Source organism: Lepus europaeus, chromosome 19 (assembly GCF_033115175.1).
Source record: "Lepus europaeus isolate LE1 chromosome 19, mLepTim1.pri, whole genome shotgun sequence".
NCBI lineage: Eukaryota > Metazoa > Chordata > Mammalia > Lagomorpha > Leporidae > Lepus > Lepus europaeus.
The window spans coordinates 6,947,470-7,013,447 of NC_084845.1; the positions used below are offsets into that span (position 1 = coordinate 6,947,470).

The 65,978-nt window shown below is 61.6% G+C and overlaps 6 protein-coding genes across 11 annotated transcripts; 4 read left to right on the forward strand and 2 right to left on the reverse strand.

Moving 5' to 3' along the window:
• Positions 1 to 21,338: 21,338 nt before the first annotated feature.
• Positions 21,339 to 24,203, reverse strand: FGF21 (fibroblast growth factor 21). The gene is made up of 3 exons (XM_062177011.1): positions 23,194 to 24,203; positions 22,763 to 22,866; positions 21,339 to 21,740 (listed from the first exon to the last, which is right to left on the reverse strand). The coding sequence occupies exons 1-3, from the start codon at positions 23,426 to 23,428 to the stop codon at positions 21,450 to 21,452; spliced, it is 630 nt and encodes a 209-aa protein (XP_062032995.1). The 5' UTR covers positions 23,429 to 24,203; the 3' UTR covers positions 21,339 to 21,449.
• A 1,760-nt stretch (positions 24,204 to 25,963) lies between these two features.
• FUT1 (fucosyltransferase 1 (H blood group)) lies at positions 25,964 to 29,091 on the forward strand. 2 transcript variants are annotated; one of them, XR_009864446.1, is made up of 3 exons: positions 25,964 to 26,240; positions 26,509 to 27,684; positions 27,804 to 29,091. XR_009864446.1 is itself a non-coding variant. In XM_062177010.1 (2 exons), the coding sequence occupies exon 2, from the start codon at positions 26,511 to 26,513 to the stop codon at positions 27,618 to 27,620; it is 1,110 nt and encodes a 369-aa protein (XP_062032994.1). In that variant the 5' UTR covers positions 25,964 to 26,240; positions 26,509 to 26,510; the 3' UTR covers positions 27,621 to 29,091. The 2 variants fall into 2 exon arrangements, 1 of the variants encoding a protein (XP_062032994.1); XM_062177010.1 differs by having other exon boundaries at positions 26,509 to 29,091.
• Positions 29,092 to 29,544: 453 nt separating this feature from the next.
• On the forward strand, positions 29,545 to 35,314 carry IZUMO1 (izumo sperm-oocyte fusion 1). 5 transcript variants are annotated; one of them, XM_062176788.1, is made up of 10 exons: positions 29,545 to 29,614; positions 30,570 to 30,875; positions 31,152 to 31,226; positions 31,538 to 31,624; positions 31,817 to 31,837; positions 32,069 to 32,149; positions 33,742 to 33,842; positions 34,050 to 34,203; positions 34,388 to 34,589; positions 35,194 to 35,314. In XM_062176788.1, exons 2-10 carry the CDS (start codon positions 30,641 to 30,643, stop codon positions 35,312 to 35,314), a joined length of 1,077 nt encoding a protein of 358 aa, XP_062032772.1. In that variant the 5' UTR covers positions 29,545 to 29,614; positions 30,570 to 30,640. The 5 variants fall into 5 exon arrangements, with proteins under 5 accessions (XP_062032772.1, XP_062032771.1, XP_062032776.1 ...); XM_062176787.1 differs by lacking the exon at positions 29,545 to 29,614 and adding an exon at positions 29,768 to 30,038; XM_062176792.1 differs by lacking the exon at positions 29,545 to 29,614 and adding an exon at positions 29,768 to 30,038 and having other exon boundaries at positions 34,388 to 34,610; positions 35,194 to 35,272.
• A 44-nt stretch (positions 35,315 to 35,358) lies between these two features.
• On the forward strand, positions 35,359 to 45,665 carry RASIP1 (Ras interacting protein 1). Its single transcript, XM_062176786.1, has 12 exons — positions 35,359 to 35,666; positions 35,834 to 35,974; positions 36,318 to 37,006; positions 38,345 to 38,700; positions 40,556 to 41,209; positions 41,515 to 41,552; positions 41,780 to 41,931; positions 42,008 to 42,111; positions 43,374 to 43,617; positions 43,790 to 43,962; positions 44,729 to 44,876; positions 45,263 to 45,665. The coding sequence occupies exons 1-12, from the start codon at positions 35,359 to 35,361 to the stop codon at positions 45,460 to 45,462; spliced, it is 3,207 nt and encodes a 1,068-aa protein (XP_062032770.1). The 3' UTR covers positions 45,463 to 45,665.
• A 2,088-nt stretch (positions 45,666 to 47,753) lies between these two features.
• On the forward strand, positions 47,754 to 51,629 carry MAMSTR (MEF2 activating motif and SAP domain containing transcriptional regulator). Its single transcript, XM_062176578.1, is given in 9 exon segments — positions 47,754 to 47,836; positions 48,226 to 48,326; positions 48,470 to 48,654; positions 48,889 to 48,991; positions 49,098 to 49,187; positions 49,189 to 49,293; positions 49,607 to 49,744; positions 49,838 to 49,892; positions 49,971 to 51,629. Coding segments are annotated over 7 exon segments (891 nt in total). The 5' UTR covers positions 47,754 to 47,836; positions 48,226 to 48,326; positions 48,470 to 48,538; the 3' UTR covers positions 50,255 to 51,629.
• A 10,311-nt stretch (positions 51,630 to 61,940) lies between these two features.
• FUT2 (fucosyltransferase 2) lies at positions 61,941 to 62,984 on the reverse strand. Its single transcript, XM_062177569.1, has one exon. It carries the CDS (start codon positions 62,982 to 62,984, stop codon positions 61,941 to 61,943), a length of 1,044 nt encoding a protein of 347 aa, XP_062033553.1.
• Between the last annotated feature and the right edge of the window lie 2,994 nt (positions 62,985 to 65,978).

Below are 65,978 nucleotides of genomic sequence, written 5' to 3' on the forward strand. Positions count from 1 at the left end.
CTCTGTGTAACTCTTTCAAATAAATCTTTAAAAAAAATAAAGTATACAGCCGGATGTGCATGGGTTCTGGGCAAACACCGCGCCACTTTATGGAAGGGGCTTGGGTGGCCACGGACTTGGGTGTCTGGTAATTCCCCATCAAGACGGAAGCTGAGCTGGGAGTGAGACCCTTGTGCACCAGCTCCCAGTAGGAGGTGGCGATGGATGCGGGTGAGGCGTGACCTGAGTGAGGGTTTGGCAGAAGAGAATTGAGGCAGCGAGAACAGCCAGTGCAAAGGCCCTGGGGCCAGAGGGCGCTGGTGCTTCCCCGAGGCTGGGAAGATGTGGGCGGAGGGAAGGAGCCTGGTGCGGCCCCCGGGGGAGCCAGCAGAGGGCGCTCTCTGCCGGCAGCGGGAACGCGCGCCCTCTGGCGGCCGGGTGCGGACCAGCGCGGCGCGGGCACCTGCAGGGAGCGTCCTTGGAGCCGGGGACCCAGCGGTGCGGGTTCGTGGTGCTGAGGGCGGCCGGGCCAGGGCAGCGGCGACCTTGCGGGCGGCAAGCCGTCCTGCTCGGATTCTGGGTGCACCCCGTGTTGGAGGGCAGGCCGAGAAGCAGAGCGTGCGGTGTGGCGAGGTTTCTGCAAGTGTAGCCTGTTCACGGCAAGGTGCCCCTGACATACCACACCCCCAGGCCTCTCGGGGTTTCCCACTCTTAGGTCCCTGCTTCCTTGGGGGAGCGGCTTAAACTGCAGCCGAGCGCGCGGCCCCCTCCGCCCCTCCAGCCGGGACTCACCGGCCGGGTGTTCTAGGCGCACCTGCTGCCTCCCGCCCCGCCCACAGCGTGTTACGGGGCCTACAGTAGTCCACGTCACACCGCCAGCTAAATACGTGAGCGTTCCCGTTACTTTTTTTTTTGACAGGCAGAGTTAGACAGTGAGACAGAGAGACAGAGAGAAAGGTCTTCTTCCGTTGGTTCACCCCCCAAATGGCCGCTGTGGCCGGCGTGCTATGCCGATCCGAAGCCAGGAGCCAGGTGTTCTCCTGGTCTCCCATGGGGTGCAGGGCCCAAGCACTTGGGCCATCCTCCACTGCCTTCCCGGGCCATAGCAGAGAGCTGGGCTGGAAGAGGGGCAACCGGGACTAGAACCCGGTGTGCCGGCACCACAGGCAGAGGATTAGCCTAGTGAGCTGTGGCGCCGGCCCATTACATTTTTTTTAAGATTTATATTTATTTGAAAGGCAGAGTGACACAGAGAGAGAGGTCTTCCATCCGCTGATTCACTCCCTAAATGGCTGCAACTGCTGGGGCTGGGGCTGGGGCTGGGCCTGGGGCTGGGGCTGGGGCTGGGGCTGGGCCTGGGGCTGGGGCTGGGCTGGGGCTGGGGCTGGGCTGGCCAAAGCCAGCAGCCAGGAGCTCCATCCGCGTCTCCCCCACGGGAGGCAGGGGCCCAACTACTTAGACTCATCTCCTGCTCCTGTCCAAGGTGCATTAGCAGGGAGCTGGGTCGGAAGCAGAGCAGCTGGGGCTTGAGCCGGCGCTCCTGGGGGACCTGGCGTCCGAGGCAGCGGCTTAACCTGCTGGGCCAAGACGCGGCCCTGAGTACTTTGGTTATTGGCCGACACTTGGTATTTTTGTGGAGGAAATACGGCCGCAACCAGAGACTAAGAGAGAAAGGCGAACCCCTCCTCCCAACACAGACCTGGAAAAGTGGCGGCCCGCGATTCACTAGTGAAGCAGCGCCCACATCTTCTTCTTTTCTAACCATTCTTCTTCTTCTTCTTCTTCTTCTTCTTCTTCTTCTTTTTTTTTTTTTAGATTTATTTTATTTGAAAGACAGAGTTACAGAGTGAGGTAGAGACAGACAAAGAGGTCTTCCATCCGTTGGTTCACTCCCCAGTTGGCTGCAATGGCCGGAGCTGCACTGATTGATCCTAAGCCAGGAGCCAGGAGCTTCTTCCAGGTCCCCAATGCGGGTGCAGGGGCCCAATCATCTGGGCCATCCTCTACTGCCTTCCCAGGCCACAGCAGAGAGCTGGACCGGAAGAGGAGCAGCCGGGACTCGAACCGGCACCCATATGGGATGCCAGCGCTGCAGGCCAGGGCTTTAACCCACTGTGCCACAGCGCCGGCCCCCCACTGTGACCTTGTCTGGGGAGGGAAGACGTCCTAAGTCCTGCTTCTGTCAACGCCAGTCATAAATCTGTCCTAATAAAGCTGCCCGGTATCTCTTTAACAAACATGCAGGGCCCACGGCCCACTGGAAGCGTGGTCCTAGGTCACTTAGGCTGCAACTTGAACCCACCAATGCTGTAACAGCTAAGGCGTGACGCTGATGAGCCTAGAAATATGTAGGACACGTGGGACTGTTGCTCAGGTCTCGGAAAATGATTCCTGAGCCCACAGCGTAATGAACTGCTTGAACCCTCCACGTCTCTGGTGCCTGTGTAATGGAGGGAGTTTTCCCACCCAGATTTCTGTAACATTTTCAATTTTTATGTTAATTTAGTTCATTTTAAAGATTGATTTTTATGTGTTTGAAAGACAGAGTTACACAGAGAGAGACTTGGGCCATCTTCTACTACTTCCCCAGGCACATTAGCAGGGAGCTGGATCGGAAGTGGAGCAGCCGGGACTCGAACCAGCACCCTTATGGGATGCTGGCACCGCAGGTGGCAACTTTTTCCGCCATGCCACAGAGCCGGTCCCCACCCAGCTCCTCTTAATGCAAACATCTTGGGTCCAGCATTGTGGCCTAGGAAGAGGCTCCTGGCTCCTGGCTTGGGATTGGCCCAGCTCCAGCCATTGTGGCCATTTGGGGAGTGAACCAGCGGGTGGAAGACTTCTCTCTGTCTGTCTGTCTCTGTAACTCCATCTCTCAAATAAATACATAAAATCTTAAAAACAAAAAGGAAATTAACACCAAGGGGCTGGCGTTGTGGCAGTGGGCGTAGCCGCTGCCCGTGATGAGAAGGGGTTGGAATCTCACCATGGGTCTTCGGGTGCCTAAAACACACTTGGAGTAGGAGCATCTTTTTTGTTGTGTGTAGCTGTTACGGGACGTTGAAAGAGATCTGTTCTTGTGTCACACTGAAGAATTTCCACACAGACAGGGAGCCAGAACAAAGATTTATTGACACGAGAAACCTCCTGCCCAGCAGTCACGAGGGGGGCTCCAAGGGAGGGGTGGCCTGGGAAGCCTGCGGGTACGGGCTCCTTTATGCATAAAATAGCCACCTAGATTTAACCAATCAGGAGAAGCGCAGAACAGCAGCGACTCAGAAGGCAGAGACAGCAACCAATCAGAGGGCTGGGATAACAATCAGAGGGCTGGGATAACAATCAGAGGGCTGGGATGACAGCCAATCAGAGGGCTGGGATAACAATCAGAGGGCTGGGATGACAGCCAATCAGAGGGCTGGGATAACAATCAGAGGGCTGGGATGACAGCCAATCAGAGGGCTGGGATAACAATCAGAGGGCTGGGATAACAGCCAGTCAGAGGGCTGGGATAACAATCAGGACTGGGATAACAGCCGATCAGAGGGCTGGGATAACAATCAGAGGGCTGGGATGACAGCCAATCAGAGGGCTGGGATAACAGCCAGTCAGAGGGCTGGGATAACAGCCAATCAGAGGGCTGGGTTAAACCCATCAGAGGGCTGGGATAACAGCCAATCAGAGGGCTGGGATAACAGCCAATCAGAGGGCTGGGATAACAGCCAATCAGAGGGCTGGGATGACAGCCAATCAGAGGGCTGGGAAAACAGCCAATCAGAGGGCTGGGATAACAATCAGAGGACTGGGATAACAGCCAATCAGAGGGCTGGGTTAAACCCATCAGAGGGCTGGGATAACAGCCAATCAGAGGGCTGGGATAACAGCCAATCAGAGGGCTGGGATGACAGCCAATCAGAGGGCTGGGATAACAATCAGAGGGCTGGGATAACAGCCAATCAGAGGGCTGGGATAAACCCATCAGACAGGTGGAATTTGTAGGCTCCTCCAGACTGTTCTGAGAAGACTCAGGGTTGCTAAAGGCGGCCTCGGGGAAGAAGCCAGTGGGCTGTCCACTCTTACCCGGCATCAGGACTGGTGTCCGTGTGCAGGGCGTGGGCGGCTCCTCCAGCCCAGCGGGAGCCAAGCCCCCGCCCCCCACCGTGGAGCCGGGCAGTGAGGTCCGCACCTGGAGTCTCCGAGGCACCTCCCCCTGGGTCACCTGCAGAGGATACTTGCATTGCCTCCTTAGGACACAGGGCGGGCAGGGCGCGGGGACATCTGTGGCCAGCTTGGAGGAGAAAGTCCTTACACCCCATAAAAGTGATAAGAAAGGCAGTGCATACAGGATACCGGGAGACAGTGGTGTGGCCGACTGACTCAGGGGGCCTGGCTTGTCCAGACCCTGCCCACCCCCAGGGTGTTCTTTGCCCTTCTCCTGGGAGTCTCTACAGTAACCTTGCAATGTCTTGATAAGACTGTCTGGGTTTGCCAGGCGTTGTTGAGCTGAACCGGGTAATCTATGATAACAGTGTGATTATATCGTGAACTTGCTATCAGCCTGACCCTGGACTCAGGGTCACGCCCCCTCTAACGATGCTGGCCACTCTGCGCCCGGGGGAGATTCTCTGGCTGACGACCCGCCGTGCACGGGCACAGGTCACCCTTGGCTGAACTGGGCACCGTCCTGGGGGTGGTGTTTGTGCCTAGCCTCTGCTAAGTGTGGCGGGGGAGCCCAAAGGGTCCAGGTTCTTGCCTCTGTCGGACAAAAGAACGTGTGGATGAGTCGTGGCTGGAGGTACAAGGTATGAGGCAGAGGATGGATTAGCAAAGTGGAAGTACAGACTCAGGGGCGTGCAGGCTGAGCCGCCCCCCCGGGGCTCAGTGCTGTCCCTGTATGTAACAGGGGGCCACAGCGGTTGGTGTTCTGGGGGCTGGGATTTCCAGGAACCCGGTGACTGCCTGCTCCTGCCCCAGAGGTGTCATGGCACCTGGCACATGGTGGGAGTCAGCCGTGTGGGGATCCCGTAACAGTTTTACAACAGGCTGCAGGTCAAGGCCGGGCTGAGTGTCTGCAGCCAGCACTGGTTCCGTGCGGCGGCTTTACTACTGCGAGGGGTGTGGTGATCTGTTTTGTCCTCTCTTTTCTCCCATCCCTGACTCGGGCAGATTCTAACGTGTACAATAAACTGCCCGTTTACCTCCCTCCTCTGAGTTGTGTGGGTCCCAAGTATCCCTAGGCTCCGGGCACACAGGAGGGGCTGTAGAACAAAAATGGGAATTGGTGTGGCGTCCAGTGAGAGAAGCAGGCCTTGGAGGCATCATTTGCATAGCAAAAGCCTCACCCAGGTCCACAGCCTGGGGAGGAGGGTTGGAGCCCTCCCCCTGGGGCAGCTTAAAGGACCCGCCCCCTGTGTCTCAAGTTCCACACTCAGCAATATACCAGAGAGGGAGGAGGGCGGAAGAGGAGCAGGCCACACCCGGGTCTCCAGACCCTCCGGTGGGAATGCAGACCCCACCCTCACCTGCCACCCCCCCCAGCTGTCCCCTTGGTCTGCCCTGTGGATTCTTCCCATGCAATGGGGCTGGCACACTCACTGCCACCTTCAGCCTCACGTCTGGTGGCAGGAAGGTTTTGGGATATCTATGTTAGGGCCTGGAGAAACACTTAGATCCTGAGTTACATAACAAAAATAGCAAGTGAAGTCTTAGAGAAGCTAAGAAATATTAGGTGTGCATAAAATGTACACAAAGAACTTAAAATAACTTTTTAAACAATCTTCCAGAAACTTGTAGGTTTTTTTTTTTAAGATGCATTTATTTATTTGAAAGGCAGAATTACAGAGGGAGAAAGAGGTCTTCCATCCATTGGATCATCCCCTAAGTGACCACAACAGCCAGGAGCCTGGACTCCACCCAGGCCTCCCACGAGGGTGCAGGGCCCATGCACTTGGGCCATCTGCTGCTGCTTTCCTAGGCGCATTAGCAGGGAGCAGGAGTGGAAGTGGAGCAGCCGGGACTCGAACCAGTACCGCATACAGGATGCCAGCGCTGCAGGCGGCGGCTCAGCCCTCTGCGCCACAGTGCCAGCCTCCCCTAGTCCGTTTATTAAACCAGCTTGCTTCTCTGAGAGACGGAGCAGGCAGTCAATGGGAATTGGGGGGGATTGGGGTGCATTTCCCCAGGAATCTCCAATGTTACCCAGAGAATAGCAAGGGAGTGGTCACTCCAGCCTCGGGAGCTCAGTTTATTGTGAAAACAAGTACCCCCCCGCCCCCCCCCCCCCCCCCCCCCCCCGGCTTTTTTTGTTTTATCCTGAGCGAGCCAGACAGGAAAAAGGATTGCAGATCAGGTCTTTTCATGGGTTCTGACCCAGCCTTGTAACTAAATGTCAAGTGTTTCATGTTTTTTCTTTTTTTCCAAAATTGTGCTTAAAAGCCCTAGCAGCACTGGCCACTTTGGGGTTTTTCCCTCCCTTGGATCCCGGCTCCATGACTCTAAAAAATCTTGCTTTTAAATCTCTCTGCTTGTCCACTTTGGGAGTTCTTCTTCCACGTGAGACAAAGAACCGAGGGAATAATTTCTCCGCCAGTTCACCCGTAACACTTCCACCCCTTGGTTCACTCCCTAAATGTCCCCGGTGGCTGGGATGGGGCCGCATCACAGCCGGGAGCCAGAACACAGTCTGGGTCTCCCGTGTGGGTGGCAGGAAGCTGGCTACCTGCGCCACAACCGTCTCCACCTGAGCAGCCGAGTCAGGAGCCAGAGGCGTGTGCTAACCCAGGCTCACTGGGGGCTCACCTGCTGGAATACATTCCTGTCCCTGGTCTTCACAGTTTAAGGAGAAACCTGAACTTCTTTCTAGGAATGTAACAAAAATTGCCACGTTGGGGCCGGCACTGTGGCGTAGTGGGCTAAGCTTCCAGCATCCCATATGGGTGCAGGTTCGAGTCCCGGCTGCTCCACTTCTGATCCAGCTCTCTGCTATGGCCTGGGAAAGCAGTAGAAGATGGCCCAGGTCCTTGGGCCCCTGCACCCACGTGGGAGACCTGGAAGAAGCTCCTGGCTCCTGGCTTTGGATCAGTGCAGCTCTAGCTGTTGAAGACCTCTCTCTCTCTCTCTCTCTCTGCCTCTCTGTAACTCTGCCTTTCAAATAAACAAATTAAGATCTTTAAAAAATGATCAAGTTATGCTTGGCACAGGAACAGGCAGTTCTTGACGGTGTTTTCAATGCTCTCCTCAAACTCCTCACACTTACGATCAAGAAAAACTTTGTTTGCACACGGACTAAGACAAACACGTTTTGGAACCTTTCAGTCTTTTATTTTTTTATGACCTTTGAAATTATGCTTGCCAAATCCAACAGCTAACTTTATCGTATCAAAGGAGGCTACGAAGGGAAAACCAGCCAGGAAAGCAAAGACCGGATTATCACAAACTCATACTTTCCCCTTGGAGGTAGGGAGAGATTTCGATTAGAGGGGAGAGAGGCAATCAATGATCTATTGTTTGGCCTGCTCCTGTGTGTGGGCGGGAAGACACCTCCCTTCACGATGCCCAGGTCCTGATCCCCTAACCAGTAAATGTTACCCCATGTGCAAAAAGGGGGCCCCAAATGGGCTGGACTGAGGCCACTGTTGGGGCATAGTGGCCTAAGCCTCCGCCTGAGGCGCCAGCATCCCATAGGGCGCCAGTTCGAGTCCCAGTTGCTCCTCTTCCTATCCAGCTCTGCTATGGCCTGGGAAAGCAGTGGGAGATGGTCCAAGTCCTTGGGCCCCTGCACCCGCGTGGGAGACCCGGAGGAAGCTCCTGGCTCCTGGTTTCAGATCGGCGCAGTTCCGGCTATTATGGCCATCTGGGGAGTGAACCAGCGGATGGAAGACCTCTCTCTCTCTCTGTCTCTACCTCTCTTTGTAGCTCTTTCAAATAAATAAAAATAAACCTTTTTTAAAATAAAGAGCAAAGGTGCCACTCAAACACCAAGCTCTGTGTCAGGGACTGGGATCCAAGGGTGAATATTGAAGATGAAGGTCGCACCCCTATTGCCATGGAAATAAGAGTTTTAGGAGCTACGGGCTCTAACAAGCAGGTGGGGAGGAGCCCCGTCTCCCAGCATGCCTTGCAAAAGCCGGGGTCCAAGCTGAGGTGGGGGGGCAGGTAGGCTGGGAGCTCTGGTCTCTCTGGGCTGGGGCACAGACGTGGCCCACACACTCCCCCTGTCTCTACTGCACCTGCTGCCGGGATTTGGGCTCCCGGGCCCTGGTCACCTGTTGTGTGACAACGGCACCCCCTTCCTCACAGCTTAAAATAGCACACGTTGATTATGGCACATACTTAAAACCATTTTTTTAAAAATCCATTTTATGTGAAAGGCAGAGAGACGGAGCAATCTCTCCCCTGCTGGTCCACTTCCCAAAGGCCCACAGCAGCCATTGCTCGGCCAGGCGGAAGCTGCGGACCCAGAGCCCCATCCGGGTCTCCCACGTGGGTGGCAGGGACCCTGTGCTCCAGCCAGCAATGCTGCCTCCCAGGGTGTGCGTATGAGCAGGGAGCTGGGAGCCACAGCTGAGCCAGACTGGGGCTCGGCTGGGTCCGGGGCAGCTGCCCTGGGCGGCTCTGCCTCAGTTAGCTGTGGCTCCATAGCAGACTGAGGCATCCTGGGAGCAGGGAGAGGGAGAGAGGAGAGGGAAGGAGGGGGGCAGGGAGGAGAGAGGGCGGGGGTGCGGGGGGACCAGACACCACCTGTGAAGGCCGCATGGCCGCCGTCACCCGGGGCTGCTGCCCGAGTCTCTCTGCTAATCCGTCTTCACTCGCATGAGAAATCAAACGATCGTCTGAAGCCCCGATATTTCCGGGGGGACCCTTCCCAGCGGCCAGCACTGCCGTGGGACGGGGTGTGGACATTTGAATGGGACACGTCAGTGCTCTGTGACTTTGCCACGTGTGCATATAATGTTGATTAAAAAATAAATATGGAAAAAAAGAGACTAAAGAGAACCTCGGTGACCTAATGTAGGAGGGAAGAGAGGGCACACACTTTGCTGAGTGGACGCCAGATGGATCAATGAGTTCCCAGTAAAACACGGTGCTGAGCAAACAGTGGACGGCTCCTTAATGACTTGGGTGTGGCGAAGCCTTTGAACGATGACTCAGGACCCAGAGCCATAAAGAAACAGGGGGACGCGGAGCCACGGGGCCAGAGGACTGGGGTGTTCTCGCTCGGCCCTCGGGAGCGGACCTGCTCAGTGCCAGGGGCGGCGGTGGCCGTGGGCAGTGAGGCCCACACGGGAGCACTCTTCCACCGAGCCGTCCTGCAAAACACCAGTCAGAGTTCTCAGGAGAAGGGGATGCACACATGGAAAGGGAGAAAACAGGAGCTGCTCAGTTGGCATTGGATGCTTTCCTTGCGAGTCCACCATCTTCGATACGCCAAGAGAGGGGCCCGCGCTGTGGCGTAGCGGGTAAAGCCGCCACCTGCAGCGCTGGCATCCCATGTGGGCGCCAGTTCAAGTCCCAGCTGCTCCACTTCCCATCCAGCTCTCTGGGAAAGCAGCAGATGATGGCCTGAGTCCTTGGGCGCCTACACCTGCGTGGGAGACCTGGCTCCTGGCTCCCGGCTTCAGCCTGGCCAAACTCCAGCCATTGCGGCCATTTGGGGAGGAAACCAGTAGACGGAAGACCCTCTTTGTCTCTCTGTTGTAACCCTGCTTTTCAAATAAATAAACAGATCTTTTAAAAGAGCAAAGTTAAACATTATTATTAAAAAAAAAAAAAAACTTTCCACTATAAATGAAGTATCTTATAGAAACTCAAGAGATTGTGGCACAGACGGGAAATTCTTGCAGGCGAAAGTCCAAGGGCTGATATTCAGCTTACAGAGACGCGAGGGGGCGAGCTTGTGGCCCAGTGCTCGCGAGTCTGTCCTGGTCGCCCGGATCCCATGCTGGCGGGCCTGGGTTCAAGCCCTGGCTCTGCGCCCAGTCCCAGCTCCCTGCTAACACGCCCCCCGGGAGGCCACAGATGATGACTCAAGTACTTGGGTCTCGGCTGCTCCCGTGGGAGACCCGGCCTGAGTCCCAGCTCCTGGTTCCGGCCCGCCCACGCCCGGTGCTGCCCTGTGCAGGCGTTTCTTGAGTGAACCAGCGCGCCGGAGGTCTGTCTGTGTCTCTGTGTCTCACCAACTCTCAGATGAAGAAAGAAAGGGAGGGAGGTTCTGGGGGCCGACATTGGGGCACAGGAGGTTAGGCCATGGCTTGGGATGCCCACATGGCGTGTCAGAGCGCCTGGGATCTAGCCCTTCCCCCACGGCTGACCCCCTCCACCGATGTGCACCTGGGACACAGCAGCTGACGGCTCCCACCCATGAGGGAGACCCGGTCGGAGGTCCTGGCTCCTGCTTCAGGCACTTGGGCCTTTGGGGGATGAACCAGCAATTGGAAGATAGTTCTCTGCCTTCTCTTAAAAAAAAAAAAATTCTCTCTGTCTCTCTCTCTCACAGTCTAACTCTGCCTGTCAAAAAAAAAAAAAAAAAGTGTTTATTTGAAAGAGATACAGAGAGAGAAGGGACAGAAAGAGAGATGTTTTCCCCCCTCTGGTCCACTCCCCAAATGGCCGCAATGGCTGGAGCTGTGCTGATCTGAAGCCAGGAGCCAGGAGCTTCCTCCGGGTCTCCCACGTGGGTGCAGGGGCCCAAGGACTTGGGCCATCTTCTATTGCTTTCCCAGGCTATAGCAGAGAGCTGGATCAGAAGAGGAACAGCCGGGACTTGAACCGGCGCCCACACGGGATGCTGGCTGCAGGCAGAGACTTAACCTACTATTGCACAGTGCTGACCCTTAAATAAATAAACTTTTTTAAAAAAAAGTTAAATGGTAAATTTTTAAAAGGTTCATGCAATTCAAATTTAATTTTTTTTTTTTTGACAGAGTGGATAGTGAGAGAGAGAGAGACAGAGAGAAAGGTCTTCCTTTTTGCCGTTGGTTCACCCTCCAATGGCTGCTGCGGCCGGCGCATCGCACTGATCCGAAGCCAGGAGCCAGCTTCTCCTGGTCTCCCATGCGGGTGCAGGGCCCAAGCACTTGGGCCATCCTCCACTGCACTCCCTGGCCACAGCAGAGAGCTGGCCTGGAAGAGGGGCAACCGGGAGAGAATCCGGCACCCCAACCGGGACTAGAACCCGGTGTGCTGGCACCGCAAGGCAGAGGATTAGCCTGTTAAGCCATGGCGCCGGCCAATTTTTTTATTTTTTTAAACAGGCAGAGTTAGACAGTGAAAGAGAGAGACAGAGAGAAAGGTCTTCCTTCCATTGGTTCACCCCCCAAATAGCTGTTACGGCTGGCGCGCTGCACCGATCCGAAGCCAGGAGCCAGGTGCTTCCTCCTGGTCTCCCATGGGGTGCAGGGTCCAAGCACTAGGGCCATCCTCCACTGCACTCCTGGGCCACAGCAGAGAGCTGGACTGGAAGAGGGGCAGCCGGGACTAGAACCGGCGCCCATATGGGATGCCGGCGCCACAGGTGGAGGATTAACAAAGTGAGCCATGGCGCCGGCCCCCACCACTTTTTAAAAAAAAAGATTTATTTATTTGTTTGAAAGGCAGTGTTACAGAGAGAGAGAGAGAGAGAGAGAAAGAGAGATCTTCCATCTGCTGGTTCACTCCCCAGATGGCTGCAATGGCTGGAGCTGAGCTGATCCAAAGCCAGGAGCCAGGAGATTCTTCCAGGTCTCCCACACAGGTGCAGGGGCCCAAGGACTTGGGCTTTCTATTGCTTTCCCAGGCCACAGCAGAGAGCTGGATCGGAAGTGGAGCATCTGGGACTCGAACCGGCGCCCCTATGGAAGCTGGCACACCACAGTGCTGGCCCCAAGACACCAATTTTGTTTTCTGCTGAAGTAATCTATTGTGTTGTCTACTGTCCCACTAAGCTCTGACTGAGCTAAAAGAGTTATGGTTTGTTTGAATCCACAATCATTCCGGATCATCTGTGCGATGATCAGATCTGGTCTGTATTATGTCCTGATTGATGTCCTGGGATCCTGCTGCTACCGGATATTTTAAACCTCCTCGGCGTCCTGGACAGGCATAAAAAAAGTCCAAATTCCTTGGGGACTTTGATGTTCCAGTTGGGCCCTGGAAATGTCTGTCGTCTTGCAGAGACACCAGCTAATCAGGCTGTTTGGATTATATTACAGGCACTGTCGGGTGTGACTTGGTGCTAAACTTTACGTTATCATAACGTAAAAGACTAGTGATACAAATGTCCAAAAGTCAAAAATCTGATGACCTGTGTTACCAGACGCGATGGTTATCTTACTGAGAAAGGCCCAGAGGCCCAAGACGGGATACACGTTCTGTAAAATCCTACCGGTGCTTTTCAAAATACTGTGTGGAGTGAGCAAGTGCCTCCTGTGGGTTCACGGGTTTATAACTTCACCCACGGCTGTTTAAAGTCGTTTGTCATCCACGGTTAGTGTTCTCCTCCAGACGCTAAGAATCAGATTTGCTGCTCATAAAGCTGAGACGTTGTTGGTTCTGTGTTTACCTGTGTTGTCCTGTAGGTTCTCATGGACTCTTCCCAGCCACGGCCGTGGCAGTCAGTGTTTCGGGACGGCTCTGCAAGCAGGTGAAGCCGGTAATGGACTACAGGCCCCGCTGGAAGAGACAGTGAGCCAGGTGACTGAGGGCAGAAACGTTCGAATCAATCGGTAATTTATTGGTAACTGCCATTGTTCTCTCTTGTATGTTGTTACACGTGTGCACATATTGTATGTCTACGTGGAAAACATTTATGAAGAACTCTGTTTTAATTGACTTATAGATTAAAAATTGCTCATAAATTTAAACTGCTAAGTTTTTTTTAAAGATTTATTTATTTATTTGAAAGTCAGAGGTACAGAGAGAGGAGAGGCAGAGAGAGAGAGAGAGAGAGAGAGAGAGAGAGGGGTCTTCCATTCATTGGTTCACTCCCCAACTGACCACAATGGCCAGAGCTGCACCGATCCAAAGCCAGGAGCCAGGTGATCTTCCGGGTCTCCCACGTGGGTGCAGGGGCCCAAGGACTTGGGGCATCTTCTACTGCTTTCCCAGGCCACAGCAGAGAGCTGGATGGGAAGTGGAGCAGCCAGGACTCGAACTGGCGCCCATATGGGATGATGGCACTGCGGGCATCGGCTTTATCTGCTACGCCACAGCGCCGGCCCCCTAACCTGCTAAGTTAATCAAAGATACATGTTGGTTCGTGTGACCTGAATCTGTATCAGATGTTTTAAATGTGTTGGTAGAAAGAAACTAAAACCGCTGAAGTCACTGACGTGTTTGTGCTGAGTTTGCTGGTCAGACAAGTTACACCGTGTTAGATATTTAATTGGACCTTCCTGTACATGGTTTCCTGAGTTATTACTTAGTAGCTGCAATTGTTTGCTAAGTTTTCACTTGATACTGTTGTTGTCGTAGGCCCTCCCTTGTTCCTCTGATCTCTTCCCAGCGGGAAAATGACTGTACTGGACTCTCCACCATGTGCAGTTTGATTCTTAGACCTTATAAAAGGGATGGCTACCCTTTTCCTGTAATAATAGCGTAGCCAAAATGAGAGCTTAAATTATGGTTGCACGGCTAGAGTTACTTCGCCATGGGCACAGTAGACAGACAAAGCTCCCTTTCAGACCAAAGGGAGAGGAAGTTTTAAAGTGAGGACATGGCGTTCCTCTTGGGCATTGTCTACCCTGCAGAAAACGCACTACCGGAACCTGCCTGTGACGACAGACTCTAGTTGAGGCCACAAGGATCAGAGGCGGGACTGAGCCCCCTTGACTTGCTGTAACAAAAACCAGGAGGAAGAGAAAGCGGGGCAGCTGAAGCAATGCAGAGATAAGTGGCAGGCGCATTAAAGGCGGCTCCGCACAGCGCTCTGCCCTGGGGAGACCCAGCAGGCCTGGCCACTGCAGCGGCTTTCAACGTGGAAGGCCTGGGCTTCCATGAAGGCAGCTTGTGAAGAGCCCTGCGGCTCTGCCAGCCAAGAGTTGGGTCACCGGAAATGGACCTGCCCTGGAGTCGAAGGACGCCCAGGTCAGAGCCGCAGATCTTGCTGGCTCCACGCGGAGAAGCCCTGCACTCAGCCCGGCTTCCACAGTGACCACCGCAGCTGAGGGGACGGCCAAGTAGGCTCAGTGCCATTGCAGGCAGATCCGTGAATGTCCTGTTAGCGATGCCACCCGCCTTCCCCCGGCCAGCTCTCCTCCCAGGTCAGCTGGGCGATGGAAGTCAACAGGGTGCCTTCCCCAAGGAGGTTCACACCCCCTTAGGATGTACCCCATGGGGAGAGGCAGGTCTGGGCCTCATAACCGGCCAGGCCTCAGGGCACACCTGATCGCTATCTGGCCCTTTCTGTCAGCTTCTGTGGGCCTCTCAGTCGGAAAGCTTGGCCCTGGTTGAGACAGCGCTCTCCTGGGCCCTCCAATAACGACCTTGTCCTTGGTTCTGACCCTGTCTAGCCCACTTGGGCCTCATTCCTTTGTAGTCAGAGCCTCCGCTCCTACGTCAATGGCTCTGCTCCCGACCCGGTGTATGGGTGGCCCTCTCCCCGCACCCTTGACGTTTATGATTGTCTAGAATTGTTCTACAAACCCTCCACCCGCAGGAGACGAGCGGCCTCTCTCCCAGCCTTGACTGGCATCAGCTTCGCAGCCTCCCCCTCCTCAGCTGTGAGCTGGGGGGCAGCTTTGGGCCCCGAGGTTATCTCGACTCCAAAACAACTCCGACGGTTCCAAGAGGAGGTCCCACGTCCATCAGACCTCAGCTGACGCCATCCGAGGTCCCCAAAGCCATCACCTCGCGAACAGGCGTGGCGCTATGGGCCAGACCGGCCTTACCAGTCAGGCCAGCTGAACCACATCCACCAAGCAGCCTTTACGGGGCCCAGAGACCCCCCACTTCCTCTCCTCTGTGAAATCTCATTGCTTGGTTGATGCCACTCCTAGGACCATTGGCTGCTACTCTCACCTGGCCTTTCTACGATCTTGTATAAGTGTTTACGGGAGGTGATAATGGAACCAACCGAAGCCTTCACCAACCAGGCGGTCGACCAGATGCTGCTACAGGGATCTACGGGGCTCCTCCCCCAGGAGACAGCGGCCTGAGACATTGTCCCCTGTCACCGGAGAGCACCTCATCGCCCCATGGCAGCAGCAAGTAGCTCTGAAGACAGATCATCGCCCCTCCACCCGCCCTGGACTTTTGGGGCCGCTGTAATCCCATTCAACACCTGCTTTATAAGAAACAAAAGGGGGGAATGTTAGTAAAATGGCGTGGTCTTATTTGTGGCGCCAGCTATGCCCCGGCACCGTCTTAGGCTCTGGCCCCTGTTGCCGTCACTACAAGCCAGGTGACCAGATGGCCCAACCACAGGTGTCAGCTCCACCCCCACCCTAGTGGGATTGGCTGCTTCTATCGCCCTGCCCCCTGCCAAGGTACAATAGGACCTGCTCCCCCCACACACGTCCTCCTGGTTCCTCTTTCTCTCTCTCGCCCTCTCCCCCACCCAACAATAAACCTTTCTCTTAAAAGGAAAAACAGAACTGCAAATGAGGTCACATGGGAAGCTGGCAGGTCTGAGAGCAACTCAGTAGCAAAAAGGCTTACAGATGAGAGAGGAAGCTCACGCAACTCTTCCAAGGGAGCAGGCGACCTGGCCAGGGCTGGTGCGCTGGTGATACAGTCTTACCTTGGCCCAGCCGCCCTGTCTGGGGAGGTGGGGCTTCCAGTTTATTTCCACACACAGCAAACGAAATGTTTACAAAGTTACTCATTGTAGCACTCCTGGATCCTGCAAGATACTGAGCATAGCCCAAGAATCCCACCGCGGGAAGCAGGTAGGTTAATCACTCTTGGTGTGTTGAACTCATGGAATACTATGCAACTGTGTAAAAGAACGAGGCGGGTGGGCGTTGGTGCAGGGGTTAACATGCCGAATTCAGCCCACATTCCAGGCAGAGTGCCTGGGCACCCTGCTCCCAAGTCCATTTTCCTGCAATGCTGACCCTGGCAGACGGTGATGATGGGGCAAGTAACTGGGCCCTGCCATCCAGCTGGGAGGCGGGGATGGAGTTCCAGGCTCCTGGCTTCAGTGTGGCCCCGCCTGGGCTGTTGCAAAGATTTGCAAGTGAACTAACGTGTAAGTATTTCTTTCTCTCTCTGCCTTTCCAATTAAAAAAAAAAAAAATGAGGTGCTCTTTAGATACTCATGTGGGAAGTATTAGCGCAGAGAATGAAGGGCAATTTTCTGATTTCTTTTTTGATGTCTGGGCTGTTTTGTGAGAGCAAGGGGAACAAAAATGGCTGGTTTCCCACTCCTGTTTTTTTTCTTCTTCTTTTTAAAAATACTACTGTTACTATTTCTATTTTCTTTTTTTCATTTTTTTATCTGAAAGGCAGAGAGACAGAGAGAGAGGTCTTCTCTTGTCTGGTTCACTCTCCAGATGGCCACAACGGCTGGGCTGAGCCAATTGGAAGCCAGGAGCCAGGAACTTCTTCCAGGTCTCCCACGCGGGTACAGGGGCCCAAGCACTTGGGTGATCTTCCACTGCTTTCCCAGGCCACAGCAGGGAGCTCGATCAGAAGTGGAGCAGCCAGGACTTGAACTGGCGCCCATATGGGATGGGGGCACTGCAGGCGGTAGCTTTACCGGCTGCACCACAGCGCCGGCTCCGATAATTTTTAAAGGGATCGTTCCATCAAAATCCTGAGCAGAATAGAAACTTGGAGGAAGCCCAAGGAAGTCATAGAAAGTGTCTGTTACGAGAAAACCTCCCATGGATCTCCAACACGTGTTTCACGCAGGAGAGCGCACTGTTGCATTCCATTTTCCCATGAACTTTTGGACGTATCCTTGTGTTTATTTACCTTTCGTTGTCAATGGACCGAAAGGAAGCGGGGCGATGGGATGATCGATCGTTGTGCTCCAAGCTGCCTGCCCTGGACAGCGAAAGTATTTGCAAGATTCTGGACCCTTAGACTCAGAAAAAAAACATACTGGGAGTGTCTGACGGCGTTCTCTGTCCCAGGCGGTGCTGGGAATGAGATACCAGACTTGCAGAGAGTTCATTGACTGAATTCGCAAACAGCGTCCGTGTGTTTGGAGAAGCCTCGGATTGGGAAATGCATGACTTGCTATTTTTAGCTGTGGAAACAGCTCCCCGAATGTTTAGAAGAAAGTTAATTGTTTAAAAGTTCATAGATCATTAACAAAAAGCCAAACAGTTGTGAATTTCCCTGTCCATGCACAACAGCTGGCGAGAGGCTGCACCGGCTGGGACGACTGGCCAGGGGCGGGCGGGTGGGGGCGGCAGCTGGGGCTTAGCAGTTTCAGTTTTGCGAAAGGCAGCATGGCAGGAGGTTGGTCGCCAGAGCGTGGGAAATCCGTTTTCTCTACTGAGCAGCTGTCTGGATGGGGAGCTTCATGTGTGTGTTTAGTGTCTGGACATCACTTGAGAAAGACAGTGCCCGCCTCATTGTCTCTGTCAGCTCCACAGCGCTACCTTGTACCCCAGCCCCCCGCCAGGCCAGGCAGGGCTGGCTGGTGTGGGTGGGTCAGCCCTCCTGTGCCCACCCCTAACTTCTGCATATTTTAAAAGATGTATTTATTTATTTATTTATTTGAAAGTCAGAGGTACACAGAGAGAGGAGAGAGAGAGAGAGAGGTCTTCCATCCGCTGGTTCACTCCCCAGTTGGCTGCGATCTGAAGCCAGGAGCCAGGAGCTTCTTCCGGGTCTCCCACGCTGGTGCAGGGGCCCAAGGACCTGGGCCATCTTCTACTGCTTTCCCAGGCCACAGCAGGGAGCTGGATTGGAAGTGGAGCAGCTGGGACTCGAACTGGCGCCCATATGGATGCCGGCCCTGCAGGCGGTGGCTTTACCTGCTCCGCCACAGCGCCGGCCCCAACTTCTGCAGATCTTATGGCTCTGGATTAGAGGCTCATTCAGGATTTCTGTGAGGTCCCAGTGGACTGCCCTCTCCTCGGAGACCCTGGCCGCTCACTTTGGCCAGAAGCCCTCGGGGTGCCCCCGTTTTTCCCTCCCCCTTCCCTCTCCTTTTCCTTCCTTCCTTTCTCTTCCTTTCACTTTTTTGTATTTTAAATAAGTTTATCTTTTTTATTTTTTTTATTTTATTTTTATTTTTTTTTATTTTTGACAGGCAGAGTGGACAGTGAGAGAGAGACAGAGAGAAAGGTCTTCCTTTTGCCGTTGGTTCACCCTCCAATGGCCGCCGCGGTAGCGCGCTGCGGCCGGCACACCGCGCTGATCCGATGGCAGGAGCCAGGTGCTTCTCCTGGTCTCCCATGGGGTGCAGGGCCCAAGAACTTGGGCCATCCTCCACTGCACTCCCTGGCCACAGCAGAGAGCTGGCCTGGAAGAGGGGCAACCGGGACAGGATCGGTGCCCCGACCGGGACTAGAACCCGGTGTGCCGGCGCCGCAAGGCGGAGGATTAGCCTAGTGAGCCGCGGCGCCGGCCTAAGTTTATCTTTTAATTCCATTTTGCATAAACTTTTTTTTTTTAAGATTTTATTTTATGGCCGGCGCCGCAGCTCACTAGGCTAATCCTCCGCCTTGCGGCGCCGGCACACCGGGTTCTAGTCCCGGTCAGGGTGCCGGATTCTGTCCCGGTTGCCCCTCTTCCAGGCCAGCTCTCTGCTGTGGCCCGGGAAGGCAGTGGAGGATGGCCCAAGTGCTTGGGCCCTGCACCCCATGGGAGACCAGGATAAGCACCTGGCTCCTGGCTTCGGATCAGCGCCGTGCACCGGCTGCGGCGGCCATTGGAGGGTGAACCAACGGAAAAGGAAGACCTTTCTCTCTGTCTCTCTCTCTCCCACTGTCCACTCTGCCTGTCAAAAAAAAAAAAAAAGATTTTATTTTATTTATTTGAAAGACAGAGTTATAGAGAGAGGTAGAGACACAGAGAGAGGTTTTTCATCCACTGGCTCACTCCCCAGATGATTGCAATGGCCAGGGCTGTGTCAGGCCGAAGCCAGGAGCCAGGAGCTTCCTCCGGGTCTCCCACGCGGGTGCAGGGGCCCAAGGACCTGGGCCATCTCCCACTGCTTTCCCAGGCCACAGCAGAGAGCTGGACGGGAAGTGGAGCAGCCGGGACTCGGACTAGTGCTCTTACGGGCTGCTGCCATCCCAAGCTGGTGACTTCACTGGCTACGCCACTGCACTGGGCCCAGGAGTCAGGCTCACAGCTCTGGGGATGACGTATGTACGTATTTCTCAAGCTGCATCGTGATCTGGGGGGGGGGGGGTTCCCAGGGGGTATCATCAAGTGATGAGGAGGGTCTGGTACTCTGTGGAAAAATAGAGTGGGGTCATGAACACGCTGCCTGGGAAGACTAGCCCCATGTCACATGGAGTTCTCCATGGAGCCACACAGCTTTGCTTCCCAGGAGACAAGGGGCCAGCCGCAGGAGGCGTGGGCGGTGGGAGGGGCTGGGACAGGCGGGGCTCCCACCACCCACCAGCCTCCCCCACTGTGATCTCTAAGACTCTGTGTCTCTCCCTCGCGCCGTTGTAGTGGAAAACTGCACTTTCTACAAACTTCCATCTCTTCTGCGCGTTGGATCCCTCCTATGACCCCGTGGGCCCTGTGTCTGATTTATTTACTTTTTTATTTGGAAAACAGATCGATCTCCCTTCGACTAGTTCACTCCCTCAGTGCCTGCAGCAGCCAGGGCTGGGCAGGCCGAAGTCAGGAGCCAGGAGCTCCATCCAGGGCTCCACATGGGTGGGTGGCAGGGGCCCAAGCACTTGGGCCATCACCTGCTACCTCCCAGGGTGCCCGTTAGCAAGAAGGTGGAGTTAGGGTTCAAGCTGGAACCCAGGCACTCTGATATGGAGTGGGGCATTTTAATTTTTATTATATATTTTTATATTTTTGTTTATTTTTTTAAAAAGATTTATTTATTTATTTGAAAGACCGACAGCAATAGAGAGAGGGAGAGAGAGCGTGTAGGGTTTGAGAAACCGAAATTTGAGCCTGCTAATCGCCTTTCGCTTCCATATTTAGCTTGCTTGCTTGCCAACTGCACCGCCATGACAGGCTTCAAATTAGGGAGAAGCGAGACAGGCCCAGTTCTTGGAAACTGGAACTTGGTAAACAAATCCCGCAATTGTCCGCCCTCCCTTCCTGCTTACTGGCGCAGAACCGCGAGTTACGCCAATGCGCCAAGCAGAGATGTAGATTTTAGTAAATGCCAGGAAGGGAATAAGGAATGAGCCGTGTGCACGATGATGTACGCACATGAGTAAAACCCGGAGGGAAAGAGGGACGGGGTCCTGATCACCCGACGCCTGTGTGTGTCGGTGCAGACCCCAGTAGCTGGAAATAAAACCCTCTTGCTCTTACATCTGTTACCGCTCTCTGTGTGATGACTGGGAGGTGATTCGGACATAACAAGAGCGGTCTTCCACCCGCTGGCTCACGCCCTGAATGGCCACGACAGCCGGCTCGGGCCAGGCTAAAGCCAGCAGACCGGCCCTCCATCTTGGTCTCTCCACATCCTGGCCGGGGCCCCAGCACGTCAGCCATCACCCGCTGCTTTTTCGGGAGCATTAGCGAGAAGTTGGATCGGACGCAGGGCACCCCGCACTCAAACTGGTGCTCTGGTGGGGGATCCCGGCGTTGCAAGTGGCTACTTAACCTGTTGCACCACAGTGCCAGCCCCATTATTTATTTTCATTTTATTTGAAAGAGAGAGAGAGAGACAGACAGAAAAATCTCCCATCTGCTGGTTCACTCCTCAAATGCCTGAAACAGCCGGGGGCAAGATCACAGAACCCATCCGAGGTCTCCCATGTGGGCGACAGGGACCCAAGTACCGGAGCCATCAATGCATCCCTGGGTATACAGACAGGCAGGAAGCTGGATCGGAAGTGGAAGAGCCAGGACTCGGAGGCAGACACCCCAGTATGGGCCGCGAGAGTCCCAAGCAGCATCTCCAGCCCCACACCCCTTGTCGCTTTTGACTGAGAATCCTCCCACTTGAATCTTGACGTTGAGAGCTGGAGACTACAACTCCCATGAGGCTGTGGGGCAGTTGCAACGCTATAAAATGACCCTCTTACCGCGGTCCCTCTGAGAAACAGTTCCACAATGCTAACACAAGGTTGGGGCAGGAGTGACTAAGAAGTCCTTCCCTCTCCAAGAGCAAGAATAGTATCTGTGCCCCAGGGGCGCCTCGGAGCAGCAACTGAGGCCCAGAGGGAGGTCAGGGCCTTAGGAAAATGTGGGTGGTGGAGGTGGGAGTTGGTGTTGGGGATGGCAGGGTCAGCATCGAGGGGAGGCTGGGATGTAGATCCGTTCTGTCCCCCACACATTGACACACACTCGAGTCATAAGCTATTGGAGTCTTTATTGTCCCAAGTAAGAAAAAATAAAAAAATAAATAAGATAAATACCCCAATAAATAAAGAGGGGGCCCAGCGGCTTCAGGAAGTGTAGCTGGGGCTCTGGCCCAGCACAGGCCCCACCATGCTCAGGGGGTCCGGGGAGTCGACATCGGGGGGCGCGGCGGCCAGGAGGCCTGGCGGTTCTGGAAGGTCCGGCGGCAGGCCGGGCAGCGGCAGGAAGCGGGCTGGTCCCCGGGAGGCCGGTGCCCTGCGTGGGGAGCTGCCGGCGGCCAGGCGTAGGGGGAGGCCCAGTGCCTCGGAGAGGTAAACGTTGTACCCGTCCTCACGCAGCAGCTCCCGGAAACTGCAGGCCTCGCGGTCAAAGTGGAGCTGGGGGAGAAGGACAGGAGATCAGAGCCCAGGGAGTCCTCTGTGCCCCCTGTGGCTGGGTCCAGCCTCCTCCCTCAGACCCCAGCCTCCTCCCTCAGACCCCAGCCTCCTCCCTCAGACCCAGGGGTCCGGGTGTCCAGCCCCTCCTCCCTCAGACCTAGGAGCCCAGCCCCAGCCCCTCCTCCCTTAGATCCAGGGGTCCAGGCTCCCAGCCCTCCTCCCTCAGACCCAAGGGTCCAGCCCCAGCCAACTCGCTCAGACCCAGGGGTCCGGGCGCCCAGCCCCTCCTCCCTCAGACCCAGGGGTCCGGGCGCCCAGCCCCTCCTCCCTCAGACCCAGGGGTCCAGGCCCAGCCCCTCCTCCCTCAGACCCCAGCCTCCTCCCTGAGACCCAGGGGTCCAGCCCCAGCCCCTCCTCCCTCAGACCCCAGCCTCCTCCCTCAGACCCAGGGGTCCAGCTCCAGCCTCCTCCCTCAGACCCAGGGGTCCGGGCGCCCAGCCCCTCCTCCCTCAGACCCAAGGGTCCAGCCCCAGCCTCCTCCCTCAGACCCAGGGGTCCGGGCGCCCAGCCCCTCCTCCCTCAGACCCAAGGGTCCAGCCCCAGCCTCCTCCCTCAGACCCAGGGGTCCGGGCACCCAGCCCCTCCTCCCTCAGACCTCCTCCAGGGCTGTCCGGCAGAGCCCCCCCCGCCCAGTTCACGGAGAACATGCCGGCTCAGGGGCCAGCCAGGGTTCCCGGAGGTCAGGCAGTGGGGTCAGGCTGCACCAGGGTTGTGGCCACTTCCCGGGCCACAGGTTCCTGAGCGTCCCCACGTGCAGCGGGAGCCCATGTGGTCAGGAGCGGAGGCGGCAGTCACAGGACAGGGCCTCTCCGCCACTCTGCCCTGCACGTGTCTCCTGGCCTGTGGCCCCCAGGGGTGGCAGCTGGGTCAGGATGTGCTGGGAGCAGAGAGCCGGGCTGGGCTGGGCTGGGCTGACCACACAGGAGCACAGACGCACAGGAGGGAGGGGCAGGGAGACTCACCGAGCCATAGAGCGTGCCATCCGGCCTCTGGCACAGGAACCTGGACGTCTGGACCCCCAAGATCTGAATGATCCCCGGTTGTAAGGCTTTCATCTGTAAGAGACCTGCGGGAAGGAGGGGGTCAAGCCCTGGGGAGCACCGGAAGAGGGCCCAGGTCCTTGGGCCCCTGCACCTGCGTGGGAGACCCGGAAGAAGCTCCTGGCTTCGGATCAGCACAGCTCTGGCTATTACAGCCATTTGGGGAGTGAACCAGTGGATGGAAGTCTCTCTCTCTCTCTCTCTCTCTCTAGCTCTTTCAAATAAATAGGTAAATCTTTTTTTTTTCTTCTAAGAAGGGGTCAGGCCCTTGGGGCCCACTCAAGGAGTCTGAACCCCCAGCCCTCCTCCCTCAGACCCAGCCGCTCCCCCTCTAAGGCCCACCCCCCACTCACTTTCTGGGCTCCTCCGGGCAGCCCCCACCACCGTGCCATCCGCCCTGATCTCCAGGTGGGCTTCTGTTTCCTGAGCATCGTCCGTGTACAGGTGCTGCTGCCGCACTTGGTCCCCAAACTGGAGGAGGGGGCTGGAGTCAGGGATGGGGTGCGCCTGGCAGGCTCCCAGCAGCAGGGCAGCGAGCGCTGGGACCCACAGCCCCGGGGGCCGGCACTTGGCCCTGCCCCAGTCCATCAAGAGCTCAAGTCCTCGGTGGTCTGGGGGTGGGGGGTGGGGACGGTCGAGACGCGGTTCTAGACTGGCTGGTGTGCGAAGGCCCGCTCACGGAGGGCAGCTGGGGTTCTTCTGCTTGTGGGTCCCGGCCGACAGGACACCCCGTCTCCTCGGACAGGTGCAGAAGCTCCAGAATTTATAGCAGGCTGACCTGCCCAATCACTCTCTCCGGGCCTGATCCGTGCTATTTGACCCACTTGGCAGGAACTAGAACTCCACGGTGGCCAGGACAGCCCAAAGATGATGCAACCCGGGGGTCCCTGCAGCCGCGGGCCTGGGATCCTGACTCAGGGGGATGTCGGAGCTGAGGACCTGGTTAACTGGGACCCCAGCGAAAGGGGACCTGGGCTCCTGGGTCTGAGGGAGAAGGCTGGGGCTGGACCCCTGGGTCTGAGGGAGGAGGCTGGGGCTGGACCCCTGGGTCTGAAGGAAGAGGCGCTGGGGGCCTAGACTCCTGGGTCTGAGGGAGGAGGGGCTGGGGCTGGGCTCCTAGGTCTGAGGGAGGAGGGGCTGGGACCCCTGGGTCTGAGGGAGGAGGGGCTGGGGCTGGACCCCTGGGTCTGAGGGAGGAGGGACTGGGGACCTGGACTCCTGGGTCTGAGGGAGGAGGCACTGGGGGCCTGGACCCCTGGGTCTGAGGGAGAAGGCTGGGGCTGGACCCCTGGGTCTGAGGGAGGAGGCTGGGGCTGGACCCCTGGGTCTGAAGGAAGAGGCGCTGGGGGCCTAGACTCCTGGGTCTGAGGGAGGAGGGGCTGGGGCTGGGCTCCTAGGTCTGAGGGAGGAGGGGCTGGGACCCCTGGGTCTGAGGGAGGAGGGGCTGGGGCTGGACCCCTGGGTCTGAGGGAGGAGGGACTGGGGACCTGGACTCCTGGGTCTGAGGGAGGAGGCACTGGGGGCCTGGACCCCTGGGTCTGAGGGAGGAGGCTGGGGCTGGACGCCTGGGTCTGAGGGAGGAGGGGCTGGGCTGGACCCCTGGGTCTGAGGGAGGAGGCTGGGCCTGGACCCCTGGGTCTGAGGGAGGAGGCTGGGCATGGACCCCTGGGTCTGGGGGAGGAGGGGCTGGGGCTGGGCTCCTAGGTCTGAGGGAGGAGGGGTTGGGGGCCCTGGACTCCTGGGTCTGAGGGAGGAGGGCTGGGCCTGGACCCCTGGGTCTGGGGGAGGAGGGGCTGGGCTGGACCCCTGGGTCTGAGCGGGGAGGCACGGGGGCCTGGACCCCTGGGTCTGAGGGAGGAGGGGCTGGGGCCTGGACTCCAGGGTCTGAGCAGGGAGGCACTGGGGGCCTGGACCCTGGGACTGAGGGAGGAGGCACAGGGGGCCTGGACCCCTTGGTCTGAGCAGGGAGGCACTGGGGGCCTGGACCCCTGGATGCAAACTGCTCCCCATGGGTGTTCTGTGCCCCATCTGTCTTACAAGGACCCCAACAGTGAGGTCCCCTGCCCAGCAGGAAAGCAGGGGCTGCTGGGAAGGATCCCCAGCAGGTGACCTGCAGGGCACGCGGTGGGCGGGGGCTCTCTCTGGGCCTTGTGCCAGCCTCAGCCTCACCAGCCCCTGCGCCCACGCCTAGACACTGCATGGCCCTGCTGCCTCCTCCTCCCTGATGCAATCCTGGTGTTTCTTTCACCAGAAAAGCCACTCCGGGCCTGGACGGGTGCTCCCAAGATATCCCTGTGGGAGGGGGAGGGTACCCTGATGTCCCAGCCGGCTGCAGAGCCAGGCCTGGGCTGGAGGCAGTGAGGACGAGAAGAGTGGGTGGTGTCCTGGAGCTCGGGGGATTCAGGGCCTGGACCCTTGGGTCTGAGGAGGAGGGCTAGGGCTGGATTCTTGGGTCTGAGGGAGGAGGCGCTGGGCTGGTGCCCGGTCTGGAGGAAGCAAGGGCGACAGGCCTGGTGCCTTCCAGATTCCGGCGGTGTGGGCGCTCTGAGGCCTGTGTTCCCCGGCCCCGCGGGACAAGCCCGATGTGGCCGCCTCCCCGCCCTGCTCTGCTGGGAAGGAGCTAGGAGGCGCCAAGGACCCTGCAGTTCCCCAAAAGGATGGCTCGGGCTGCAGGCGCCGCCGGGACACGGGTTCCATCCCCGGTCGAGCGCAGCAGGGACCAGGTGTCGGGGCCCTGCCCCGCGGCCGGGCAAGGCCTGGCTGGGCGCCGGCGGGTGCCAGGCAGAAGGTAAGCGCCGGCACCGGACCGGGAGAGGGCGGCGGACTGGAGCGCCCGGGGCCAGCCTCGCACTGGAGGCGCGCAAGCATGAGGCTGCGGCCTGGGGCGGGCAGAGGCCCTGGGGGCTGCGGCGCCGCCCGGTGGCCCCCGCCCGGAGAGCAGGGGCGGGGGCTCCCGCCCTGGCCCCGGGAGCTGCGGCTGCGGGTGCCAGGTACGGGGCGGGGCTCCGCTCGCCTCCACCTGCCCGGCCCTGAGGGCGGGGGCTGGGAGCCCCGGGCCGCGCCCTCTCACCTTCCTCCCCTCCCTGAGCCCTTGCAGCCAGTCGGGGGCGGCCGTGGCGGCGTGGCAGGTAGGGCTGCGGCCCGGGCAGCCTGGCGGCCGGGGTTCTGGGGCTGCCGGCGCTCGCCGGGCGCGCGAGGCCGACTGTGGACCTGCCACCGGCGAGGGGCTCGGGTGAGAGGGGAGCGGATGCCGGAGACCCGAGCCGGGCCCTAGGCGGCATTGCCACAGTCAGCCTGATTCTCGCCGAGCCGGCTCAGCCTCTCCCAGGAAGGAGCTCCATCCCTGGGTCCTATCCCCCTGGGAGCCTTCTCCATGGTGGCCTTCGCCTCGCCTACGCAGGTACGCCCGAGCCGGTGGGCTTGGCACGTGGGGAGGCCGGGATTCCCAGCGGTGGGGCCCTGGACCCCTGCTCTCTGGGAAGCCATCATCTCCCCCGCCCTGCTCTGCCCCCTCCCGGTCTCCTCCCACACCCCTGGCAGCCCGAGCCTGTGGCTCCCTCATTCCCCCGGGGGCCGCCTGGGCCCAGACCTCCGCCTCTTTTCCCAGGCCTCCTCCGTGGCCCCGCAGGCGCCCAGCCTTGTAGCTAATTGGCTTCTCCTCCCTGCAGCCATGTGGCCGCCGAGCCGCCGGCAGCTCTGTCTGGCCTTCTTGCTGGTCTGCGCCCTGTCTGCCTTCTCTTTCCTCCTGAGTCTCCACCAAGACCTCTTCCGAAACGGCCTAGCCCTGTCTCTCCTGTGCCGGGAACGCCAGCTGGTGCCAGCCCCCGTGGCCATCGTGCACCTGCCCGCCTCCAACGCCTCCTCCTGCGCCGGGCGCCCTGCCTCCCCCTCGGGAACCTGGACCATCCACCCGGATGGCCGCTTTGGGAACCAGATGGGGCAGTACGCCACTCTGCTCGCCCTGGCCCAGCTCAACGGCCGCCCGGCCTTCATCCTGCCCGCCATGCACGCCGCGCTGGCCCCCGTGTTCCGCATCACGCTGCCCGTGCTGGCGCCCGAGGTGGACAGCCGCACGCCCTGGAGAGAGCTGCTTCTGCACGACTGGATGTCGGAGGAGTATTCCCGCCTGGAGGACCCCTTCCTGAAGCTCTACGGCTTCCCCTGCTCCTGGACCTTCTTCCACCACGTCCGCGAGCAGATCCGCAGGGAGTTCACGCTGCACGACCACCTCCGGGAAGAGGCCCAGAGATTGCTGGGCAAGCTGCAGCTGCGCCGCACGGGAGCGCGCCCGCGCACCTTCGTGGGCGTGCACGTCCGCCGCGGGGACTACCTGCAGGTGATGCCCCAGCGCTGGAAGGGCGTGGTGGGCGACCGCACCTACCTGCGGCAGGCCATGGACTGGTTCCGGGCCCGGCACGAAGCCCCTATCTTCGTGGTGACCAGCAACGGCATGGCCTGGTGCCGGGAGAACATCGACGCCTCCCAGGGAGACGTGGTGTTCGCGGGCAATGGCCTGGAGAGCTCGCCGGCCAAGGACTTCGCGCTGCTCACGCAGTGTAACCACACCATCATGACCATCGGCACCTTCGGCTTCTGGGCCGCCTACCTGGCCGGCGGGGACACCGTCTACCTGGCCAACTTCACCCTGCCCGACTCCGAGTTCCTGAACATCTTCAAGCCCGAAGCCGCCTTCCTGCCTGAGTGGGTGGGGATTAATGCTGACCTGTCCCCAGTCCGGACACTGTCTGGGTCTTGGAGGCTCTGGAAATTTCTGGGATAGCTCGATCTGTCGCGAGCGGACGGTCCCCGTCCCCAGAGAAGTTTGTGGCGTGGCTCCAGAGCAGGTGGGCACCCACGGCCAGAGTGATTCTACCTGGGCAGACTTGGGGAGGAGGGGCTTTCTTGCACTGCCCGAACATTCTAGAACCAACAGAAACTTTTTTTTTTCCCCCTCCCCTGCTAGCTGGCGGTGTATGAAGAAGCCCAGGGCCGTTCCAGAAGCCACAGTGGCCACCTGTTCTTCCTCGGACGTTTCCAGAGGGCTCTGAGGTGGCTGCCCCGGGAAGAGGGGACTCTCCCTCTACTGTTGATCTGCCTGGTCTTTTCTGGAAGAGGTGTTGCAACCTCCGGGACCTCAGAAGACAGAAGGGACTCGGGAGCTTTTCCACAGTCAGCATGTACCAAAAACCGAAAAGTTTGGGGTGGCAGGCTCTGGCCTATGAGGAACCCTGCAGGACCATCCAGAGGGGATGGGGGGGGGGGGTCCCAGATAAGGCTGGAGAATCTGATGCCAGTACAACAGGGAGGTCAACCCCTCAGCTTAGGAGACGGAAACAGACTCCCCGAGGCTGAGCAGCCTGTCTCTGGCGAAGCCGGAGCAGCAGTGAGCAGGGGGAGCTCGACCCGCCTTGCAGCCCTTGCCACAGCCTCTTCTGTGCTGTGGACAGACTGAAAGAGACAGAAGTGTTTGTTTGTTTGTTTGTTTGTTTTTTTTTAAGCTGAAAACTTACCAAAGACGAGCACAGCACGTGTTGGCTGTCACCATGAAGGAGGCCCCTCCTCTGCAGGTTGGGCTGCTGCAGAATCTGCCCATCAGCGGGCATCCAAACCCCTGCTGGGCATGGGGGAAGCCAGTCAGTACTGCGCCTGCCAAGCCTCGCGTGCCCCTGAGCTCACAGAACCAACCACTGGATCTGGCTTTGGCTGGGTCTGGAAAGAGAGGATCCAAAGATGTGTGTGGTTCCTGGAACCCAACCTTTAACCCAGGGGGCAGCACAGGGTCTGGCCGAGGGCGTCAAAGTTCTTGGCTCAGATTTCAGGAGTCCCTTGTGGCTTTCTGGAGGGCGAGGGGATACACCTGTACCACAGTCCTTTCTGATCACCTCCTCCACCCGCTGGTCCAAAACCCCAAGCCTCTACTCATTCTTCTCAGGGACTTTTAGGAGGCCGTTCCCATCTCAGCCGCCATGGGCATGGAGTCAAAGTCCACATCTCCAAGCCCTGCCGCTACAGCTTTGTGGAGCTGTGTGTGTGTGTGTGTGTATCCGGTTCCAGACCCAGCTGCTCCACTTCTGATCCAGCTCCCTGATAACACACCTGGGAAGGCATCAGAAGATGGCCCAACTGCTTGGGAACCCTGAAACCCACGCGGGAGTCCTGGGTGGAGTTCCAGGCTCCTGGTTTTGCACTATTTGGGGACTGAACCATGGATGAAAGATCTCTCTGTCTCTCTGTGTCTCCCTTTTGTAACTCTGCTTTTTAAATAAATAAATATTAAAAACAGTGGAGGGAAAGGTGGGGAAATTCCAGGGCCTTCCATCACTCACGATGTCTTGGGGTATGGTGGTGCGGGCTGAGATGCACAGCCCCCTGTCGCTGCTAGAATCACACAGAAAGGTAAGGAAAGAGAAGCGAGGCCCCAGCTTCTCTCGGGTCCTCAGTAGCAGCCCCCAGAGCGCCGATGTTGGCGTCCAGCCCCACAGATTGCTGAAGGTGGGGCAGGGAGGGAGCGCAGTGTCATTATTGAACTACATTTCCCATGAAGCTATGGGGTTAGCGGTACCGATATGCAAAGAAGAAAGGCCCCTAGGCCTTCTGGGAGTCGTAGTCCCAAGACTACAAGCGGCCACTTCCCGCGCCTAAGTAATTGATACCAGGGTTTCTCCAAAAGGGGAGAGGGCATCTAGCCGGAAGCCTGGTCCTGAGGCAAAAGAAGGGCGGACGCCGACGGTTCCCTGGCTCTGGAACTTTAACAGGCGGCATCCGCTTCCCTAGGTACTGGGAAAATTCTAGTATGAAAGGGAGCCACCTCTGTGACGTCATGGAGTGACAGGCGGGGCCGCCCTTTGTTGCGGTCCAATCAGAATCAGGGCTGCACTCCTGGGTGGGGCCAGGGAAAGCTCGGCGGCTTCCCCTGGGCAACTGGGGCTCCCACGCGGGAACTGCAAAGGGGAGGCTGCAGGAGCTCCTCGTGGAGAGGGGACCCGGCCCGCAGTCGCGAGCTCTCGATTTCCCGCGCCGTGGGAAAGCGCTGGAACAGGAGGACGTGGCTCGGCTCCCCCTGTCAGAAGCCCCCAGAACCTGGACCGGGCTCCCCAGCGGACCCCAGGGTCCGAGCGCAGGAGTCGGGGCGCTGCTGCTTAGGGTGCCTCGGGCTCCTCCGTCTCCTAAGGAGAGACGTGCGCCCTGCAAATCGGGGGTGCGTTAGTCTTGGGGGAGGGTCGCCAAGGCACCCCGGGGCTGCAAGAGAGCTTGGAGTCTGTAGGATCTCCAGGCTTAAGGGTTTGGGGTGTACTTTGTTTTTCATGGAGTTCAGAGTTTGGCAATAGGGTTGGTTCTATATCGGGTGCTTTTTCCGGTTTGCTTTGGGCACTGAGGTTTTAGCTTGAGGTGCAATGGTTTGGGGAGACTTAAGGTTTGGAGTTCAGGATCCCTTCAGTCTGGGGAGTCGGTAAGCCCGCCCGGGGCGGGGCTTCAAGGTCCTGCCTGAGTCGGGGCTGCACGGGGCGGGGCTTCAGGGTCCTGCAGAACCGCTCGCTCGCTAAGGTCTTAGCTAGGATGCCGGGCGGGTACCCTGGAGCGCAGATTCTCACAGCCTGGAGGCATTTGGTGGCCATGAGACACCTTTACTTGGAGATTTCCTGAAGAGCTTCATTTTGTGGTGTGGGGCCCAGTGGAAAGGGGAGCCAGTGAGGTCCCCTAAGTCGGGCTGTGGCTTTTCTCCACTTAGCGCTCAGCCGCTCTCGGGCGAGAGGACCCTGCCCGGTGCTTCTGCGTCTGCGTCTGCGTGCTCTGGCGGCCATGGGGCCCTGCTTTGTCCTCCGCCTGGCGGCCCTGGCCGGCTGCCTGTCTGCCGTCGGGGGCTGCGTCACGTGCGACCCGAGGGTAGTGACGGCGCTCGAGAATTTGGAGAAGGACTATCTGCCGGGCCACCTGGATGAGAAGCATCACAAACATTTGATGAAGAGGGTCCACGATGCCCTGAAGGCACTCCAGGAACTGCCGTTTAACGAGGACTCCTATATGGGTGTCCTGGGTGAGGGCAGGGTCTGGGGGGGACGGCCTGGGGGCAGGAGGGGGAAGGCCAGAGTGCATACTTCAGGGCCCCTAGAAAGTACTGTTTCTCTACTTGGCCAAAAGCTTTATGTACCAAAACTACAACTCCCAGAAGGCAACAGTACTGTATCCCTGAACCAGGCCTATCCTTGTACAGTGTGGCCTCATGGGTATTGTAGTTTGAGATGAGTTTCCCCCGCCCCCATGAGGCAGTCCTGATGGAATCTGGGGTTCTGTCTCCCCCCGACACACACAGATGAGAGCACCCTGGACCAGGTCTCTTGGAGTTTCCTGAAGGATCTGAAACGCATCACCGACAGTGACGTCAAAGGTAAAGGGACAGAGGGTGCAGGCGGCTGCTGTCTCTCGTCGCGGTGCCTCGCCCGGTGGTCAGACCCGGGGCCCCGCAGCCCGAGTGTCCAGGCCCAGATTCCCGCTCTGCCACGTCCTGGCTGTGTGGCCGGGGCCAGAGGCTGCGCAACTTCCTGGAGCCCCCAGCAGAGCCTTCCTCCCTCCGTGGTGAGGACGAGAGGAGCGAGGCGTGGGTTAAGCAGTTTCAGGGCCGGTTCCTGGGAAGGCCAGAGAGCGGCCGGCGGCTGCCTGCCCCTCGCCCCTGGCTGCCCCTCGCACCTTTCTTCCCAGGTGAGCTCTTCGTGAAGGAGCTTTTCTGGATGCTGAACCAGCAAAAGGAAGAGTTCATACGCATTGCAGCTCAGTTCCATAAAGAGGGTGAGGGGCATGGGGGCCTGGGACCCCAGCCCCCTCCCTCCACAACCCAGGAACCCCCACACCCCTCGGCTCCCTCACGCCCAGGCCCCTCTCCTGTGAGACCCAGGAGCCCCACCTTCAGCTCACCTCACCCCCACACTCTTTAATTTAGAAATCTGATTTTCTCTCTCTCTCTCTCCCCTTCGGAGGCAGCTTACTGTCCGAACAAATGTGGTGAGTTGGATAGTGGAGGCCGGTGCTCCATCCCTCACCCCTGCCCCCCAATATCATGTTCGCCCACATGGCTTTGTTGTGGGTGCCCCTGGTGTGTCTGGGTTCCCCAGCTTGGATTCCCTGGGTGGCGGGTCGGGTTCTACCGGCTCTCTTCACCGAGCCTCCCGGGGGTGGGGGCTTTGCCAGGTCCTGTGGCCCCACCTCTCAGGGGGCGTCCACCTTGCCCGTCAGGTACCATGTTGCAGGTTCTGCTGTGGTGCAACACCTGCAAAAAGGAGATTCACCCCTGCCGGAAGTCCCAGGACTGTGGGGGTGAGTGGGCAGCGCTGGGTGCAGGAGAGCCCAGGCGGTGGGGGTGAGCGGGCGGGGCTGGGTGCAGGCAGAGCCCTCACGGTGGGGGGCCGGGTGCAGGCCGAGCCCAGGCGGTGGGGGTGAGCGGGCGGGGCTGGGTGCAGGCAGAGCCCTCACGGTGGGGGGCCGGGTGCAGGCTGAGCCCAGGCACTGAGGGTGAGCGGGTGGGGCTGGGTGCAGGCAGAGCCCAGGCGGTGGGGGTGAGCACAGGCAGTGGGGGTTAGTGAGCGGGGCTGGGTGCAGGCCAAACCCAGGCAGTGGGGGTGAGCGGGCGGGGCTGGGTGCAGGCCAAGTCCAGGCGGTGGGGGTGAGCAGGCAGGCTGGGTGCAGGCCAAGCCCTGGCGGTGGGGGTGAGCCCAGGCGGTAAGAGTGAGTGGGTGGGGCTGGGTGCAGGCAGAGCCCAGGCGGTGGGGGTGAGCAGGCAGGCTAGGTGCAGGCCAAGCCCTGGCGGTGCGGGGCTGGGTACAGGCCAAGCCCTGGCGGTGGGGGTGAGCGGGCGGCGCTGGGTGCAGGCAGAGCCCAGGCGGTGGGGGTGAGCCGGGGGGCGCTGAGGGTGAGCGGGTGGGGCTGGGTGCAGGCAGAGCCCAGGCGATGGGGGTGAGCAGGCGGGGCTGGGTGCAGGCAGAGCCCAGGCGATGGGGGTGAGCAGGCGGGGCTGGGTGCAGGCCAAGCCCAGGCAGTGGGGGTGAGCGGGTGGCGCTGGGTGCAGGCAGAGCCCAGGAGGTGGGTGTGAGCCCAGGCGGTAGGGGTGAGTGGGCGGGGCTGGGTGCAGGAGAGCCCAGGTGGTGGGGGTGAGCCCAGGCGGTAAGAGTGGGTGGGGCTGGGTGCAGGCCGAGCCCAGGTGGTGGGGGTGAGCGGGGGGCACTGAGGGTGAGCGGGCGGGCTGGGTGCAGGCTGAGCCCTGGCGGTGGGGGGGCTGGGTGCAGGCCGAGCCCTGGCGGTGGAGGGCTGGGTGCAGGCCAAGCCCTGGCGGTGGGGGTGAGCGGGTGGCGCTGGGTGCAGGTGGGGGGCACTGAGGGTGAGCGGGCGGGCTGGGTGCAGGCCGAGCCCAGGCGGTGGGAGGGCTGGGTGCAGGCCGAGCCCAGGCGGTGGGAGGGCTGGGTGCAGGCCAAGCCCTGGCGGTGGGGGTGAGCGGGGGGCACTGAGGGTGAGCGGGGCGGGCTGGGTGCAGGCAGAGCCCAGGCGGTGGGAGGGCTGGGTGCAGGCCGAGCCCAGGCGGTGGGGGTGAGCCGGGGGGCGCTGAGGGTGAGCAGGTGGGGCTGGGTGCAGGCAGAGCTCAGGCGGTGGGGGTGAGCAGGCGGGGCTGGGTGCAGGCCAAGCCCAGGAGGTGGGGGTGAGCCCAGGCGGTAGGGGTGAGTGGGCGGGGCTGGGTGCAGGCCGAGCCCAGGCAGTGAGAGTGAGTGGGGCTGGGCGCAGGCCGAGCCCAGGCGGTGGGGGGCTGGGTGCAGGCTGAGCCCTGGCGGTGGGGGGCTGGGTGCAGGCCGAGCCCAGGCGGGAACCAGCGGTGGGGCCCGGCCGCACGGGGCGGGGCGTTTCACGGCCGTCCTCCTCAGAGCGCAGGGTGGAGGTGCATCAGATGGACGACCTGATTCTGGACTGCAAGCTGAGCTGGCACCAGGCCTCTCAAGGCCTCACCGACTACAGCTTTTACAGGGTGGGGCCCCCACTCCCGTGACCCTGACCTCCCGAGTCCCCCCAGGGCCCACTGGCCTGCACGCACGTCCCTCGTGACCCCATGACTGACACCCAGGACTCCGTGCCCTGACCCGCGGCCCCGCCCCGCCCCCGTGACCCTCTCACCCCGTACTCCCAGAACGCCCGAGTTCCCCAGGCCTCGGTGACCCCTTGAGCTTGGGTCTAGGTTTGGGGGAACAATTCTGAGACCTTGATAGCCAAGGGGAAGGCGCACCTTCTGACCAAGCCCCTGGTGGGTCCAGAGGACGCAGGCACGTACCGCTGCGAGCTGGGCACCGTGAGCTCCGGCCCAGCCACCATCATGCGCTTTCAAGTCACAGGTCAGTGCCAGCACGGTGACACAGGTGCGGCATTGGGGGCCCCCCCGCGGGCTGGGGCCAGCTTCCGGAAGAGGCGTGGCCTCGAGTTGGGGGCGTGGCCTTCCGCTCTGGGCGTGGCCTGTGGCTGCTGGGCCTGGGTCCCGTGCCCGCCAGGACCTCCCTCGCCCTGCCCCTCTTCCCTCAGTGTTGCCCCCGAAGGTCAAGGAGGAGGAACCGTCGTCTAACGTCATAACAAACGCCGATGGGCGCCCAGGCCAGGCGACCCCGGCAGGCTCGGGGTCGTCCCCCACCCTCCAGGCCCCGCAGCCCGAAAATATGCTGAGGAGCCGCCTTGTGGGGCTGCTGATCTGCTGCGTCGCGGTGCTGATAGCCGGCATCGCCACCGCGTGAGCCGCCCACTGACGAAGGCAGGGCCCGCAGTGAGAGGCAGGGTAGCCCCGAGGGCCGCCGGGGGCGGGGCTGGCCCTGGGGGTGGGGCTTGCCTGGGAGGGCGGCGCTGTCTGGGCGGGTGAGGCTTCCGTGGGGCGGGGCTTGTCTAGGAGGGCGGGGCTTTTTGCTGGAGGCGGGGCTTGCCTCTCAGGGTCTCACCCTGGGAGTGGGGCTTTCCACTGTGGGGCGGGGCTTTTGCCGAGGAGGGCGGGGCTTGCCCTGGGGGCTGGGCTTGTCTGGGAGGGGAGGCTTTCTGCGGGGGCGGGGCTTTTCACTAGGGGGCGGGACTTGCCTCTCAGGGTGAGGCTTCCCCTGGGAGCGGGGCTTTCCGCTGTAGGGCGGGGCTTTTGCCCAGGAGGGCGGGGCTTGACTCGAGGGCGGAGCTTGCCGCTCAGGGTGAGGCTTTCCGCTGGGGCGGGGCTTGTCTCGGGGGCGGGGCTTCTGCTGGGGGCGGAGCTCGGGCTATTGCTAGAACAGGATCAGTTTTGGGGGCGTCGGGCAGGGCGTCGTGCCATCAAGGTCGCCTGACCCGTCTCTGGCCCGCACCCGCTCCTCCCGCAGGATGCTGTGCCGGGGCAAGGCGATGAGTAAGACAAAGTCCTCCCAGCTGGACGTTGGCAGTGACGACGAAGACGAAGAAACTTCTAAGAACTCAAAGAAGGCAGACTCCACGACTCAATAAAAATCTGACTTTTTTCTAAGTAGCCGGCTCGCTCCCCTGCGCTGATGCTTCTGGTTCCCCCAGGGGACAAGTCTGGGCCTGGGGTGCTGCCCGCGGCCCCGGGAGAGGCCTGCCCGACAGCATCCCGGAGCGGGGCTGGGCCAGCGCTGCGCAGGCCTCCTCCCCCAGGCCTGGTCTCTCACAGGACGCCCCCTCCCCGCTCTTCCTGCCGGGCTTCCTCTCGCCTTTTCCTGTCCCCCACCCAGTGCTGGGAGCTGGGACAGAGGCTACGGCTTTACGGGAGCGGAGGGACCGGGAACCAACCCAGGCCAGCGGAGCCAGGGCCTCCGGGGGCTGCGGGACCCGACGCAGGGTGAGAGCCCGGGAGCCAGGGGCCGGCCCCTACTCCTCTCGCATCCCAGGGGGTGTGGGGTCCAGGGCCGCCCTCCGCTCCGGCCTGGGGGGGGGGGCTGTGACTGGAGTCCAGGACCCCCTCTGCTGCTCCCCTCTGAGCATCTGGGGCCTTACCCTGTGCCTCAGGGCCATGCTGTCTGGCGAGCGGAAGGAGGGCGGGAGCCCCCGCTTTGGGAAACTCCATCTCCCCGTGGGCCTGTGGATCAATTCCCCCAGGAAGCAGCTGGCCAAGCTGGGGCGGCGCTGGCCCAGCGCTGCCTCGGTCAAGTGAGTGCCCAGCTCCGCGGGACCCCCTGCCCGCGCCCCGGCCCCACCTGCCCCCCAGTCGCGTCCCTGTGCCTGCCCTGCCCTCGTCACTGCCAGCGAAGGGCCTTGGAGGGGTTGGGGTGGCTCGGTTCCCGCCTCGAGTGGGCCAGCGGGGCGCGGAGCGGGCGCGGGGCCGCGGTTCACGTTCCCCTGCCCTCTCACCTCCCGGGGGCTCCTCCTGGAGGACTCGCGGGTCCTTAATTCTTTCGCCCCTCCCTCTCTCTGCCCGCCTCGCCCGCTCCGTGCCCCGCATCTCCGGTTCTGCGCGCTCTCCGCGTCTCTCTGCCGCCCGGCGGACGCCCAGGTCTTCGTCCTCCGACACGGGGAGCCGCAGCAGCGAGCCGATCCCCCCGCCGCCGCCGCACGTGGAGCTGCGGCGGGTGGGCGCGGTGAAGGCGGCCGGGGGAGCCTCGGGGAGCCGCGCCAAGCGCATCTCCCAGCTCTTCCGGGGCTCGGGCACCGGGACCACCACGGGGGCCGGCGGCGCGGGAGGCCCTGGGACTCCGGGGGGCGCGCAGCGCTGGGCCAGCGAAAAGAAGCTGCCCGAGCTGGCGGCGGGCGTAGCCCCCGAGCCCCCACTGGCCGCCCGCGCCACTGCGCCCCCGGGGGTCCTCAAGATCTTCGGCACGGGGCTGGCGCTGGGCGCGAACTACAAGAGCGTGCTGGCCACGGCGCGCTCCACGGCGCGCGAGCTGGTGGCCGAGGCGCTGGAACGCTACGGGCTGGCGGGCAGCCCCGGCGGCGGCCCGGGCGAGAGCAGCTGCGTGGACGCCTTCGCGCTGTGCGACGCGCTGGGCCGGCCCGCGGCGGCCGGCGTGGGCAGCGGCGAGTGGCGGGCCGAGCACCTGCGCGTGCTGGGCGACTCCGAGCGCCCGCTGCTGGTGCAGGAGCTGTGGCGGGCGCGGCCCGGCTGGGCGCGGCGCTTCGAGCTGCGCGGCCGTGAGGAGGCGCGCCGGCTGGAGCAGGAGGCCTTCGGGGCGTCGGACGGCGACGGTGAGCTGGGGCGGGGCCCGGGCTGGGGCCGGGGGCGGGGCCTGCGGGAGGGGCGGGGCCAGGAGGACGGACGGGGCGGGACCTGCGGGAGGGGCGGGGCCGGGGCCGGGGGCGGGGCCTGCGGGAGGGGCGGGGCCAGGAGGACGGACTGGCTGGGGCTCAGGGGCGGGGCCAGGAGGACGGATGGGCTGGGGTTCGGGGGCGGAGCCAAGAGGACAGACGGGCTAGGGCCCAGGGCGGGGCCAGGAGGAGAGACAGGCTAGGGCCTGGGGGCGGGGCCTGCGGGAGGGGCGGGGCCAGGAGGATGGAGGGGCTGGTGCTCTGGGGCGGGGCTTGTGGTTGTGAAGGGCGGACTGGGGCGGTTCCTTTGGGATTGGTTCCGGCGGGGGGCGGGGCCAAAGGCGAGGACCTGAGAATTGGGCGGAGCCTGGAGGCAGGGGAGGAGCTTGGGACCCTGGAGGGGCGGAGCCTGGTCGGAGGCGGGGGTGAGGGCCTCCCAGAGGGGCTTCAGACAGGGGAGTGGGCAGGCACCTCAGACAGCCTGGCAGGAGGGTCAGTGCGTGGCGGGGCCTGACAGCGGCCAGCCCCGAGGAGTGTGTGTGCGTGTAGAGCCTGGGGGACGGGCAGGGGTTCGCGGGAAGCAGAGCGGGAGAGCAGGTGGGGGTGCTGTGCGTGAGGGGGTGGGCGGGGCCGGAGCCCCAGAATGGCAGGAGGTGCTGGCGGCCAGGCTGGTGGGGGTCTGCCTCTGCGTAAGCCCGGGGGGTCCTTGCCGGGCAGGGCCTGGAGTAGGTGGGCGGGGGCTGGGGCTCCAGGTAGGCCGAGGCGTGGACCGGGCCTCGTTTAGCTGCCCAGGGCTGGGGCCCAGCGAGCCCGCTGCCACTTTTCCCGTCTCCAAGCCTCCCTTGGGGAGACAGGGAGACAAGACTTGTGCGCTCCGCTCTCGATCTTCTGGTCTCAGCACAATCTCAGGCGAGGGGTCAGTGGGAAGATGTCCACCAAGGGGGATTTAGCGCAGGGCTTGCACCGCACGGGCGCTCAGTAGAGAATTACCCTGGGTCACGGTGGCCTCGGGTACCCGGGGGGGCGTGGTCCCAGCATGGTCCAGGGTAGATTTTTATCCTGATGAGAGACTTGGGGTGGAGGGGGGTGGCCTCGGGTTCCCTGGGAGGCGTGGTCCCAGCATGGTCCAGGCTGATCGGAGGTGCCCGGTACCCCGAGCTTTCACAGGTGCGGAACAATGAATCCGCGTTAAAGGTGGCCGGGGGCTGCTTCCCGCCTCTCAGCGGCCCCTGCCTTGCCTCACGAGCTCCCGCCCCACGCGTGTTCTTCTCTCCGCAGGCGCGGGCGCCCCCTCGTGGCGGCCGCAGAAGAACCGCTCCCGGGCTGCGTCGGGCGGGGCGGCGCTGGCCAGCCCCGGCCCAGGGACGGGGTCGGGACCCCCAGCCGGGTCCGGAGGCAAGGAACGCTCTGAGAACTTGTCCCTGCGGCGCAGCGTGTCGGAGCTCAGCCTGCAGGGGCGGCGGCGCCGGCAGCAGGAGCGCAGGCAGCAGGCGCTTAGCATGGCCCCGGGGGCAGCGGATGCCCAGATCGGACCTGCCGACCCCGGGGATTTTGACCAGTTGACCCAGTGCCTCATCCAGGCCCCCAGCAACCGCCCCTACTTCCTGCTGCTCCAGGGCTACCAGGACGCCCAGGTAAAGAGCCTCCTCCCTTTGCCCCTCACAAAACTACAACTCCCGGAATCCCCCCAGGTCACGGTGGCCTCGGGTACCCTGGGAGGCGTGGTCCCAGCATGGTCCAGGGTAGATTTTTATCCTGATGAGAGACGTGGGGAGGATGAGGGTGGGTGGCTGACAAGGATTCCCCTGCATTTCATTCGGAGTTGGGAGAAAGCACGGTTTTTCTCCAGGAAATGTGGGGGAGTCTAGAAAGCAGGTCCCGGGCAAGCGATCCTTTCTTAGGGGAGAGAAATGGAGTGTGAGTGGGTCTTCTTTCACTGGTGCCTGGGCCCTTGTCCTGGATGACCCGAGCTTATCTTGCCGCGGGGAGTGGACTAGCCCACTTGAATAGGGGATGGTTTGCTTCGGGACAACGCGAACACTGTGGGAGGAAGCAGGTGGAACTGAACTTTCCATTGGGGCCACAATAGGGGGACTTGCTGGAGGGCTAGGGAGCAGAGAGGAAACGGGAAGTGGCATGGGGTCGGTCAGGAATTATTTCGTGAATGGCGTGAGAAGGCGTTGTTGGGAATATTCATTTGTCTGTGATGTTGAGGGGACCCCTTCTTAGGATGCCCCCCTTTGAGCAACAGTGGTACAGCCAAGCTCAACAGGTGCGGCTGGGACCAGTGAGAAAGCCACTGTAGAAGGGGGTGGGGCTTGTGGGACGCTTGCATTTTTACTGTTTGAGCAGGCCAGTTGGATTAGGCAGCTTGGTTGTGTAGACAGAGGTGAGGGGACAAGACTCGATTCACGGAGGATCTTGCGTGGAAGAACCGGGGCGCAGGACTGGGGGGAGCACACCGTTGCAGGGGGCTTGTGTATATCCTGCAAGCCCATTCCCCAAGACAAGAAGGGAAACAGAGGCTGTCTTTTGGGAAAGGCGGCGAAATTGGCCAGGGTTCTTCCGCCAGCTGGGTCTCCCGGAGGAAGCATCCCCAGTGCTTTTGGCGAAGTTCCTGAGAAGCTCTTGGCGGGACAGAGGCTTTGGAAGAAGCGTCCATTTTTTGAGGACAGGAATGATGGGCGGACACAAATATAGCTAAGAAGGAATTTATTTGGACTCGCCTGCTCTCGGGTGACTGAGTGGCGAGAACCCACTGTTGGCGAGCATTCCTTCCGAGTTAGGGGGCGGGAGAGCCCACTGGAGCCAGAACAGGGCCCCACAGAGAACAGGGCTCATTCTCCTGGGGAGGCAGATGGGCCCAAGGGGTCCCGTCCATTAACGGTGTCGGGGTCGCCGGGAGGGCTCTGTGTAGAGGGGATCTGTGAAACCAGAGGGACGATCTGTGCAGACAAGTGTGGGAAACAGAAGGACCTCATTTTAGGAAGGAAGCCAGACTGGTGGGGGTTCCATTTTTATGGACTGGAGATGAGAGAGACTGTCTAGGAAGGAGACTTCCTTCGGCGGGTGACACGGGACACTGTTCTAAGAGGGTCTGCTCCGAGTCCCTAGAAGAGCCCATGGTATGGAGCGGTGCGCTCCAGGACAGGATGTTGATGGACTCCCCCATCGGGGGCATAGGGCCGCTAGGTGCGGCCATTGCGGGAGCAGTGTTCCGGGAAGTAGGTCATGGCGGTGGGCTGGGGGTGCATGAGCTTCCGCCCTATGGAAGAGCCCTTGGTGGAGAGAGGGGGTTCTCTTTAGTGATGGAGCGGAATGGTAGCGTCCACTTCGAGGCAGCGGGTGTGCTCGTAGGTGCCTGGCCTCGGGACCGGTGTTAGGGGAGAGGAAGGGCCCAGACGGCCGCACCTGGGGAGGCCTTTCCGCTCACGGCCAGGAAGCAGAGGGTGCCGAGGGATCCTTAGTGCGGCCTCGCTTTCCCACCAGGACTTCGTGGTGTACGTGATGACGCGGGAGCAGCACGTGTTCGGCCGCGGCGGGACCTCGTCGGCCCGCGGCGGGTCCCCGGCCCCGTACGTCGACACCTTCCTCAACGCCCCGGACATCCTGCCGCGTCACTGCACCGTGCGCGCGGGCCCCGAGCCCCCGGCCATGGTGCGCCCCTCCCGGGGGGCCCCGGTCACGCACAACGGCTGCCTCCTGCTGCGCGAGGCCGAGCTGCACCCCGGCGACCTGCTGGGGCTGGGCGAGCACTTCCTGTTCATGTACAAGGACCCCCGCCCTGGGGGCTCGGCCCCGCCGCGGCCGCCCTGGCTGCCCGCACGCCCCGGGGCCACGCCGCCGGGCCCCGGCTGGGCCTTCTCCTGCCGCCTGTGCGGCCGCGGCCTGCAGGAGCGCGGCGAGGCGCTGGCCGCCTACCTGGACGGCCGCGAGCCGGTGCTGCGCTTCCGGCCGCGCGAGGAGGAGGCGCTGCTGGGCGAGATCGTGCGCGCCGCGGCCTCGGGCGCCGGGGAGCTGCCCCCGCTCGGGCCCGCCACGCTGCTGGCGCTGTGCGTGCAGCACTCCGCCCGCGAGCTGGAGCTGGGCCACCTGCCGCGCCTGCTGGGCCGCCTGGCCCGGCTCATCAAGGAGACCGTCTGGGTGAGCACCCCGAGCCCTCCCCAGCGGGCCCTTCGCTTCCGCGCTTAGCTGGGAGGGCGGAAACTGCCTTTCCCGTGATACCCTGCGGGGCCCCAGAGGGTGCCGGGAGTTCACCCACTGTGCTCGATGCCTACCTCTGGAGCTGTGGGATCATGGGAGAAACTGTTCTGCAAATTGGCGGGAGAGAGCACATGGTTAGGATCTTCTGAAAACTGGGGACTCTGGATGAAAGATGCTCCTAAAGAAAGGACATTAGCCAGGACACCTGCTTTCCTCGCCTTGATTCTGATCTTGCTGTTCCCCAGGAAAAGATCAAGGAAATCGGAGACCGGCAGCCAGAGAAGTAAGAGGAACTCTGGGCACAAAGTTCGGGAGGGACGCAGGGGTGGGGGTCTGCACCCGCGCGCCCTTACTGCATGAACGCCACAGTGCCAGCTTCCGCTCCCCCGCGGGACTCCCCTGGCCCAGCTGTGAAGTGGGGCTTAGCGTTGGTCTCCAACCCTGCTCTCGGGGTTTGGACACTATGGTAGGGGTCGGCCAGGCGCCGCAGGTTTCCTCCTCTTCCCCCAGCCACCCCGAGGGGGTCCCCGAGGTGCCCCTGACGCCCGAGGCCGTGTCTGTGGAGCTGCGGCCGCTCATGCTGTGGATGGCGAACACCACGGAGCTGCTGAGCTTCGTGCAGGAGAAAGTGCTGGAAATGGAGAAGGAGGCTGACCAGGAGGGTGAGCTCGGACGCCAGCCCACGCCCTCCCCAGCCCGCTCGTGGGGGCTCCCTCTCACTCCCAGGCCTGTCCTCAGACCCACAGCTCTGCAGCGACCTGGAACTGTGTGACGAGGCCATGGCCCTCCTGGACGAGGTCATCATGTGCACCTTCCAGCAGTCCGTCTACTACCTCACCAAGGTTGGCCTCGCCCGCGGGGTTCCAGGTGGCCGGCCCGCTGACCTCACTTCCCGGCCCTCCCGCGCGCGCTGCTGTTGTGACACCACTTCCTGTTTGAGTTCCCATTGCTTCCTGCCTTCCTGGCTTCGCTTCCGGGCTTTGCGATGATCCCCTCTTAGCAGATTGCCCTCGCTGGCTGGTTGTTGTCAGCGTTCCCCCTTCCGCAAGCTCCTGTTTCCTACGTCCACTCTGATAAGTGCTGCATAAACACGGAGAGGTAAACAGATCAGGTCGCGCCGGGCGCTGCCATCTAAGCTCCTGGCCGTCCTGAATGCGGCCTGGCTCCCCGCAGCTCTGAACTCACTTCCTCTATGGGCTCACTTTCTGCACCGCCTGCTTTGTCTGTTTGCTGGGCACCACCTTTGACCTCACCGTCGCTTCCTGGGCTTCTCAGGGCCTGGTCCCCTACCCCCTCTCCGGAAAACGAGGGGAATCCTGGGGGACCGACAGCGTCTCAGCCGCGCAGCCCTGACTGGGAAGCCCGCTTCCCGGACGTCCCTGCGGAGCGCGGCTCGGGGTCTTCCGTCTCCGACCGCATTTCCTGTCCTCGGCCTGGTCTTACTTTCCCCTGGCTGGCTGCCATCCCACTTCCTGGCCTTCCATTCTTCTGCTTTCCTTTGGGGATTCTGAATAAATCGCTCCTTCGAGGGGGCCTCCTTCCCCAGTGCCGTCTGCTGAGAACTACAGGTCCACAGTGCACGAGAGGTGGCCTTAAATACCCGAGAACTCCTGGAACGCCTTGCTCGGACTTGAGCTGTTCTCAGCCCGATCAGTGCTGGAAACCCATCCACCATGAGGGACGCTTGGCGCACGCCGCTTGGGCTGCGCGCACGGCCTAGTGGAGCGCCTGGTTTCCAGCTGCCTGCAGATGTGTGGCCTGGGAGGCAGCAGTGATGGCCCAAGTGATTCGGCCCCTGCCACCCACGCGGGAGATCTGGACTGAGCTCCAGGCTCTCAGCTGTGGCTCGGCCCAGCCCTGGCTGTTGTGGGCATTTGAGGTGTGAGCTAGCAGACGGCTCTCTCTCAATCGATCTCATAAATAAATCAGTCAGTCCCATCTATAAAGTAAGGGTTTGTTCAGGGAGACCCTTAAGGGTGTTCAGTCAAAAGAGGACTACAACTCCCAGAAGCCTTTGGTGGCTCTCCAGTATCTTCACGCTCTACCACCGTGGAGCTCCCAGGGAGTTGTAGGCCGATCACATGGTGTCCCTCTGTCTCTTCAGACTCTGTATTCAACGCTGCCTGCTCTCCTGGATAGCAACCCTTTCACGGCGGGTGCGGAGCTGCCAGGGCCCGGCGCGGAGCTGGAAGCCATGCCGCCAGGGTTGAGGCCGACGCTGGGCGTATTCCAGGCGGCGCTGGAGCTGACCGGCCAGTGTGAGCTGCACCCAGACCTCGTGTCGCAGACTTTCGGCTACTTGTTCTTCTTCTCCAATGCGTCCCTTCTCAACTCGCTGATGGAGCGAGGTGAGGGTTTGTGTGGGGGCCGCCTGGGAAGTAAAGGCAGGAGGGAGCCGGGGAGCCACGGCTGGACACGCCTGTGGGTGCCGGGGAGAACTTGCTCCCGCTGCACACCGGAGCAGAGCGGTCTGAGGACGGAGCTGACCCACCCGCTGTGTTTTAAAACTCTCCCCCGCAGGTCAAGGCCGCCCCTTCTACCAGTGGTCCCGCGCTGTCCAAATCAGAACCAACCTGGACCTTGTCCTGGACTGGCTGCAGGGGGCGGGGCTGGGCGACATCGCTATGGAGTTCTTCCGGAAGCTCTCCATGGCCGTCAACCTGCTGTGCGTGCCCCGCAGCTCCCTGCTCAAGGTGACTCCGGGTCGGCTGTGCCTGACCCCTGACCCCGGCGGCCTCCCTCTGCATTCTGCTCCCCCGGGACCCCCTTCCATCCCGGCCCCAGCTCAGCCACCATGGGTGCCGCACTGGCAGCTAGAAGGAAGCCAACAGCAAGAAGCACCAAACTTGGTCGTGCCTGAATCCCAGTGAAACTTACTAAAAATAGTGTGCAGGGTCCCTCCCTCGGACGTGCTGACTCAGGACGTCTGGAGTGAGACCAAGGCATTCCCGTGATGGATGAAACACTCACGGAGCACGCGCCCCGCGCCGGGCTCTGTGTAGCCCTTCCAGCTCCCCGGGAGGAAGCTTGTTAAGTGCTTTTCAGACGAGGCCCTGGTTTATCTACCCACTGTCTGCAGTGCACGGAGGAAGCACTGGACAAGACCGCACCCTAACATCCTGGTAGGCAGCGCCCGTTCTCTGTTTGCAGAGGAGCAAAGCGGGCCACAGGGACCTGCCACTGTGACGAGGCCCGCGGGCATTTCTGACCCCAGCCAGTCTGAGCCCCGTCTCTGATCGGAGCCACGCCAGCCGAGTCAGTCACAGCCAGAAGGCAGCCACCATAGCAAATCCCCACGTGCCAGTCTTCAGCAGAACAAACTAGGGGCCCATCCCGTGTGCCCCCGCCCGCTTCCTCCATCCTGTGGCTCTAGAGCGATTCACATCGCCGCCCAGACCCCCTGACCGAGGGCCACCCTTTGCGGACCCCTCATGACCAGCTACCCGCTCTCCCCACCAGGCCTCCTGGAGCAGCCTACGAACTGACCACCCCACGCTGGCCCCCGCTCAGCTGCACCACCTGCTGAGCCACTACCAGCTGGGCCCCGGCCTTGGGCCGCCCCCCGCCTGGGACCCTCCGCCCGCAGAGCGAGACGCCGTGGACACAGGTGAGCGGGCGCGGGCGTGGCCGCCGGCTTCTCGCCTCTGCCCCAGCAGTCGCGACCCCGGGCCGAAGCGCGGGGTTCCCCTCAGCTCCCTCTCTTCCCAGGATCCCCGATCCCCCAGCTCCCTCTTTCTCCCACACCTAGGAGTCGGGGTCCGGGGCCCCGCCACCCCCTGAGTTCCCAGCTCTGCCTCAGGGACCCGGGCAACGGTGGCCGTTCTAGGCCGAACTACAACTCCCATCATGCTCCGGGGCGGGCCGACCCGCGTCACGTGGGCGCGGCCTCCGCCCCAGGGGTTGCTGGGGGCCAGAGGTTTTTTTTTTTCCCCTTTCCTGGATACGGCCGCCGCTCGCCCCTTATACTCTAACCGCGTCGTCCTCGCCTCCTAGGGGATATCTTCGAAAGCTTCTCTTCACACCCTCCTCTCATCCTGCCGCTGGGCAGTTCGCGCCTGCGCCTCACGGGACCCGTGACGGACGACGCTCTGCATCGTGAACTGCGCAGGCTCCGCCGCCTCCTCTGGGATCTTGAGCAGCAGGAGCTTCCGGCCAATCACCGTCACGGACCTCCCGTGGCTACGCCTCCTTGAAAACCAATAGCAAACGAGCCCGCGAACCTTGAAAAAAGTCCGTCGGTTCCTGCTCCCGGGAGCCCGCCCAAGCGCAGAGCGTACTGGGAGTTGTAGTTCTCTCCCCGCGTGGACTGCTGGGAGTTTGCGGGTGGCGGAGGATGGGACGGTGGGGAGACGGGCTTGGGATGTAGCGCCAAGGGGCAATAAAGGTATCTGTGGTATTGGCAACACCTCGCCTGTTAAGACTCGGGGCGCCGGTGGAGACTCCGTGAAACAAGGCAGCGGGGCCCTCGCCTGGAGCACTGGGCCGCTGCCGGCTCGGAGGCGGTATTTATAGCACGGCCTCAGCCTGCCCTCTGGCCTGTAATCCAAGCCTGAGGGCCCGGGGCCTCCCGCGCACCTCCGAACACAGCCCTCGGCCCTGCCAGTGGCAACCAGCGGCTCCCTTGGGCCTCGAAGTCCGTCCTCCGGTCCCCTCCGCTGGACCTGTCGTGCCTGTTGCACACACCAGGGGGCGCTGTCCCGAGCCGCTCCCTCCCTCGGACCCAGGGGGCCAGACCCCACCCCCGCCCCAGCTCAGGACCCCACAGGCCAGGCGTCCCCTGCCTTGAACCCGACTCCTGCTGCTGCGTCAGGGAAAAAGTTAGCGACAGGTGGCACCTGCGGCAGGGGCGGGGCACGACCACCTGTCGCTGCTGCTCACCCGCGCCCCGCTCCGGCAGCTGCTGCTGTCAGTCCGCCCGACCCCATCGCCCGGGGACGCAGAGGAGGAGCGAGCCAGGGAGCCCCACGTCCGCCCCGCTCCGAGGTCCCAGGCGGGGGTCCCCGCCCCGCCCCAGGGAGGGGGGGGTCCGAACCGGTCTCAGGCTGGTGGGGCGGAGCCTGAGGTCTCGAGCGCAGACCGTGGGACCCTGCCCGCGCCAGAGCACAGCTGCGCTGAGCCCACCTGGTGAGAAGCCCCCGGATGGGGGGGGCCCTCCTTAACTCTTTGCTCCCCTCTGGTCCTGTCCCTTCCCGGCAGACACTGGTGGTCCCGACTCGGCTGTGGTTCCAGGGACCCTTCCATTTCCCTCTTGATCCGGGATCTTGGATTCTAGCATTGAGTTCCCACCCTCAGCTTCCTCTCTCAAGATTCAGAAGTCCAGGACCGCAGCCCCCTCCTCCCTCAGATCTGGGGGCCTGGGGCAGCTCCCCATAGAGAAGTTATGGCCCCAGGCCGCACCTACCCCCTGACTTCCTCAGGCCCTGGTCCTGCGAACCTCCTGACCCCAACTCTGACCCTGCCCTCTGTGGGGGGCCCGGCCCTCCCCCCAGTCCAGGTCCCCATCCCAGCCTCCACCATGACCCTGGCAGCTTCCTCCCAGCGCTCCCAAATCATTCGCTCCAAGTTCCGATCTGGTGAGAGGCTCGCTTTATGCATGGGGTGGGGGGAGAGGTCCCAGGCAATGCTCTATTCTGGGGGGAGAGTGGGACCCACAGGGCACATTTTTTGTGCCAAAAGGTCACTTGTGCATTACGGAGGCCCCAGCAAGAAGTGAGTGTGCAAATGGCTAGTGGGGTCTGGGTGGGGACCGGGGGGGCGTGCAGAAGCTCAGACGCTGCAAAGGAGCAAGGGCTTAAACTGACGGTGTTGGGCAAAACAGCTCCGGGCCGAGGAGACCTCGGAGTGCAGGTGGAGGGGCAGTGAGCCGTGGAGCCTGGCAGGTGCCAAGTGTGCCAGTGAGTGGAGCCGGGGGGGGGTCAATTCCTGGGCAGGCGAAGGAGCCCTGAGTGTGCAAATGAGCGCTTGCATATATGGTTGGGTGGGTGCAGACGCCAGAAACCGAGTGTGCAAAAGAGGCAAGTGTGTGACGGGAGAGCTGAGGGCCGCGTGTCGATGCTGGGTGGGTCCCACGGCAGAGCGAGCCAAGGGTGACGAGTGTGGGAAAGGGTGCAACTGTGTAAAAGAAGCAGGTGTGCAAATGCAGAGTCCAGGAGACGCGTGTGTGGAGGGTGAGTGTGCAAAAGGGGCTGACTGTGGGAGGGGAGCAGGTGTGTGCCAGCCACGCCGGGCACACGGACACTGGGAGGTGAGGTTCGGAAGGGCCGGCCCGCCAAGATGGCGATCGGGGCGGGGCAGGGTGGGCACGGGCATGAGGCGGGCAGGTGGAGCCGGGGGGCAGGGCTGCCTGCTGCGTGCACGCTCGCTGGCTGGCGCCTGGCCCCACGGCGGCTCCGTGCTGGCAGGGAGCACTGGGGAGGCCCGCCCGCAGGGGTGTGCGCGAGGGGGCGGGCACCAGTGTCCCGCCAACAGCTCCAGGCCAGGCTACTGGACACTCCCTTCCCGCCTTCCTCCTCCCCCCTCCCGCCACAGTCCTGCAGCTGCGGATCCGCCGACGGAATCAGGACCCGAGTGAGTGTGGGCCCTGAGAGGGAGGGGATGGCGGCCCGGGACACACAGAGCCCACTCTGCCCCTTCCCACCGGCCCAGCAGCCCAGGACCCCCCCGCGGGGCCCTGCTTCCTGTCCCCCTGCTTTCCCCCCTAAGATGCATGAGCCCAGATCCTGGTCCTTCTGAGAACACAGGAGCCCCAGACCCCGCACCGGCCACCCACGAGCGCCTGGGATGTGGCTCTCAGCTTCTCCCCCTCTCCGGGAACCAGGGGTGCCTGGAACCCGTGCCCCCCGGGCTGCCATACCCCTCGGCGACCAAGGGCACAGGGTCCCTGCCTTTCTCGGGCCCCTCCCTGCCTGGCTGGCTGGCTGCAGGCTGCTCCAGCCTCCCCATCTCTCTGACCCCAGCCTCCGGACCTGCCCCGCCCTCGGCCCCAGGCCCTCTCCTCTTCAGCCCCGGGGTCCTGCTCCCTGAACCAGAATTTTGTCCTTGGAGGTCCCCCAAGAAGGTGAGTGCGGCCTGGGGCAAGGGCAAGGCCCCCTGAGAGTCTGGCCTTGGTCCTCCTCGCTGGGGCCCCTCCCTGAGGGCGCCCAGCTCACCCCAGCTTTGCCCCTGGCTCCGGGGGTGTCAGCATTGCACCTGCCCCTTCAGGCATCTCCCGGCGTCTCCGAAGGCTGCCCTGAGCCCCAGCCTAGGGGCAGCTTGACCTGCGACCAGCACATGCCCCCAGAGCCCAGACAAGTGGCCAGGGCGGACCCCCAGGCCCAGAGGCCGGCCCTGTGTCCCCCTGGACCACCTCTGTGGGAAGGCACAAGCTCACAGCCGCCACATCCTAGGTAGGACCCCACTTTCCGTTCTCTTGGGGACCCAGAAATTCAGCATCCTCCTGCCTCACACCCAGAGTCCAGGCCCCGGGAAGGCTGGCCGGAGCCCCCTCCTCCCCTAGGACGCCGGGGTCTCCCAGCCCCTCAGAGACCCCGAATTCTGGGCCCTCGCCTTCCTGCGTCTTGTCGCGTCCGGTCTGTAAGGACCACAGCGCGCCTGTCTCTCTCCACCCCCCTCATCGCCAGGATGAAGCCGGCTCCCCTCCCTCCCTCCCCACCGGGGGTCCCCAACCCCTCGCCCCCTCCACACAAGCTGGAACTTCAGACCCTCAAACTGGAGGAGCTGACGGTGAGTCTGGGTCCCAGGAGCCCTCCCCGGCGACGCTGAGTCCTGCCCCGGCCCCGCCCGCGCCCCAGCGCCCGCCCAGCGCCGCTCTCCCGCCCCCGCCCCCCAGGTCTCAGAGCTCCGGCAGCAGCTGCGCCTGCGGGGCCTCCCGGTGTCCGGGACCAAGTCGATGCTCCTGGAGCGCATGCGCGGTGGCGCCCCCGCCCCGCGAGCGGCCAAGACGCCGGCGCGAGGACAGCCCCGCGGGTGCCCCCTGGCCACGCCTGAGGCCCAAGGCGCTGGGAACCGCCCGGCGGCAGGGCCCGGTGAGGGCGGGGCTGTGCACGTGTGGACCAATGAAGAGTAGATAAAGCGGGAGGAGGCGGGAAGTGGAACGCTGAGTAGCCAATGAAGGTTGGGTGGGGCGTGGCGAGAAGGCTTGTAGGCGGGGAGGGCGCGGTTCAGAGCAAGAGGGGGAGGCTCTTAAGGGGAAGAGGCCAATGAGAGGGTGGAGGCGGGGACAAAGAAGAGCATAGGCCGGGACAGGTCCTGGGGGTGGAGCCACAGGCTGAGTGGGCGGAGTTGGGCCGGATGGGCGTGGCTTACTGGAACTCGCCCTCCGCTCGGCTCCAGGTGAAGCCTCTCGCGCGTGCAGCGGACGCCCTGGTGGCGGCCCCGGCCCCGGCTGCGGCTCCGGCCCTGACCCCTTCCTCAGCCCCGGCCTCGGCGGCGCTGACTCTGGAGGAGGAGCTGCAGGAAGCCATCCGGAGGGCCCAGGTGAGGGGGTTGTAGGTGCCGGCGGGGCGGAGGGGCTCGGGCCGACGTTCTGGGCGGGGGTCCCGGGTTCACGCCGCGTCTGCCCGCCCGTAGTTGCTTCCGAACCGGGGCGTCGAGGACCTCCTGGAGGATCGGGTGCAGCCTGACGGTGAGAAGGGGCCTGGGGGTCGGGGCTGGAGGCCCGGCCCCTGCCGCCCTCGGCTCACGCCCCGTTCCTTCCCCGCAGACCCGTTGCCCCCCATCCCCCTGGACTTCCCCGGCTCTTTCGACGTGCTGTCCCCCTCCTCCGACTCCGAAGGCCTCTCCTCCGTCTTCTCGTCCTCGCTCCCGTCCCCCGCCAACTCCCCGTCCCCCTCGCCCAGGGGCCCCACGGACTCCTTGGACTGGCTGGAGGCCCTGAGTGGGGGTCCTCCGCTGGGCTCTGGGCCCCCAGCCCCCAGCATCTTCGCTGCTGACGGCTATGACTCCAGTGGCACCCGGCTGTGGGACCTGCTGGAAGATCCGTGGTGATGGATCCCGGGGCTCCAGGGACCCAGAGGCCACAGAGACCAGCTGAGGGATGGGCTGAAAGATGAGAGACCGCCCCCGCCCCGCCTGGCCCCGCCGGCTCGGCTCCCACCGCCTCCCCCTGCGGCTGCATCAGTGGGGGGGGGGGGTGTTCATTGGCTGCTGCCCACGGCAAACATGCTTGCTGCTCCCTCCCGAGACTTCCTGGATGTTTTTGTCCCGGCTCCCGACCCTAGCCGGCTGTCGTCCGGGGAATCTGGATGGTAGGTGGACTTCCTGGCACAATGGCTGGAGCTCGGGTTGCCCACATGGGGGCCCAAGCACTTGGTCCGTCTTCTGCTTTTCCAGGCACGTTGTGTGGAGCAGCCGGGACTCGAACCACTGCCCGTATGGCTGAACCCACTGTGCCACAAACCAGCCCCTACTGTGGCTTCTGTGGCCCAGGGGGAGCAGTGGCTTGAGTTTCAGTGGGCTGTGGGACCTAGAGCCTGTCCTCATAGTGCTTGGCCCTAGGGTAACAAGCCCGGGGGACAGTGGCCCAGGGTGCGAGCTGGGTGAGGCAGCTGGCGGGCGTGGGGCCTGATGGGGCTGCAGGGGAAGGGGGTGCCTGCAGGAGAGGCCCTTACAGTCATGGAGTTGGTAGCCCCGCGAGGGGCAGTCCCTCGGGTCAGGCCAGCAGGACAAAGAGAAACACATTGTAATTGCATCAGGGCTACAGAAGCCGGGGCGAATCGGAGGGGACGCGGTGGACCGGTAGTGACGGCTCGGGACCTGGGGCCAGTGACTGCCGAGGCTTGCTCTTGGTTCCCCCAGCCTGTGCCTGTTCAGGGAGGAGGGGCCTGTCCCACGGACTTGACCTGGCCTGGGGCGTGTGCCAGTAGCCAGCAGTCACCGCTGTCACAGCCGCTGGCCAAGTCCAGGGCCTCCCCGGTGGGCACGCAGGTGCACCTTGGAGAGCCGAGGGAGCAGGTGTTTAGCCTCAAAGATAAGGCGCCTGGTCTCGCCCTGCAGCGCCTGGGGTCTATTCCTAGCTCCGGCTCCTGACCCCAGACCCTGGGCGGCAGCCATGATGCCTCACGGTAGGAGGGTCCCTGCTGCCCATGTGGGAGCCCTGGCTGGAGCTCCTGATTATGGGCCTTTGAGGAGTGAGAGGGGGCGGCGCGGGGGGGCTCTCCCTCTCTAGGGAAGTAACTAGCAGGGAAGGGAAGAGTGCAGGCGTGGGCGGTCCTGGGCGACTTCCGAGCCAGCAGGTAGGATTTGTGAGGTCACTGGAGGGCCGGAGCTGCCCCGTGTCACGGAGGCGGGTGGACGGGGTCCTGGTCGGGTCTGCCGGGGTCCTACCCCTGTGTCCTCGGAGCTCTGGGGCCCTGAGACTTGCAGGGAGGGAGGAACTGAAGCAGGGGGGATTCGGTGGCCGTCCTTGGGGGGTGGGGCGTGGGGCCAGTCCACCTGGAAAGAACTGGAAGCCCAGGAGGTCGGAGGGAGCATTTTTGTGTATGTGGGTCTCCAAGGATGGGGACTGGGGCAGGCTGGGGCTGGGGAGGGGGTCCCACGGGGTCCTTTATGTCAGGCCGCAAACTGAGAGAGGCCCTTCCTGCTGGCCTGCTGCAGTTTCTGACAGCGTCCGTCTCCACGGCAACCTCCCCTCCCCTCCCAGCCTGGCTGCTACGGCCACAGCCACTCCTAGCCACTCCTTGTCCCACGTCAGCCGAGATGGTCTCCCCTGTGGCCTCTCTCTCTCCCCCTCCCTCCCTCCCTCCCTCTCTCTCCTCATTCCTCTCTCCCTCCCTCCCTTTCTCTCTCCCTCCCTCTCTCCCCCCTTTCCTTCCCTCTCTCTCCCCCCTTCCTCTCTCTCCTCTCTCCCCCCTCCCTCCCTCTCTCCCCCTCCCTCCCTCTCTCTTTCTCCACCTCCCTCTCTCTCTTCCTTCCTCTCTCCCTCCCTCCCTCCCTCCCTTTCTCTCCTCATTCCTCTCTCCCTCCCTCCCTTTCTCTCTCCCTCCCTCTCTCCCCCCTTTCCTTCCCTCTCTCCCCCTCCCTCCCTCTCTCTTTCTCCACCTCCCTCTCTCTCTTCCTTCCTCTCTCCCTCCCTCCCTTTCTCTCTCCCTCCCTCTCTCCCCCTTTCCTTCCCTCTCTCCCCCTCCCTCCCTCTCTCCCCTTCCCTCTCTCTCCCCCCCTTCCTTTCTCTCTCTCTCTCCTCCTCTCTCCCTCTTCCTCTCTCCCCCCTCCCTCTCTCTCTCCCCTTTCCCCTCTCTCCTCTCTCTCTCCCCCTCTTGCCCTCTCCCCCTCCCTCTCCCTTCCTTGCTCTCCGCCCCCCCTTGCTCTCTCCTCCCCATCTCTCCACCCTGCCTCCTGCCCTTTCTCCCCACCCCTTTCAGTCCCTGCCCTCCTCTCTGTCTCCCGGCCCAGCTCTCCTGTGTCCAGCAGGGGGCAGCCTTGGGCTGAGAGTGGCTGGGGCACCGGGCAGCTGGAGGAATTCTCCAGAAGGTGGAGGCTGGGAGCAGGCTTGGGTGGGCTGGGGTTGGAACCCCAGTCTGCGGGCAGGGCTTGGAGCAGCACTGCCTGCCGCCTGTGGCCCGACCTTTCTCAGAGCCTCAGGCCCTCCTGGCCCTGGGCGCAGCCGAGGGCCCGGGTCCCCCAGGGTCGGTCCCGTGGGAGCCCCAAGCAGCTCCTTCCTGCCCTCCCCAAAGCTGAATTTGCCGCTTAACCAACATGGCCAGCTCGCTTTGTAACCGTGTTCCCTGAAGGCCAGGGCTCTTCCCTGCAGTGTGCCCTCCCCCCTCCAGCGTATACAGTAGGGGCCCCTGCCTTCTCTCGTGGCCGTCTGCTCCCTCGCTCCCAGTCGCTGCCCTGTGTCCTGCGTGTCAACGCCCGCCCCACTTTTCCTCCCTGCTCCCTCCATGGTGGCCTCCCCCAGACCCCCGCTCCCCGGCCACCCCCCCATCACCGCCCATCATCCAGATTTGCCCTGGGAGACGGGGTGTGGGTGGATGGCTGTTTAACCTGGGGACTCCAGCCCGGGCTGCCTGGCTGATCTGAGGAGGAAAAGGCAACCTGAGGCCTTCTTTTGTTTGTTAAAGATTTAATTAATTAATGTTTAAGTTTTATTTACTTATTTGAAAGTCGGAGTTACACAGAGAGGAGAGCAGAGAGAGAGAGAGGGAGAGAGAGAGGGAGGGAGAGGTCTTCCACCCGCTGGTTCACTCCCCAATTGGCCGCCACGGCTGGAGCTGTGCCGATCCAAAGCGGGAGCCAGGAGCTTCTTCTGGGTCTCCCACGTGGGTGCAGGGGCCCAAGCACTTGGACCATCTTCTACTGCTTTCCCAGGCCATAGCAGGGAGTTGGATCAGAAGTGGAGCAGCTGGGACTCGAACCGGCGCCCATATGGGATGCTGGTGTCGCAGTCTGTGGCTTAAACTGCTTCTGCACAGTGCTGGCCCCAGAGAGGGGGTGTTTGGGGGAGGCCGTCAGATGGGTGTTTGTGTGGGGGTGCTGGTGGTCCTCCCAGCGCCGCCTCATGGAGGCGTCTCTGCCATGCAGCTTGGCCGTCCATGGTGGCAGCCATGTCCCTTCCACTCTGTTCCGGCTGCACATCCCTTGCCCTGGTCATGCTGACTGGGAGGCCACGCGACTGTGCACCACCAGCTGCCTCTCTCAAGGCGAGTTCCTGGAATTTGCAAACAGGCAGTATGTATGTGATGAGCTGAGCGGACGCCCTCACAAGGTCAGCACTTACTGTTTGCTGATCAGAATGTGAGGAGGAACGATGTATACAGCAGGGGCCCAGGGTCTGCCCACCTGAGGACGCCGTGCTCAGTGGGGGTCCGGGCCCTGCCCGCTGTGAGGACGCCGTGCTCACTGGGGGTCCGGTCCCTGCCCGCTGTGAGGACGCCGTACTCAGTGGGGGTCCGGGCCCTGCCCGCTGTGAGGACGCCGTGCTCAGTGGGGGTCTGGTCCCTGCCCGCTGTGAGGACGCCGTGCTCAGTGGGGGTCCGGGCCCTGCCCGCTGTGAGGACGCCGTGCTCAGTGGGGGTCCGGTCCCTGCCCGCTGTGAGGACGCCGTGCTCAGTGGGGGTCCGGTCCCTGCCCGCTGTGAGGACGCCGTGCTCAGTGGGGGTCCTGTCCCTGCCCGCTGTGAGGACGCCGTGCTCAGTGGGGGTCCGGGCCCTGCCCGCTGTGAGGACGCCGTGCTCACTGGGGGTCCGGTCCTGCCCGCTGTGAGGACGCCGTGCTCAGTGGGGGTCCTGTCCCTGCCCGCTGTGAGGACGCCGTGCTCAGTGGGGGTCCGGGCCCTGCCCGCTGTGAGGACGCCGTGCTCACTGGGGGTCCGGTCCTGCCCGCTGTGAGGACGCCGTGCTCAGTGGGGGTCCGGGCCCTGCCCGCTGTGAGGACGCCGTGCTCACTGGGGGTCCGGTCCTGCCCGCTGTGAGGACGCCGTGCTCACTGGGGGTCCGGTCCTGCCCGCTGTGAGGACGCCGTGCTCAGTGGAGGTCCGGTCCCTGCCCGCTGTGAGGACGCCGTGCTCAGTGGGGGTCCGGTCCCTGCCCGCTGTGAGGACGCCGTGCTCAGTGGAGGTCCGGTCCCTGCCCGCTGTGAGGACGCCGTGCTCAGTGGGGGTCCGGTCCCTGCCCGCTGTGAGGACGCCGTGCTCACTGGGGGTCCGGTCCCTGCCCGCCTGAGGACGCCGTGCTCAGTGGGGGTCCGGGCCCTGCCCGCTGTGAGGACGCCGTGCTCAGTGGGGGTCCGGTCCCTGCCCGCTGTGAGGACGCCGTGCTCAGTGGGGGTCCGGTCCCTGCCCGCTGTGAGGACGCCGTGCTCAGTGGGGGTCCGGTCCCTGCCCGCTGTGAGGACGCCGTGCTCAGTGGGGGTCCGGGCCCTGCCCGCTGTGAGGACGCCGTGCTCAGTGGGGGGTCCGGTCCCTGCCCGCTGTGAGGACGCCGTGCTCAGTGGGGGTCCGGGCCCTGCCCGCTGTGAGGACGCCGTGCTCAGTGGGGGTCCGGTCCCTGCCCGCTGTGAGGACGCCGTGCTCAGTGGGGGTCCGGTCCTGCCCTCTGTGAGGACGCCGAGCTCAGTGGGGGTCCGGTCCCTGCCCGCTGTGAGGACGCCGTGCTCAGTGGGGGGTCCGGTCCCTGCCCGCTGTGAGGACGCCGTGCTCAGTGGGGGTCCGGTCCTGCCCGCTGTGAGGACGCCGTGCTCACTGGGGGTCCGGTCCTGCCCGCTGTGAGGACGCCGTGCTCAGTGGGGGTCTGGTCCCTGCCCGCTGTGAGGACGCCGTGCTCAGTGGGGGTCAGGACCGGCTCCTCCACGTGGAGTCGGCTTCCAGCACCTAAAGGTTCTCAGGAGACTATTTACTTACTTATTTATTTATTCAGATTTTATTTATTGGCCGGCGCCGTGGCTCACTAGGCTAATCCTCCACCTTGCGGCGCTGGCACACTGGGTTCTAGTCCCAGTCGGGGCGCCGGATTCTATCCCGGTTGCCCCTCTTCCAGGCCAGCTCTCTGCTGTGGCCAGGGAGTGCAGTGGAGGATGGCCCAAGTGCTTGGGCCCTGCACCCCATGGGAGACCAGGAGAAGCACCTGGCTCCTGGCTTCGGATCAGCGCGGTGCGCCGGCCACAGCGGCCATTGGAGGGTGAACCAATGGAAAAGGAAGAACTTTCTCTCTGTCTCTCTCACTGTCCACTCTGCCTGTCAAAAAAAAAAAAAAAAGATTTTATTTATTTGAAAGGCAGAGTTACAGAGAGAAGGAGAGACAGAGGAAGGTCTTCCATCCACTGGTTCCCTCCCCAAATGGCCACACTGGTCAGGACAAGGCCAGGCCCAAGCCCAAGCTGGGAGCCTGGACCTCCATCTGGGTCTCCCACGTGGGTGCGGGGGCTTCCCCAGGTGCATTAGCAGGGAGCTGGAGGGGAGGGGAGGGAGCCGGACTGAACCAGCGTTCCGAGACGTGACACAGCCGGCCCCTCTGGTGCATCTTGAATTCTGCGATGTAAATGAGTCACATTTGCTCTCCAAGGCAGGTTTCCCACAGGTTAGCTTCTTTCCCACGGTGATAGAGAACCACACGCACGCACGCACACACACACATACATACACACGTGAACACAATGCATACACACATCACACACATACACACACTACACACAGAGAGAGGCATATACATACATGCACTTACACATATACACACATACATGCACACATACAGGCACATACACACACTACACACACACTACACAATACACACACTACACACATAGACACACTACACACATACACACACTACACACACATGCACACTACACACATGCACACACACAGAGGCATACACATACACACACATGCACACATACACAGATACTACACACATACACACTTACACACATACACACTACACACATATACACACACTACACACAGACACACATGCACACAGACACACATGCACACACAGACATACACACACATGCACACAGACACACATGCACATACATACCCACGCACACATGTGCACACACACACACGCACAGTGCTCATCTCCGGTTCCGGTGCACAGGAAGCACGGTGGGGACAGAGGAGCACACTGAGTGACACAGAGAAGACCCAATCAGCCAAACTGACCAGGCGGCGGCTTGCGTGTGACAGATGACCTGGCTTCGTCAACAAGCTGATGCCATGATAAATGCTTTTACAGACGATAGCGAACAGGAGGCACGACTGCCCATTCCACAGATGAGAAAACTGAGCCAGCGATTCAACACGGAGGGAGACCGGGGGGGGGGGGGGCTGCACGCTGTTTCCTGATGGGACAGCCCACGCGTGCTGGGGAAGGCGCAGGTGCGTGGCTCAGCACTGCAGACCCCCGCGTTGCCCAGCCCAGCGCCGCTGCTCCCACCGCTACTGCGCCCCCGAGGAGGCAGGAGGGACGGCTCCGGGGTTTGGGATGCCCGGACTGAGTTCCTGGCTCCGGGCTCTGGCCTGGCCCAGTCCCGGCGGTGTGGACACTTGGGATTGAACCAGTGGATGGGCGTTCTCCCTCGCTCTGCCTCTCAAATGATGTTTTGTTTTTTGGATGAGAGGGGAGTTAAGGGGCAGGGCCAGGGCTCGGCCCAGCGAAGCTGAAGATGGTTTTGCTTCCTTAACGGTGCCTGGAATAACGAGGCCCTGACAGCAGCTCTGTCGACCCTCTCTGGTCTGAATTTGCTTGTATCTGCAGACATCCCTGTGGTCCCGGGGCGCCCATCTATAGAGAGCCGGGTGGTGGGGGGAGTCGGGGTGCGTGCGTCCTTGGGCCCCCGTAACCAACCTCCCCGGAGTCTGGCTTTGCCCAAGCCTGGAGCGGCCCAGATGCTCCTGCTCCACGTTCTGAAGGGGCTGCTTCCCTGGCAGGTGCCAACCCCCTTCTCCTCCCCCCCTCCCCGCACCTCCCCCCCTCCCCGCACCTCCCTCTGCGGCCCTGGCTTTGTCCATGGCAGCTGGATTCCAAGGTAAAGAAAGGGAGGCACCCAGGGTAATTAAGGGCGACAGCCAGAAGTAGCCTGATGTCCTTTCTGCCCGATTCTAATGCTCAATTAGAATTAAAAATATATATATATTGTGTTTCTTTGAAAGGTGTGAGGGGTGGGGTGCGGCTCGTGTTCCCACCAACTGCTTCACTCCCCAAACGCCTGTGACAGCCAGGGCTGGGCTGGCCCGAAGCCAGGAGTCGGGAGCTCTTCCCGGTCTCCCACGTGGCTGCAGGGGCCCAAGCACCTGGGCCGTTTGCTCCCTCCCGGGATGTGCGTCAGCGGGAAGCCGGCATCAGGAGCCGAGCCGGGACTGCAACCCGGACTCTAGGGAAAGCAGCCGTGTCGGACGCCGTCTTGATTGCTGTGCCAAATGCCCCGCCCCTAAAAGACCGTTTTATTTAAAAAGCGCATAGTCAAACCGGTTCAGCGTCCATCGCCCCCTGCAGCCAAGACAGGACTGCGAGTTTGAAAGGCGATCCCTTGAGTTAGGTTCTTTTTATTTTAAAGATTTATTTTGTTTATTTGAAAGGCAGAGAGAGAGAGGGAGAGGTCTTCCATCCGCTGGTTCACTCCCCAGATGGCCCCAACGGCCGGAGCTGCACCGATCCGAAGCCAGGAGCCAGGAGCTTCTTCCCGGTCTCCCACGTGGGTGCAGGGGCCCAAGCACTTGGGTCATCCTCCACTGCTTTCCCAGGCCACAGCAGAGAGCTGGATCAGAAGTGGAGCAGCTGGGCCTTGAACCGGCGCCCACATGGGATGCCGCACTACGGCTCTTGAGGCCGAGATCTGTGCTTAGGGAGTAGCGCGCGGCCCCGTTCTCTGGGAAGCAAGCCAACAAAACGGGCCCAAGAGAACCCCGGACAGGAGGGAGGGGGCGTCACTGGAGCTGTGCCCCGGGCTTGCATCACCCCGAGGGCACCGAGCCGCCTTTTCCCCCACACTCCGTGGAACATCTTCCCACCCTAGCACAGAGGGTCCCTGACTCAGGGTGGCTCCGCTCCAGGAGACTCCACTTCGCGATGCTGTGAAAGTGATGGGCGTCGGGAAGCAGCTCCTTCCACCTGAGAATTCCGCTCTTCCTGGGCTGGCGCTTTGTTCTGCCATCCTTTCCCTGGACGCCTGGGAAGCACCAGCGAGGGCAGCCCCCAGGCAGCCCCGGGGTCACGAGAGGAAGCCACTGCTCCACCTCAGGGCCTTCGCACGTGAAGGGGACCTCGAGGCCGGGAAGCTGGTGCTGACCTTGTCTGTGTGTCAGCTGCACAGCCGAATCCGCTCAGTTTGTTCCAGCGATGGGTGGTGGAGCAATGGTGACCCCAAGACTGCGTGGTGTAAGACAGCCCTCGCCCCACTCCCACCTCTCTCACCGGGGCCAGGCTGACCGCACGCCGCCCCTCGCTGCAGCCTGGGCTCCCCCCTCCCAACATGGCGCCTGCGTTCCCAGCAAACAGGTGAACGCAGTGCCGGGAGGGGGTCCAGGCTGCGGGGAGACCCTGGTGCCGCCACGGCCCAGGTCACCCGGGGACCCCCGGAATCACTTCCGGCCGCTGTGCTTGGAGGTGGCGTGGCCATGCAGCCCCCGTCTGCCTTGCGCCGCCCCCGCTTGGCAGGGCCGCTCGGACGCACGACAGGTGGGCTGGAGGAAACGTGACGCGGCCCCGGCGCCTTTTTGGCACAGACTGGTGATGGACTGCCTGCGAGGCCTTCTGATCCTGCTGACGACCCCGTAATGAAACTCCACTGCCAGGCGGCGCTGCGGCGCAGGCCATTACGTCACGGCCTGCGACGCCACAGTCCCACATGGAGCGCAGCTTCCGCTTCCGGTCCAGCTCCCTGCTGCTGGTCAGGGAGCTTCCGCTTCCGGTCCAGCTCCCTGCTCCTGGCCTGGGAGCTTCCGCTTCCGGTCCAGCTCCCTGCTCCTGGCCTGGGAGCTTCCGCTTCGGTCCAGCTCCCTGCTCCTGGCCTGGGAAAGCTGCCGTAGATGGCCCCAGTGATGGGGCCCCTGCACCCACAGAGAAAGGCCTGGCCCAGCCCTGGCCATTGCAGCCATTTGGGGAGTGAACCCGCGGGTGGACGAGCTCTCTCTGTGTCACTCTGCTTTTCAAATAAAGTGAATTTTAAAATTCAGACTGCCAAGGTCGGGTTCATGGTGACGGTTAAGTAACCGCTTATTTATTTGGTGTCTGACGGTGACACCTTTGTCTTCCGAGAGGAAGATGGTGTGGGATGTGGTCACTGAGCACACGGGGCAGACACGCGTGGACATTTACCGCGAGGCTGGCCAGAGCCCTGGGTCTCCGAGCTCTCGGGATAACCACCTGGTCCCCGGCCCTCGGAGCCAGCGCCGCACAGCTGCCACCCGTGGTCTTCCCTGCACTCAGCTCCCAGCCAATCCGCGCTTTGTGCCAACCAGAAAGAGGCTCCTCTTCCGAGTAGGCTGATTTTAAAGACGTGAGCCCTGTAGGGGACACAGTCCCAAGGACACCTGGCTTGAAGAGCAGACCATGGGCTCTGCGCAGGCTCCACCTGCCTCCTTGGCCAGGTGCGTTTGTGTAGTGAACAACCTGTGCAACAGTTCAGGGCAGCCCTGTTGTCTATCCTGCAGCCCCCTTCTTGGTAATCCCACCCCCCACGGTCTCCAGCAAGTCATCCACCGTGCTCTCCAGAGGAGACGGAAGAGGTCCACAGGTGGCGGAGTCCAGCCATGGGCTCACCTGCCTTGCCTCATGGGTGAGGGGACCCTGCTCTCTCGCCAGAGATATGGGGTCAGTTGCTGGAGGCCTGGCCAGGCGCTGTATCTGCAGGTGGTTTCCCTGGGAGGTTGCCTCCATGGGGTGATCTGAGGTGGGGGCACATCTAAGAAGTGGGGCTAAGCCACCACCTGTGCCAGCATCCCATATGGCCGCTGGTTCCTGTCCCAGCTGCACCACTTCCAATCCAGCTCTCTGCTTATGGCCTGGGAAGGCAGTCGAAGATGACCCAAGCACTTGGGACCCTGCACCTGCGTGGGAGACCTGGAAGAAGCTCCTGGCTCCTGGCTTTGGATTGGTTCAGCTCTGGCCATTGTGGCCATTTGGGGGAGTGAACCAGTGAATGGAAGACCTATCTGTCTCTCCCTTTCACTGTAATTCTACTTCTCAAATAGATAAGTCAGTCTTAAAAAAAAGAAGTGGGGCCTGGTGCGGGGGGTGAAGTCACTGTGGGCCCCGCCCTGGGAAGTGGTGGACGGTGGACATAGATCTCACCGGAGCCCTGGGCTCAGGTGGACGTAGATCTCACGGGAGCCCTGGGCTCAGGTGGACGTAGATCTCACCGGAGCCCTGGGCTCATTCTTTCGAGAGGTTGTGATAAAAAGAGCAAGTCCAGCCCAGCCCCTCCTCCTAGGTGTCCTCTCTGGCTATGAGGCCCCGGCCCCTCACACCTGAGCGCCAACTGCAGAGCTGTGACCTAAATGAGCGTCTCTCCTGGGGCGGGCGCTGTGGCATGGCGGGCTAAGCCGCTGCTTGGGAGGCCCCCACCCCCTGCTGGAGCGCTGCTTTGAGTCCAGCCCCTGCTCCTGCAGCCTGGGAGGCAGCAGGAGATGCCTCACGCGTTGGGCCTCTGCCACCCATGGTGGGAGACCCGGATGGAGCTCCTGGCGCCTGGCCCCAGCCTGGCTGTTGTGGGCATTTAGAGAGTGAATTAGCAGATGGAAGATCTCTCTCCCAATCTCTGTCACTCTGCCTTTCGAATCAATCACTCTTTAAAAAAAAAAAAAATCTTTATAAAGTTACTCAGCCCCAGACACTTTGTTATAGCAACAGAGAACAGACTAACAGAAGGTTTTCCTCAGCTTTTCCAGGACGAGAGTGACCCTCTTTTTGCTGCCTTTGGAAAAGGTTTGTATCTGTGTGTGACACCTAGATACGTGGCAGCCCTTTAGGGACCGTGAGGCCAGGAGGCTAAGAAGTCGATGTTGGCACAGCCGGAAGCTCCATGCAGCAGAGCTGCTGGGTTGGTGACCCTGGAGCTGCGCCCCCTCTGGTTCCCCCGGGGAGATACTTGGATCGTGCTTGGAGCACGTGGTGGCTGGCACTCCTGTTGTCTGCAGCTCACAGCACTCTTGTGCAAGGGAAACAGGTCTTGGCCCACGTGAAAGTGTGGGCCTCCCATGTCAGAGTGGCCTCGGCGGGCCGGGGACAGGCCAGCGTCAGTGCTTGAGCAATGGGGACAGGTCAGCATTAATCCCCACCCACTCTGGCAGGAAGGCGGCCTCGGGCTTGAAGATTTTGAGGAAGGGCGAATCGGGCAGGGTGTAGTTGGCCAGGTAGATGGTGTCCCCGCCGGCCAGGTAGGCGGCCCAGATCCCGAAGGTGCCGATGGTCATGATGGTGTGGTTACACTGCGTGAGCAGCGCAAAGTCCTTGGCCGGCGAGCCCTCGAGACCATTGCCCGCGAACACCACGTCCCCGCGGGAGGCGTCCATGTTCTCCCGGCACCAGGCCATGCCGTTGCTGGTGACCACGAACACCGGGGAGCGGTAGCGGGCCCGGAACCAGCCCAGCGCCTGCTCCAGGTAGCCGCGGTCGGCCACCACGCCCTTCCACACCTGAGGCATGACGCGCACATAGTCGCCCCGGCGCACGTGCACCCCCACGAAGGTGCTCGGTCGGCTGCCGTTCACCTGCAGCCCCCGCAGGAAGGCCTGGGCCTCTTCCCGCACGTGGTCGTGCAGCGTGAACTCCCGCAGGATCTCGGGGCGCAGGTGGTGGTAGAAGGTCCAGGAGCAGGGGTAGCCCGTGAGGCGCACGTAGGGCGCGGGGATGTGGCGGTAGCGCTCCTCCATCCAGTCGTTGAGGTGGTAGTTCTGCCAGGGGACCCTGTTGGCCGTGCTGCTGTGCAGCACCGGGAGGCTGATGCGGAAGATGGGGGCCAGTGTGCTGTGCATCTGGGCCGGGATGTAGGCGGGCCGCCCGTTCTCCTTGGCCAGGGCGTACAGCGTGGCGTACTCGCCCATCTGGTTCCCCAGGCGACCTATGGCGTTGATGGTCCACATGCCCCCGAGTGGCCGGCTCGGGGTCCTCTGGCTCACGGGCCTGAAGGTCACGGCCGGCGTGAGTGCTGGCAGCAGCTCCTCCCACGTGGGTTGAATCCTCACCAGGCGCTGCTGGAGGTGGAAGATGGTGGAGGCCGTGAAGACGAAGAGGATGACGTGGACCATGGGGAAGGCGAAGGGGACCTGGGCGGTGCTCATGGCTGTCAGGGGAGGCACAGCAGGGACGTTAGTTAGCTCGCGGGAACCGGCGTGTGCGGTGTGCGCGGTCGCCATGAGGGCGTGTGTGTGGGCTCACTTGTGTGTGTGACCACTTGCCCAGGCTTGCCTCTAGAGGGTGCATATGCGGTGTGTACACCGTGTGTGTCTGGGCGAGGTGAGTATGCCTACGGGGACCTACGCCGTGGGTACCCGCGAGGGTCCTTTGTGGGGAAATGGGATTCAAAGATCAGGACAGTTTTCTGCAGAAATGTTGATGTCCATGCACTTGAGGGTATGCAAAAAGTTCGTGGATGATGCATAGTATAAGAAAGCAATGCGTTGATTTCCAGATTGCATTAAGAGAAACTTATCTCTCTCTTTTTTAAATGTCTATTTATTTGAAAGGCAGAGGAACACAGGGAGAGAGAGAGGGAGAGAGAGAGAGAGATATCTCCCATCTGCTGGTTCACCCCTCAAATGCCTGCAGGCGCTGGGCTGCACCAGGCCAAAGCCAGGAGCCTGACACTCACTCTGCATCTCCCACACGGGAGACCCAAGTGCTTCACCCTCACCTGCGCCTCCCAGGCACATAGGCGGGAAGCTGGATTGGAAGCAGAGGCAGGACTCAATACCAGGCACTCCGATATGGGAATCAGGCATCCAAAACTGAATCTTTTTTTTAATGTTTTATTTATATGAGAGGTATAGACAGTGAGAGGTTATAGACCTCTCTGTAGACAGTGGTAGAGTTGTAGACAGTGAGAGGAAGAGAAGAGGGAAGGGTCTTCCATCCGCTGGTTCACTCCCCAAATGGCCGCAATGGCCAGAGCTGCACTGATCCGAAGCCAGGAGCCACGAGCTTCTTTCTGGTCCCCCAATGTGGTTGCAGGGGCCCAAGCGCTTGGGTCATCTTCCACTGCTTTCCCAGGCCACAGCAGAGAGCCGGATCAGAAGAGGAGCAGCCGGGGGTTGGGGCCAGCAGCCAGATGCCGGCACCGCAGGTGGAGGATTAACCTGCGCCACAGCGCCGGCCCCCGAAACAGCATCTTGTCCTGCTCTGCCACAACACCGGCCCCAAACTTACCTTTAAAATGTATTTTCAATGAGCTTTGTTAAGTGCCCTCATCAATGATGTGTGACATGGTGTGCATACAAATGAGCAGTGGGTGAAGCTGCCACCCACTACACCAGCACCCATATGAGTGCTGCTTCAAGTCCCGGCTGCTCCACTTCCTATCCAGCTCCCTGCTAATGCACCTGGGAAAGCAGCAGAAGATGGCCCAGGTCCTTGGGCCCTGCCACCCACATGGGAGACCCAGATGGAGTTCCAGGCTCCTGGCTTTGGCCTGGCTCAGCCCTGGCTGTTGTGGCTATCTGGGGAATTAACCAGTGGATGGGAAATCTTTGTGTGTGTATGTGTGTGTGTGAGTGTGTGTGTGTATCTCCCTCCTTCTCTCCCTGTAACTCTGCCTTTCAAATATATAAAATAGACATAAAATAGATCTAAAAAAAAAAAACAAAAAAAAAACCAGTGTGTCTATCTGCACATTTGCACAGCAGGTAGGTGGTTGCGAACTCAGCGTGTGTGGGCACACATGGGCACAGACCTTGCATGTGTGCACACTGTGTGTCTGATGTGGGTGTTTGTGGTCTGAGTCTGCCTACGTGGACATCCGTACATGGGGAAGCTGTGATTACTGGCCCCAGTGTCTAGGGACGTCCATCTTGTGTGTGCTCTGCCTCCGTCCCCCTGCAGGGGAAAGTTCCCTGCCTATTCGGGGCTCAGCCACTCAACCTACCTAGCCCCCCACCCCGGCCACAGCTGATTGAACTTGACTTTGAAACCTGGCCCCATGGTGGCCCCTGTTCATTGACCACCAGCCTGTACACTGGTCATACATGGGAACGCTGAATAGGGCCAATACGATTCTCTCTCCTGAGCATTTTTAACTAAAGACCCGGAAGGTAGCTGGCAGGTGATGTGGAGAGACCGAGCAGGGGTTGGAGCTGCTGAGGTGTGGGGAGCTGGTAACCCTTGGTAGCCGGAAGGTTCCTGAAGTCCCAGAAAATCACCTAATATTTGAGTGCCTAAACAACCTGTTGTTTTCAACTACGGTTACAATAGAAATGAGTTCCAGGAGTGGGATGGACGCACAGAGCAGCCCCTCAGGAACACCGGGACTCACTGGGGCATCGCTGGAGGTGGCGGGCAGTGTGGACAGAGAACTTGGACCGGCGGTTTTCAGACCCAAGTAGTTCAGCTGTTGCCGGGGACTCCCCGCCCCACCCCTCCTTATGAGGCTAAGGCTTCTTCATCGCTGAGGGCTGCATCCAAAAGGGATTGGTGATCTTTGCTGCTCTGGACGCACAGCTGGGCCGTGTCACCACAGTCATGACCCAGATGTGGCCACCGACCGCGACGTCAGGCTCTGGGTGCTGGGCAGGGGGAGAATACCAGCACCTCCGAGGCGCAGGGCTCTCCCCAGGTCTCGCCAGCCGTCCCCCCTACCCCCAACAGGTGAGGCTGAGGACCCCAGCCGTTCTGTCCTAGCCTCTCCCTCTGGAGCAGGAGGTTTTAACTGTGCCAAATCCTGGAGGCTTTGCTCAAAGGTCATGTAGAGACAAAAGGTTCCTGGATGGCTTGGTCCAAGGCGTGGGTCCTGGGCAGGGTAAGCACGCAGACGGCCACAGGAGAACATTAGCGCTAAATCAAGCGGATGTGACCTGGCTGAACCTGCGAAGCTGCCAGAGGCAGGCAGGTGTGGCCCATTAGGCTTATTATGCTTCATAAGGTTGGCACAGGACCTCACAAGGGCCCCACTTCCCAGAAGCCTCAGGGCCCGTGGGGATCTTTCGGGAGTCATAGGAAGGGGCCTGGTCTGGGCCACTGGCTCTGAGCCATTGCTGGGGGTTGAGCCCAGCACGGCTCTCGCCCTCTTTGACTTGACCGAGAGCAGCTGGGAGGCTGGGTTCACCCTTAGTTCAGCTCGTGTT

Excerpts from the sequence above, each read along its gene's own strand:
- RASIP1 (XM_062176786.1), top strand. The coding sequence starts at position 35,359 with ATGCTTCTGGTTCCCCCAGGGGACAAGTCTGGGCCTGGGGTGCTGCCC. Across the intron at positions 35,667-35,833 it reads GCTGCGGGACCCGACGCAGG|GGCCATGCTGTCTGGCGAGC; the intron begins GTGAGAGCCCGG and ends CCTGTGCCTCAG. Across the intron at positions 42,112-43,373 it reads CCGTCTACTACCTCACCAAG|ACTCTGTATTCAACGCTGCC; the intron begins GTTGGCCTCGCC and ends CTGTCTCTTCAG.
- FUT1 (XM_062177010.1), top strand. The coding sequence starts at position 26,511 with ATGTGGCCGCCGAGCCGCCGGCAGCTCTGTCTGGCCTTCTTGCTGGTC.
- FGF21 (XM_062177011.1), bottom strand. The coding sequence starts at position 23,428 with ATGGACTGGGGCAGGGCCAAGTGCCGGCCCCCGGGGCTGTGGGTCCCA. Across the intron at positions 22,867-23,193 it reads TGCCCGGAGGAGCCCAGAAA|GTCTCTTACAGATGAAAGCC; the intron begins GTGAGTGGGGGG and ends TCCTTCCCGCAG. Across the intron at positions 21,741-22,762 it reads ATGGCACGCTCTATGGCTCG|CTCCACTTTGACCGCGAGGC; the intron begins GTGAGTCTCCCT and ends CTTCTCCCCCAG.
- FUT2 (XM_062177569.1), bottom strand. The coding sequence starts at position 62,984 with ATGAGCACCGCCCAGGTCCCCTTCGCCTTCCCCATGGTCCACGTCATC.
- IZUMO1 (XM_062176788.1), top strand. The coding sequence starts at position 30,641 with ATGGGGCCCTGCTTTGTCCTCCGCCTGGCGGCCCTGGCCGGCTGCCTG. Across the intron at positions 30,876-31,151 it reads CTCCTATATGGGTGTCCTGG|ATGAGAGCACCCTGGACCAG; the intron begins GTGAGGGCAGGG and ends CGACACACACAG. Across the intron at positions 33,843-34,049 it reads CCGACTACAGCTTTTACAGG|GTTTGGGGGAACAATTCTGA; the intron begins GTGGGGCCCCCA and ends GCTTGGGTCTAG.